Genomic DNA, 72,089 nt, shown 5'->3' with positions numbered 1-72,089 from the left:
TCAAGTCCTGTGCCCACTTTTAAATGGGGTTGTTTGTTTTTTTCTTGTACATTTGTTTAAGTTCCTTGAAGACTCTGGATATTAGATCTTTGTAAGACGGATAGATTGCAAAAATGTTTTCCCATTCTGTAGCTTGTCTGTTCACTCTGATGATGGTTTCTTTTGCTGTGCAGAAGCTCTTTAATTAGATCCCATTTGTCAATTTTGGCTTTTGTTGCAATTGCTTTTGGCATTTTCATCATGAAATCTTTGCCTGTGCCTATGTCCTGAATGGTATTGCCTAGATTTTCTTCTAGGGTTTTTATAGTTTGGGGTTTTACATTTAAGTCTTTAATCAATCTTGAGTTAATTTTTGTATAAGGTGTAAGGAAGGGGTCCAGTTTCAGTTTTCTGCATATGCATGTATATGTTTATTGTGCACTATTCACAATAGCAAAGACTTGGAATCTACCTAAATGCCCATCAATAATAGACTGGATAATGAAAATGTGGTACATATACACCATGGAATACTATGCAGTCATAAAATAAGAATGAGATCATGTCCTTTGCAAGGACATGGATGGAACTGCAAGCAGTTAACTTCAGCAAACTAAGACAGGAGCAGAAAATCACTTAAAAGTGGAAGCTGAATGATGAGAACATACAGACACATGGCAGGAAACAACACACACTGGGACTTGTAGGGGTGGGCAGTTGGAGGGAGAGCATCAGGAAGAATAGCTAATGGATGCTGGGCTTAGTACCGAGGTAATGGGTTGATAGGTGCAGCAAACCACCATGGCACATGTTTACCTATGTAACAAACCTGCACACCCTGCACATGTACCCCAGAACTTAAAATGAAAGTTGAAGGGACAAAAGCAAAGAGATGAGTTGCAGAATACTGATTTAAAAGGAAGCTAGTCTTATATTTAGTTTCCTAGAAGAATTATGTTTATTCATAAAGCAGAAGATACCTGTGAAACATGAAATAGTTATATTTCCTTCTTAGTCTATTTATCACTTGCCATACAAGAAAATAGTAAAGACTAGACAATGATTTTTCACTTGTAATGTTACAATTGATGTGTACTCAGAATTGCAGGGAAGTAGTTTTTGTATAATTTATTCTTTCTAAATGTAATCCAAATGCTATAGACCATACTAATCTGTGGCAATGAAGCAAAGGAAGTAAGTCTTAAGTTCATTACAGTGCCATGAGGTTATAACAAGTTGATTTCCAGCAACACAATCCAACGTTACCCCAACTCCAAAATAAAATTTAACAATTTCTAATAGTTCCCCTAAGGGTGTGTTTTGCAAACCAATCTGTCGGCACCCACCCCTCCCTCTCCCACTCCAGCTCCCTCTTGCCTCAGGTGAGGCCATTTGAGAAGGGTAGCCACCACATGGCTCATCACTGTGATTCCAGTGTATATGCCAAGGGTGACTAGGCTCTCAGCAGAAGCTGGCAAGGAAATGATCTCCTTCCCAAATGTGTATTACACTTTGGATCACAGACACAAAGCCTATCATTTCAAAAAGTCTTTCTCAAATGGATTCATCAACCTTTCTCCATCTCTTATTGCCCAGAATCTTAAGTCTCTAAAACACTATTTATTTTTCTTCATTCTTTTTTTTCCCTCCTGTTTCTCTGAATGAATAATTTCAATTGACCAATCATTATATGCACCTGTATTTCTTCTGCGTATCAAATCCACTGTCGAACTTCTCTGGTGAATTTTTCAATTCATTTATTTTATTTTTCAATTGTAGAGTTATTTTCGATCTTTTATGTTTTTCCTGTTTAACAATATCATCTATTTGGTGTAATAATATTCTCTTTTTTTTCCTTTTTTATTATACTTTAAGTTCTAGAGTACATGTGCACAACGTGCAGGTTTGTTACATATGTATACATGTGCCTTGTTGGTGTGCTGCACCAATTAACTCATCATTTACATTAGGTGTATCTCCTAATGCTATCCCTCCCCCAGGCCCCCAACCCACAACAGGCCCCCGTGTGTGATGTTCTCCTTCCTGTGTCCAAGTGTTCTCATTGTTCAATTCTCACCTATGAGTGAGAACATGCAGTGTTTGGTTTTCTGTTCTTGTGATATTTGCTGCGAATGATGGCTTCCAGCTGCATCCATGTCCCTACAGAAGACCTGAACTCATCCTTTTGTGTGGCTGCATAGTATTCCATGGTGTATATGTGCCACATTTTCTTAATCCAGTCTGTCATTGATGGACATTTGGGTTGGTTCCAAGTCTTTACTATTGTGAGTAGTGCTGCAATAAACATACGTGTGCATGTGTCTTTATAGCAGAGTGATTTATAATCCTTTGGATATATACCCAGTAATGGGATGGCTGGGTCAAATGGTATTTCTAGTTCTAGATCCTTGAAGAATCGCCACACTATCTTCCACAACGGTTGAACTAGTTTAGAGTCCCACCAACAGTGTAAAAGTGTTCCTATTTCTTCACATCCTCTCCAGCACCTGTTTTTTCCTGACTTTTTAATGATCGCCATTCTAACTAGTGTGAGATGGCATCTCATTTTGATTTTGATTTGCATTTCTCTGATGGCTAGTGATGATGAGCATTTTTTCATGTGTCTGTTGGCTGCATAAATGTCTTCTTTTGAGACGTGTCTGTGGAACATATCTCAAAATAATAAGGTCTATTTATGACAAATCCACAGCCAATATCACATGGAATGGGCAAAAACTGGAAGCATTCCACTTGAACACTGGCAAAATACAGGGATGTCGTCTCTCACCACTCCTATTCATAGTGTTGGAAGTTCTGGCCAGGGCAATCAGGCATGAGAAAGAAATAAAGGGTATAAATTAGGAAAAGAGGAAGTCAAATTGTACCTGTTTGCAGATGACATGACTGTATATTTAGAAAACCCCATTGTCTCAGCCCAAAATCTCCTTAAGCTGATAAGCAACTTCAGCAAAGTCTCAGGATACAAAATCAATGTGCAAAAGTCACTAGCATTCTTATACACCAATAGCAGACAAACAGAGAGGCAAATCATGAGTGAACTCCCACTCACAATTGCTTCAAAGAGAATAAAATACCTAGGAATCTAACTTACAAGGGATGTGAAGGACCTCTTCAAGGAGAACTACAAACCACTGCTCAGTGAAATAAAGAGGACACACACAAATGGAAGAACATTCCATGCTCATGGATAGGAAGAATCAATATTGTGAAAATGGCCATTCTGCCGAAGGTAATTTATAGATTCAGTGCCATCCATCCCCATTAAGCTACCAATGACTTTCTTCACAGAATTGGAAAAAACTGCTTTAAAGTTCATATGGAACCAAAAAAGAGCCCACATTGCCAAGACAGTTTTGCCAAGACAGTCCTAAGCCATAAGAACAAAGCTGGAGGCATCACGCTACCTGACTTCAAACTATAGTACAAGTCTACAGTAACCAAAACAGCATGGTACTGGTACCAAAACAGAGATATAGACCAATGGAACAGAACAGAGCCCTCAGAAATAATACCACACATCTACAACCATCCGATCTATGACAAACCTGACAAAAACAAGAAATGGGGAAAGGATTCCCTATTTAATAAATGGTGCTGGGAAAACTGGCTAGCCATAAATAGAAAGCTGAAACTGGATCCCTTCCTTACACCTTATACAAAAATTAATTCAAGATGGATTAGAGACTTAAATTTTAGATCTAAAACCATAAAAACCCTGGAAGAAAACCTAGGCAATACCATTCAGGACATAGGCATGGGCAAGGACTTCATTTCTAAAACACCAAAAGCAATGGCAACAAAAGCAAAATTGACAAATTGGATCTAATTAAACTAAAGACCTTCTGCAAAGCAAAAGAAACTATCGTCAGAGTGAACGAGCAACCTACAGAATGGGAGAAAATTTTTACAATCTACCCATCTGACAAAGGGCTAATATCCAGAATCTGCAAAGAACTTAAACAAATTTACAAGAAAAAATCAAACAAGCCCATCAAAAAGTGGGCAAAGGATTGGTGTAATAGTATTCTTATTTCCTTTAGTTCTTCTTACAGTTTCCTTTAGATTTCTGAATATAATTTAAATAGCTGATTTAAAATCTTTGTCTAGTAAGTCCAACACCCAGACTTCCTAATAGATAGCTTACATTGACTGTTTTTCTCTTCTCTTGTGCATGGAACTTTGTTGTTTTGTTACTTTTCATGTTTCATAATTTTTGTTGAAACAAGGGCATTTAAAATAATTAATGTGGCAACTCTGGAACACAGATTCTCCTCCCTCCTCATGATTTATTGTTGTTGATATTAGCTGTTATTGTTGTTATATAACAACATTTCTGAAATAACTTTTTAAAAGTCTGTATTCTTTGTCATTTGTGGTCACTAAAATCTCTACTTGGTTATCTCACCTAATGACTGAACAGAAACTTTCTTAAATGCCTTCAACAAATAAGTCTCCCAGAGTTTTCTGAGAGTGTGTGGGTGCATTCAAACACCTTTTTAAAATTCATCCAGGCAGTTGACAACTTTGTCTTAGCCTTCATTTCTTTGCACAGAATATCAAAATTAGGCCAAAATAAAATGAGGACCTTTTCAGTACTTTACTAAGCATTTGAACAGTCCTGAACATTATAGATACATTCCTATGCATGTGTGTGATCTTCTAGATTCCCAGGAATGTGTAGGACTTTCTCTAAGCACTTTATAGTCATTTCATTTTACACAATTTCCTTTTAAGTTTCTTGATTACCTATTATTTCCCCCAACTGTTGTCCATTGCCTCAGATAATCATATACATGATTTATTTTGTGGATATTTTATGTGTACTTGAAAAGGAGTATCATTCCCTATTTGGGTGCAACAAAGTTTGAAATAAGATAAATATTACTAAAACTGTTTATGTCTTTCACATTCTAACTTATTTTGTAGCTACTTTATTTCTCTGTAGACTGGGAAGTATGTATTTAAATCATCTATGGTTAGTGTATTGATATTTCTGCTTTATTATGGTTATTCTGTGCTGTTTGAAATATGAGCATCCAAAATTTCTGTATCATATTTATGAATAGTAAACTTCAGCATTGTAAAGTGTCCTGTTGTTTTTTACTTAGTAATTGCATTGAAAAAAGTTTGAAATAGTTTTCTTCTAAGTAAATTAAGCCCAATAATGTTTACTGGTATGACAGTAAGTTGGTTTCTGTTCTTCATTTTATTTCATGTTTTATATATCATTTTTACTATTTTCTTTCTTTTTTATGTGGCTTTTCTGATAATTAGTTTGTATTTATATAGCAAGGCTTATCCTGATACTTTTGCTTTGATATGAAGTATAATAGTATATAGCATGTAGTTTTTTACCATTAAAAAAATTTTTTTTAATTATTTAAAATTTTTTTGTGGTACATGGTAGGTGTATATATTTATGGACTACATGAGGTGTTTTGATACAGGGATGCAATGTGAAATAAGCACATCATGGAGAATGGGGTATCCATCCCCTCAAGCATTTATCCTTTGAATTACACATAATCCAATTATATTGACTTTAAAATATACAATTAAGATATTATCGACTGCAGTCATCCTGTTGTGCTATGAAATAGTAAGTCTTATTTATTTTTTCTATTTTTTTTAAACCCATTAACCATTCCCACCTTACCCTAAGTCTCCCCCTACCCTTCCCAGCCTCTGGTAACCATTCTTCTACTCTCTATGTCGATGAGTGCAATTGATTTGATTTTTGATTTCACAAATAAGTGAGAACATGTGATGCTTGTCCTTCTGTGCCTGGCTTATTTCACTTAATGTAATGATCTCCAATTCTATCCATGCTGTTGCAAATGACAAGATATCATTCTTGTTCATAGCTGAATAATACCCCATTGTGTATATGCACCACATTTTCTTTAATCATTCATCAGTTGATGGACACTTAGGTTGCCATTGTAAACAGTGCTTCAACAAACATAGGCGTGCAGACATCTCTTCAATATACTGATTTCCTTTCTTCTGTGTATATACCCAGCAGTGGGATTGCTGAATCATATGGTAGTTCAATTTTTAGTTTTTTGAGGAAACTCTAAACTGTTCTACATATTGGTTGTATTAATTTACGTTCGCAGCAACGGTGTATAAGGTTTCCCTTTTCTCCACACCCTTGCCAGCATTTGTTATTGCCTATGTTTTGGATATAAGCCATTTTAACTGGAGTGAGATGATATCTCATTGTGTTTTGATTGCATTTCTCTGATGATCAGTGATGCTGAGTACCTTTTCATATGCCTGTTTGCCACTTTTATGTCTTCTTTTAAAAAATGTCTATTCAAATCATCTGCCCATTTAAGATAGGATTATTAGATTTTTTTCTTTTTTTCCTACACAGTGTTTGAGCTCCTTACAGATTCTGGTTACTAATCCCTTGTCAGATGGGTAGTTTGCAAATATTTCCTCCCATTCTGTGGGTTGTCTCTTCACTTTGTTGATTGTATCCTTTGCTGTGCAGAAGCTTTTTAACTTGATGTGAACCCATTTGATATCGTTTGTCTATGTCCCCATCAAAATCTCAGCTTGAGCTCTATCTCCCAGAATTACCACGTGTTGTGGGAGGGAACCAGGTAATTGAATCATGGGGGCCAGTCTTTCCCATGCTGTTCTTGTGATAGTAAATGAGTCTCACAAGATTTGATGTGTTTATCAGGGGTTTCTGCTTTTGCTTCTTCCTCATTTTTCCCTTGCCACCGCCATGTAAGAAGTGCCTTTCGCCTCCTGCCATGATTCTGAGGCCTCCCAAACCCTGTGGAGTCATAAGTCCAATTAAACCTCGTTTTTCCCAGTTTCGAGTATGCCTTTATCAGCAGTATGAAAACGAACCAATACACCATTTGTCTATGCTTTTTTTTGGTTGCCTGTGCTTGTAGAATATTGCTCAAGAAGTCTTTGCCCAGACCAATGTCCTGGTGATTTTCTCCAATGTTTTCTTGCAGTAGTTTCATAGTTTGAGGTCTTAGATTTAAGTCTTTGATCCATTTTGATTTGATTTTTGTATATGGCGAGAGAGAGGGGTCAAGTTTTATTTTTTTGCATACGGATATCCAGTTTTCCAAGCACCATTTGTTGAAGAGATTGTCTTTTCCCCCTCTTTTTAGTCTCTTTTCTCCATCTCTTCACCTTCCAATCTTAACAACATTATCTTTCTTTCTGTCTACCTTTGTACTCTTATATGGTTGAGCTTCTACTACTTAATTTGTCAGCTTTAAAGAGTATACTTTGACTTGAAACATTCCATCTTTTCCTCCCTTATCATGTCAATTTCATTAGCTGCCATTTCTGTATTTTCAGATTATTTAACATTTCCAAATAATTCTGCTACTTTTATTGCAGTATTTTTAGTGAAAATTTTCTATTAAATATATTCATAATTTATAGCCACCTCTTTGAGTTTTTCCTGTCACTCATTAGATGAATGAAAATTGTTCTGTACTAAATTTTTCAGAAAGGCTCATTAATACAATGTTCCCTAATTTTCTTCATATTCAAAATTATCTGTAGCCTTTAGACTAGACAGCTTGAATGGATAAAATATCTTTGGTCCACATTTTCTCCCCTTAAGTATCTTGAATATCTCTTTTCTGGTGTAGACTTTGTTATTAAAAAAAATTACATGAAATTTTCTTTTGCTTAAAAGTAACTCAGAATTTTTGTCTGGATGTTCAAAGAATACTTTCTATATTATTACATTCCAATAACTTTATTTAGTGTTGACAACATTTCTGATAAGTTTTTGTTATCTGCCAGAATGTTGTATTGACTTTCATCTTAACGTCTCGTGGTGTCTTTAAGTGGAGTGTGACCAAATTTATTTTCTAATATTCATATTCAGATAGATTCTTCTGCACTAGTAGCAAGAGTTTTTCTGAAAGTGAGGACAGGAATATCCAAGGCTCTTTTTCAAACTTCATGACTAAAAAATGTCTTTATCTGTTGTTTTTCAAAATATGGCTTTTCTGCATGGTTGCTTTTACTGATCCTTACATCCCAGCTTGTTTTGGGAAGGTTTCTGCCTCTTGGCCTGTTTTACAGACCTCTTTGCAAACATCATCTTCCAGCCTGGTGTACCCATATTTAGATGTTAAGGTTTGCTAACATTTTCTAAAATCTGCCACCTCTGTACTTTCCTAAAATTTTCTATGCCTCTCTCTTCATTGTTCCCAGATCCTGCCCTATTCAATCAAGAACATCAGGTCTCAGAGTAAACTTTCTTTTGCTTTATCTCAAATATTAGCTATAGATTTTTGAGACCTCCAGGCCTCAAGTCTTCCTCTCCATTCCATATTCATCTCTATGTCACGTTTACAACTTTTTGTGTGGATTTGCTAACTAATTATAATCTGAGAGTAACATGTTGATCAATCAAGTTTATAGCACAATGGGCTGACAAACCACATAAGGTAGGCAAATATACTTCAAACAGTGAGACTGAGAAGTAGTATGTGGACTTGTGTGCAAAAGGTAGTTTTTATGTGAGATTTGTATTGCTCTGCTAGTATTATTTAGGATAATACTAGCTGTTCTAAGGAAAAAAATAAAACAGAGACCAAAAAATAGGAAAGTTTGTTTCTTGTTCATGAAAAAGCCCAATGTGAGAGTTCTTGATCAACATCCTTCATCCACTTGATGATTTAGGGCATCTATGCTTTTTCTATATTGTTGTTCTACCAGGTTGGACCTCAGAGTCCTCCATATTCAGCTAGAAGGGGAAGAAAATGCAAGGTAGATATAGTCACTTTCTTAAGCCCCTGAACCCTGAATTGACACACATTCACTTTTGCTCACATTTTCAGGTGAGAATTATGTATATGGTTCCACCTAAATGTAAACCTGAGGGCTCTCCAGACTGTACAGGATGGAGGCATGTTCATAGGAGCAGCTCTAAATAATGGAAAGGAAACAAAATATCTGATGCTATCTATTACTCTTCTCTTTATCATTCCATATGGTTCCCAGGAGAAGTGGGAAGATTCAGAACTAATTTGCTGGAAAGGAAATCCCCAGAATAAGATTTAATGGAGTCAAATGTAAGAAGCCATCTGTCTTAATATTCCTTGAAATATTAGCGTTTTATTGTTTTGTTTCTGCTATTAATTGATTTTCTTATCATGAAGGACTCATCTGGTGCTTTGCTTTTGTTCCAAATACAAATGTAATATGCCACAGAGAATCCAAAGAGAACCCAATAATCACTATGGTTTTAAAGTGTGAATCTAAAATTTTGTGGGACAAGCTAAGCGTTAGCAACTCATGCTGAAAGCTTCTTTTTTGGTGTGTGTACTTTGAAAATTTTAATATAAAAACATAATTTAAAAAAGCTTTTATTTTAGATTTAAGGGGTACATGTGCAGGTTTATAACAAGGGTATACTGTGTGATGCTGAGGTTTGGGGTACAATTGAACCCACCACCCAGCTACTGAGCATAGTACACAATAGGTAGTTTTTCACCTCTTGTCCCCCTCATTCCCTCCCCTCTCTTGTAGTCTCCAGTGTCTGTTGTTGCTATATGTATGTCTATGTGTTCCCAGCATTTAGCTTCCACTTATAAGTGAGAATATGTGATATTTGGTTTTCTGCTTTTGTGTTAATTCACTTAGGTTAATGACCTCTAGCTGCATCCATATTGTCACAGAGGGCACGATTTTATTCTTTTTATATGGCTGTGCAGTATCCCATAGTGTATATGTACCACATTTTTAAAAATCAAATCCACCATTGGTGGGCACCTAGGTTGATTCTATGTCTTTGCTATTGGGAATAGTCCTGAGATTAAACATATGAGTGCATGTTTCCTTTTGGGAGAAGAATGTGCTTTCCTTTGGGTAAATACCCAGTAATGGGATTGCTGGGTTGAATGGTAGTTCTGTTTAAAATTCTTTGAAAAATCTTCAAACTGCTTTCCATTGTGGCTGAACTACTTTACATTCTCACCAACAGTGTATAAGCATTCCCTTTTCTCCACAGCCTCACCAGCATCTGTTGTTTTTTGACCCTTTTAGTAATAACTATTCTACTGGTGTGAGATGATACCTCATTGTGGTTTTGATTTGCATTTCTCTGATGGTGAGTGATGTCATCATCATATGTTTGTTAACTACTTGTATGTTTTCTTTTGAGAAGTGTCTTCATGTACTTTGCCCAGTTTTTAATGGGATTGTTTTTTGCTTGTTGATTTAAGTTTCTTACAGATTCTGGATATTAGACCTTTATCAAATGTATAGTTTGTAAATACTTTCTCCCATTCTCAACCTGTGTGTTTACTATGTTGATGGTTTTTTTGCTGTGCAGAAGCTCTTTAAGTAGTCCCACTTGTCAATTTTTTGTTTGTGTTACAATTGCTTTTGAGGATTTAGCCATAATTTTTTTGGCAAGGCCAATATCAACAAGGGTATTTCCTAGATTTTCTTCCATTATTTTTATGGTTTGGGGTCTTACATGTAAATCTTTAACCCATCTTGAGTTAACATTTATTTATTTATTTATTTATTTATTTATTTATTTATGAAGTCTCTCTCTGTCACCCAAACTGGAGTGCAGTGGCGCAATCTTGGCTCACTGCCACCTTCATCTTCTGGGTTCAAGCCATTCTCCTGCTCCAACCTCCTGAGTAGCTGGAATTACAGGTTCTCGCCACCAATTCCAGCTAATTTTTGTATATTTTAGTAGAGATGGGGTTTCACTATATTGGCCAGGCTATCTGGAACTCCTGACCTCAAGTGATCCGCCCACCTCTGCCTCCTGAAGTGCTGGGATTATAGGCATGAGCCACCATGCCCAGTCAAGTTAACTTTTGTATATCGTGATAGGCTGGGTTCCTGTTTTATTCTTCTGCATATTGCCAGTTATACTAGCACCATTTATTAAATAGAAAGCCCTTTCTCCATTGCTTATTTTTGTTGATTTTGTCAAAGATCCAATGGTTGTAGGTGTGTAGCTTTATTTCTGTGTTTCATATTCATTTCCATTAGTGTATTGGTCTGTTTTTGTGCTAGTATCAGGCTGCTTTTGTTACCATGACCTACTAGTATAGTTTGAAGTCAGGTAATGTGAAGTCTTTAGCTTTGTTCTTTCTCCTTATAATTGCTTTGGCTTTTTAGGCTCTTTGTTCCATACGAATTTTAAAATAGTTTTTCTAGTTCTGTGAAAACTGACATGGGTAGTTTGATAGGAATAGTGTTGAATCCGTAAATTACTTTGAGCATTTTAGCAACACTGATTCCTCCAATTCATAAGCAAGGAATGTTCTTCTATTTATTTATGTCATCTTAGATTTCTTTTAGCAGTGTTTTGCAGTTCTCCTTATAGAGATCTTTCACTTCCTTGGTTAGATGTATTCCTAGGTATTTCATTCTTTTGTGGCTATTGTAAATGGAATTGTGTTCTTGATTTGGTTCTCAGCTAGAATGTTATTGGTGTAAAGAAATGCTACTGATTTTTGAACACTGATTTTATATCCTGAAACTTTACTGAAGTCGTTTTTCAGTTCAGGAGACCTTTGGCGGGATCTTTAGAACTTGTAGGGTATTGAATAATACTGTCAGTGAAGAAAGATAGTTTGATGCCTTTTATTTCTTTCTCTTCCCAATTTTTCTGGCTAGGACTTCCAGTACTATGTTGAATAAGAGTGGTGAGACTGGGCATCATTGTCTGGTTCCAATTCTCAAGGAGAATGGTTCCAGCTTTTGCCTGTTCATTATGATGTTGGCTGTCACTTTGTCATAGAGGGTTCTTATTATTTTGAGGTATGTTCCTTTGAGAGCATGAGATTATGTTCCTTTGAGAGCATGAGATTTTGTATCCATTCATGTGGTAACTACCTCAAGTGAAAGATTTACAAGGTCTCCTTGCAAATGAATGGAATTGCAAAGCTTTGCTCATTTATATGGACCCCTTCCTAGAATCATGATTGTCAATAAAGAAGATAATTTAGCCAAATCTATTAATTTAGGCATAATTACCTGGCGTCTCTGATGCTAAGGTAAAGCATTGGTTATAAAAGACTGAAACCCTGAGACATGAATTGGGAAAAACTACGGAAAATGTGTGCAACTGAGAACTTTGAAGTCCTAAGTCCCTAGGAATTTTCTTTCAAAGTAGAAGCAGCCTCTCCTGTTCTCCAATGGAAGAAACATTCAATTGCATGAAAAACATCCAATGATATTGCCCTAGGAATGTTGCCTCATAAAGGAATGCCGAATCTCTACAGGACTCCTAAACATTCTCATTGGTGTCTAGGTCCCAAATAAGCCCAAGTTCTCATTACGGACCAAAGAAGTGGAAGGCGTGCTTAAGTACGTTATAACTTACACACAAAAGACTTGAGAGTTGTTTTTTTTGTTTGTTTTTGTTTTTGTTTTTTTAAATTTATGTTAGCAGTGAAGAAACATGTATGAGAATAGAACAAATTCTTGAAATATTAGAACAGATTCTAGGTAGATTAGGCCCAATTTGTTGACATGAGACTTAATGTTTTGCCTTGAGAACCTTGAAGTATTATGTATGCTAGTTTGATTTGTCGAAGATTAAGCTTTTCAGTAGCCTACATTTGATGAGGTTGAAATGCTAGAACTTCCTTGATGTACTGTAGAGCAGGAGTTGGCAAACTATGGCCCACAGGCCAGATCCAACACACTACCTGTTGTGAATAGTGTTATTGAAAGCCACGCCAATGGACTATGGTTGCTTTTATAGCACTGCCTATGGCAACACTACAATAGTGAGTTGAGCAACTGTGACAGAGACTGACTGACTCACAAAGCCTAAAATAATCATTATCTGGCTCTTTATAGAAAAAGTTTGCTGACTCCTGATGTAATGGAAGGGATTTGTAAGGTCTGGAAAATGGAAACAGTAGGGTAGATCACGGTGTGCAATCTAATGATCAGCCCCTAACCATGGCTCCTGGGAGGATCTAAAAGACACATCTTTCATTAAGAAATTAAGAGATTCATTGTTGAGGGAGGAATTCACTTTGAAAAACACTGTGATAGCTGTGCTGTATAGATAAGTTCCATAGGTGGAAGGGATCTGGTGACAGTGTTTAAGGGATAGTTGAGTACAATTTCCACAATTGGCCCAAGATGGAGTGATAATCAAGGTGTTTTAGACCCACATAAATTTGTGATGAAGTCTAATCATATAGTTCCTAGGGATAAAATAAGTGGGCAGTTGTTGAACAATGCAATAAACTGAAAAATTCCAGATCTAGTGGGAAGAAACCCAAATTTATAGCCTCCTACTTAATTCACAGACATAAGCCAGTTGCTAGACCTGGAACTCCTTGATTGAGAGGGACTCCGCAATATAAACTGTCCTCCAAATCTTACCCAGGGTGACCTGCAGATATTTTTCAAATGTGACTGTACTAAGAAAAGGGAAATACCTAGAATTTCTGAGGACAATTAGACACTAACTCTCAACTAACACAAATACAAAACACAAATGTAATCCTTTGATTAATGTTGGGGCATATGATGGTCACATGAAAGACTGATTTGATAGAAAGATACCACACACAGAAATCAAAAGTAATTATATGTACCTTGAAGTATTCAACTATATTTCCAATAGCAAATTGACAGACCCTTGGCACCTCTTTTTTTTTGTTTGTTTGTTTTTGTTTTAGATGGAGTCTTACTCTGTCACCCCAGCTGGAGGGCAATGACGTGATCTGGGCTCACTGCAACCTCTGCCTCCTGCGTTCAAGCAACTCTCCTTTCCCAGTCTCCCAAGTAGCTAGGACTACAGGTGCATGACAACATGCCAAGCTAATTTTTGTATTTTTAGTAGAGATGGAGTTTCACCATATTGGACAGGCTACTCTTGAACTCCTGACCTCAGGTGATCCACAGGCCTTGGCCTCCCAAAGTGCTGGGATTATAGGCATGAGTCACCGTGCCTGGCCAGCACTTCTTATGTAGATATTGACTTAGAAAATGCTTTTCTGTCTTATCCCAATAATTAAAAATAATCAATACAATGCCAATATAGCAGGAAGAGCAGCATACTTTCATTGTCCTATCTCAGAGTTATGTCGACTCTCTTGTTCTCTAATATTATATTGTCCAGATCATTTCGATATCTTATAGAACATTATACCACCCATTATGTTGGTGTCATATATTTGTTAGGCCAAGCGAGCATAAAATAAGAGGAACCATAAATGCCTTAAAACACAAGCATGAGAGAGGACATACAATAAATCCTATGAAATTTTTACCATATCAGAAAATACCTAGGAGTCCTTTGGTCTGAGGCATCTCAGGTGTCCCCTCTAGAATTAGAGAAAAGTTGCAGCGCATTATACTGTGTAAAGAATCACAGTATTTATCGGACTTTGAAATTTGGATGCAATATGTATCATTCTGTAGTTTACTCTTCCACTCATTTAAAGGGAACCCACAAGATCGCAAGATTTAAGTTGGATTCAAAGCAAGAGAAGCTCTGCACAATATGACATAAGCTGTACTACCACTTGAGCTTATATCCAAGCAGATTCAGTGGTAATGAATGTGCAACACATCAAAATTTCATATAGTACCTTTTACCAGTCCCAAAGAACAGCCATAGTATAGAATTGCCTCTATGGTTTGTAGTAAGACCATTCTTTCCTCTGCTGAGGACTAGTCTCAATTTGAAAATTCAGCTTCTGGTCTACCTCTGAACCTCAGTAAATAGCAAATATTGAACCCAGAAATACAAAAGGACTACACTACCCAAACTGCTCATCATACATTTTTATTTATGTTTTTTTGAGACAGAGTCTCGCTCTGTCACACAGCCTGGAGTATAGTGGTGCGGTCTCAGATCACTGCAAATTTTGTTTCCCAGGTTCAAGCGATTACCCTGCCTGAGCCTCCTGAGTAGCTGGAATTACAGGTGCACGTCACCACACCTGGTTAAATTTTGTATTTTTAGTAGAGATGGGGTTTCGCCATATTGCCCAGGCTGGTCGAACTCCTGACCACAAGTGAGCCATCTTTCTCAGCCTCCCAAAGTGCTTGGATTATAGGCATGAGCCACCCAGCACCTGGCCCCATTATAAATTGAGTGTCATTTGATCAATTGAATCATGAACAGAAGCATGCCATTCTTCACTGGACACATTGCACATATGATATGGACCCTAGCATTTCAGAAGGGATAAATATTTACATTAGCAAGGTTCTCAAGGTCCCTGTTCCCATTGCCTAATTGTCTTGAACTTATCCACACCTATGGCTTTATAGAAAGTGCCCTATGACCAGTTATTCAGTGAGGAAAACAATGTGGTCTGTCTTATAGTTAACAGAGGTAGAAGTGGGGTGTCGTGCTGAGCCCCTATTAACTCCAGTGGGGATGGTATCAGGTTTAAGAAGCCGAGGAAGAGACCCAGAGACAGCAAACAAGGCATGGGGTTTTACTGGGGGATTACATAGAGGGGAGGAGTCCAGTGGCGGTGGACTGGAGAGGAGAACCACACAGCTTGCAAAAAGCATTCAGTTTATACATCATTTTCACTTAGCATCCTACCATTAGCAGTTTCCACCTGGAAAACTTGAACCCATAACAAAGAGCCTCGATTCCTTGTATCTGAGAGGATCAGACAGAGGATGGGAGATGGGGGACTCAGACGTTCTTCACAGATGAATAATGAATTTCCAGGTCAGCCCCTCCCAGATTCCTTAGTTCAGAACTCTGAACTGCATTCAGGTGTGTTTACTATACAAGCGATTTTCTCTGCATGATATTCTGGCATTAGCCAAAAGCTGATGGCTATTACATAACAGAGTTCTTCAGTGTTGGCTTAAATGACAGCAATGAAATAAATCATTTTAGTTGTTCTGCTTGTCCACAATTCATAGCAGGAGAGTTAGCCTGAAGTACTGATTTACACTAAAACTATTTCATCAGCAACTGCAATGATTTTGTAAGTCTTTAAATATGCTGTAATAAATCTATCTCTGCTCAAATTCATTCAAGAGCATTCTAGTCTCCGCAACTGAACCTTGAGCAAAAATATTTAACTAATATTTTATGACTTAACTGTATAATATATTATGTTTCGTGGTTTTAAAAGCATTACAGTCAAATGGAGTACACAAAGAACAATTGTTGCTGCTTTTATTTGTACATACATATGTACGTGTGTGTATGTATGCATGCATGTATGCGTGTATGTGTGTATATATATATATATGTCATGCAACACATAACAATGTTTTGCTTTATGGTGGACTGCATATACTGTGGTGACTCCATAAAATTATAATGGAATTGAAAAATTCCTGTTGTCTAGTGGCCTTGTAGCCATAGTCACTTTGTAGGGCAATTAATTTTTTTCATAAATTTAGTGTACACTAACTGTATAGTGTTAATAAAGTCTATTGTGTTATGCTGTCATGTTCTGGGCCTTCACATCACTCACTCAGTGACTCACCCAGAGCAACTTCCGGTCCTGCAAGCTCCATTCATTGTAAGTAGCCTATACAGGTGTATCATTTTTAAATCTTTTATACATATTTGTACTGTACCTTTTCTATGTTTAGATCTGTTAAGATACAAGATACTTACCATTGTGTTACAGTTGTCTACAGTATTTAGAACTGTAACATGGTATACAGAGTTTGCAGCCTAGGAGCAATAGGCTATACCATATAGCCAAGGTCTGTAGTAGGTTGTATCATTGTATCACTTAAGTTTGTGTACCTATGATGGCAATGCATGGCTCTGTGTGTGTGTGTGTGTGTGTGTGTGTGTGTGTGTAGTTGAGCTAATGCAATCTCTATGTTGACAGAGTGGTGGGGCTTTTATAATATATCTTGGGAAAAATGCTTTTACAAAAATAATTTCTCAGACCCTAAAACTAGAGGTGAATTTGACAAGTCAGAATTCATCTTTTTGGCAGGAACCACAGAAGTTAAACATTATCTTTTAGTTAATAAGTCAACTATCCTGAATGCTTGGAGTCATAAAATGTCTAAGCCACAGTGTGTTGGGAATTTTAAACTGCAGCTTTACATGACCCGTATGAATGACTAAAATATTGATGTAAGTATTCCTCTGGAAAGAACATTAACTTCCTTTCCTAAATTTAAAAGTCAGTATTGTCTAGCTAGCCTGATAAATAAACTACCCTTGAGGAAGTAGCAGCAACTAATCCACACTTGATTTGAGCAAAGGAACAGAAAACTATAAAATAAATAATGTACTGGTCTTGTTTTCTGGAAACTTTCAGGCCAAATATGCCTCTTTGGAAATGTCAGTACAAAACATGTAAATAGTGACATTGAATCTATTTCTTTAAAAAATAATAAAATTTCCCTTTCAAAGGTTGAACGAGGTTTTTGTCTAGAGTATATGGTGGCAATTCTGTAATTAATTAATAATCTATTAAATTCCTTCAGGGTATGATAAATAATACTGATAATAATATCCATTAGCAGTTGGCAAGTCCCAGCTTTGTGACTGGCTCTGTATTCATTGTCTCAGATAATTTAAATAATCATGGAAAATTATAGAGATAAAATCTGAACCTGTTTTTCTCTGGCTCCAAAACTTGCAATATTTCTCAGTACCACACACACTAATATATATATATATATATATATACACACACACACACACACACACACACACGTGGAAATGTATTTGAAAAGATATTTAATAAAAATGAAAATGTGATTCAGGTATTGATTTACTGCAGAAAATAGTGTACCATTCAGGCTACTTAAGTGACCATGAGGTTAGGATGACAAATATGACATAAGTATGCAATTTTTTCATATCTAGGCCCAACTCTGGGCTAAGTTGTTGGAGAAGTGAAAGTATTATGTCTTTTTTTTTTTTTTTAACATTTTATCACTTCCTGGTGTAGAATTCTTCAAACTCGGAAGTCTTCTGCCTTTCTCTGGCTTATCAGGATATTTCCACTTTGGTCTCCTACATTCTCTACTCCCTTGATAATGCTCCATGCTCTAAAATTACATAACATTTCCCTTGTCAAGCACCAAAACTATCATTTCCTTAAGAGACTTCTTCTCAAGGAATTGTTAAAGGGAGATGTGAGAAAAGTGTGGGCTTCTTTGTGTCTCCTATCAATATCTACTCAGGAACACCCACTGCAGCAGAGGTGCCAAGAAGTCAAATAGATAAACTGACTCATCTCATGGAGACTAGCCAACTTCTCTTCTCATCATCCTAGTGTTTTCACAATGGGTACATGAACAGAATAGCCTGGTGGCCAGGATAGAGGGTATGGACAAACCTAACAGTATGTATTCGTTCTCACTAAGACCAATCACTGAATGTCCCCCAAAGCAGCAAAAATTAACACTGAATCCTCCATATGGTACTATCTCATCTATAAAATAAACTCATCCCACTCCTTGATAGCAGTGAGTACATCTGACCCTTTCTGCCCTGGAGGGGACAGTAACTCTCCTTACTAAGATTGATACGTATTCCATTTAAGGGGGATTGCTTTTTCTACCCACAAAGCCTTGGCCAGGTGAGTCCAGGGACTCAGAGAATGTCTGACTGATCATTGTGTGGAATGCATAATGTTGTTTCACACTGAGGAATCCACTGGTCCACCACCTATCAGATGCTGGACTTACAGAAGGTTGGCATGGCTTCTTGGAGTGGCAGCTAAAGCACTAGCATAAGGATGACTTTCAGGGTTGGGCATGTTATAGCGCTGTTGTATGCAGAATATTGAGGTATGGGGCCAAAAAAAAAAAAAATTGGAGGTAACAGTGATTGCTCTCATTATCATTCCAAGTGATCTACTTGAGCAGTTCTTGTTTTCTTTCCACATAAATGTACATGGTCATTTGGTGCTCTTCAAATCTACTTCATAATGGAAGGAGAGAGAAACATGTCTGAAGCTTGAGGGATTCACTGGGGTGTCTATTTTGCTTCCACATCCAATGATAGTCACAAATGGGCATTTATAGCAATCATGGCCTGAAAAGGGTGTAATAACCGGAGTTCAGACCTTTGAGTGATGAAGGTCTGAGTCTCCCCTCCAGGCCATCGAAGTACTGACTGAGGGTTGAGGGGAATGTAGGAGTAGTTGAGGAGGAAGATGATGAATAACAGTTTTTGGTTCAGAAACAATCACAGCTTGTCCCACTAGATCCTCTTTTCTATAAATCGTTATTGGTCACTGCTTTAGAGAAACAATAACAGGACAGAATCAACTTAACATAGGATATGTATGAATCTGAACATGAAAAGTGTGGACTCTAGCCCATACTGCCAGTGCCTGATTCATTTCACTCTGGCTTTACCATTACAGTGTACTCCAGCTGACTTCCAGTCCTTTCAACTGCTAATATCTGCCAGTCCTTTCAACTGCTAATATCTGCCAGTCCTTTCAACTGCTAGTATCTGCATCTCTTCGCTTGAGGGCTTTCACCAAAGTGATGCTCTAAAAGTGTCAAGTCTCCATAGATTATAATATAAACTCAATGTAATCCCATCCAAAAATCTATCCAAATATATATGGTAGAATTATTATAAAGTATGTACACACACACACACACACACACACACACACATATATAACAAGCTAATTCTAAAATGTGTACAGAAATTCAAAAGGCCAAGAATAACCAAGGAAAGTTTATAGAAAACGAGAAAAATCCAACAAGAACTATTGTAATGCTCTAATGTTCAAGATAGTGTTGTATTAGTGCACAGGTAAACAAAAATACCAATACAGAAAAAGATTAACAAATATATGATGAAAACCCATCTACAGAATGGCGAGAGGATGGGCTTTTCCAAATGATGCCGAATCAATTGAATATCACTACAGAAAAAAATATATTGACCCATTCCTCAAAACATGCATAAAAATTAAGTTGACATGAATTATATACCTAAACGTGAATGAAAAAATATAGAGGTTTTAGGAGGAAACATGAATAAAACCTCATGATCTTGGGGTAAGCAAGGATTTCTTCAACAGTATGCAAAACCACTAACCACATAGGAAAAATGCAACATACTGCACTACATTAAAATGAAGAACTATTAAAATAATATCTGCTGTTCATCAAAAGACACCACTAAGAAAATGTAATGGCATGCCATAGATTGGAGAAAAGTTTTGAAGACTTATATTGGACAAAGGATTTATGTCCAGAATGCATAAATACCTCTTACAAGAACATTTTTAATAGATAGACAAACTAGTAAATATTTTGACAACATACATGGATAGGTATCTCATGAAAAAAAGATATACAAATGATCAGCACACATATGACAAGGTGCTCAACTTCATTAGTCATCAAAGAAGCATGAAGTAAAACCACAATTTTATATTTATGCACATTTACCAAAATAGTTATTCATAAATGACATATGATATCAAGTGTCAGTAAGGGTGAAAAACATTTAACACACTTTTAGTTGACTGGTGGGAGTGAAACTGATAAAATTACTTGGGAAATCAGGTTAGCAGTATCCACTAAATTTGAAGTCATGCAAAACCTAGGACCCAGCAACTTCACCCCAGGTGTGATCACAATAGAAATGAGTACATATGTGCTCATTATTGCACATGTATCAAGGACATGTGCAATAAGTTTTATAGCAGCATTATTAAAAAACAGCTAAAAACTGGAAACAGGCTCAACGTTTGTCAACCATAATATTAATTGTAATACATTTTTCCAATGGAATATTAAGCAACGCAAATGAACAAACTATTACTATAAAAAACAGCATGGATGAAATTCACAAAAATAATCTTGAATGGAAAAAGCCAAATATAAGAATAATTACTGTGTAATTCTACACATAAATGTCAAAAGCAGTCAAAAGTAAAGTGTTGAAAATCAGAATAAATGTTATATTAGGGATTGTTAATGGCCCCATGGAGTTTCTGGGGTATAGGTAGTATTCTGTTTCTTGATATGGATGCTGGTTGTGAGTGTGTTTATATATTATAGTATATATTATATATGCATATATTATATGTATATATTGTATATATACTTTGTACACTTTTCTATAAAATGGTACATTTAAATAAAAATTTAGGAAGTATATGTTTTATGAAGGAAATAAATATAATTTCAAGTGTATGAGTCAAAAAATTAGGCAATATTAAGTCATTGTAAATGTAGAACATATGACCAGGCATATTTCATAAAACTATAATCATATGTGTATCACTGGAAAGACAATGTCACTCTAAAATAGTAACAGTGGCTTTCCTAAACAACGTTACCAAAATTAAAGCATTCTTTTAAGTTACTTTTCAAGAAAGCTTTATAATGTAGGCAACAGAAAAGGGGTATTAGTGTCTGGTTTGGGAAATTTAACTGCCTTAGAATATTGTCTAAATTCAATGTAAAATATAGGGAGCTATTCTTTTTGCTAACATTCTGTGGAAATATGCAGTCCCATATTTCAAATTATCTTTCAAATGCAACCTGTTATTGCGGAGAATGAATAAACTAAAACCTTCATTTAATTCTGAAATAGCACCAGATGTGGAAGGGGGTAGCCTTTCATTTGTTTTCCAAAGGGTAACATAAAATTAACAAATAGTTTAGATGTTCACCCACAACAATCACTGTGAAATAGAAGACCACATGTAACATGTGCCAAATGATCTGTGATAAAGGGTGGAAAATGTTCTGATGTTTAGAATGGCATATCCCTGCAAGAATAAGATGGACTGACTAGTATGGCAATACACCCTTTAGAAGTACTGTTTTATAAGTAAAATAAATATTTTTGATGATTTATGTGAATATAAAGACAAACGTTTCAATAGACATATACACTATAAGTATAGGTTACTTTTTAAGTAATAAAGTTACAAGGATTACTTCTGCATATTTTACAGTAGGCAGACAGATCTTCCTTTTTAAAGAAGAAAAAACCTGCCATGATTTGATTACAAATGAATTCTAAAAAGAATCCCCAGTATTTCCATTTTGACACTGTCTCTCCTTTAAAGTGCTTTTCATTTTGAAGTAATACAATCTAGTGATTAGGAGTTTCTACCAAGAAATAAAACTGACCTAAGTTTGGACTCAGTTGCCTTTCTTACATGTCATGTGGTCTTTGGTAAATAATTTAGCCTTGCTAATCCTCAACATTATTATCTGGAAGTAGCTGCAAATTATTTACTTTAAGCTTGCATATATCAAATACTTAGCACAGTACCCAGTAATTAACATGCGTGTTAGATTTTCTTACTTTCATTGTAAGATACGTTAATCACCTGATACTTCCAAGCTTAGTCTTTCAGAAATACGTTGATTTATCTTTAAAATCATGGGTCTAAATCTTTTTCCTTGTTTTCCTCATCAGAGCTGAGGGGTTGACACAACCCAAAACAGTATTTGCTTAAAACTTGAAGGAACCAAAAAAGAAAATCATCAAGTAATTGTATACATAAACTATCTTATCCAAAGGTTGGCCTTTTGGTCTCCTAAATCCCAATGAAAGCAAAAGGTATTTTAATAAATTTCATAATCCCCATTTCCCCAACCCCAGGTGGGCCCTGAGTGTAATCTTTTCTCTAATATTTTGGAGAGGCTGCAGTGGAGTAAAGGAATACGCATTTTTTAAACTTTGCAAGTGGTCCAAATCTGTAGCCAGGCATGGGAATCACTGAATAAGATCAACTAACCTAAATCACTATGAAACAATCCATGGTGACTATTGAAATGAATCTTCCCTTTCCATTTCTCTTCCCAAGACACAAGCACTGGGAACAAATCGTGTTCAAGTCTTTGCTTGTACCTTAGCCGTTTTGCATCTATAGCATATTAACAAAATAAGAGTACCCTATAAGAGAAAGAGAGGTGTTTTCATCTGAGGCATACCCACTACTCCTTTCCTCCAACATCTTCTGTATCTCATAGATATTTTGTTCCAAAAGAGCTTCTTCGTTTGCAAATAGGTGAGTTTCAGACGTTACTTACAAGATATATTTAAGATAATGCCTTTGAAGTCATGGGTGTGATAACTGAATTTTAGAAATCAAAAAGAGAAGAACACTACTCACTGTAGAGAAAGGTATCAAATTTGTTCAACTATAATTTCTTTCATTTTTGATAAGAGGATAAAATAGCTCTAGTAAACAGTCTTTGAACTTACTGTTTAATTTCAATATTCTTTTGCTCTGGTATTTATGTATTCTTTTTTTTCAGTCACGTAAAATTACTTCCAAATTTCTTACATCCAAAATTTGCCCATTAAATAATGACTAATGGCCAAATTAACAGAAGTTATTTTTGATTTTATTTTTAAATTGTTAAGACAATTTAAAATAGTGCAATATAACACAATGGTTTGGTATTTAGTTTTGAAATCAGAAATCTTGAGTTCACGTACTAATTATCCCACTTACTCATTCACTGAACTTGGAAAATGTAATTAGCCTTTTAATTTCAGCCCAGGTTTCTTAGGAAAAACAAGGCAAAATGCATCACTGATTTGGCCAGACCATGCTGATAGCTTGATTTGCTGGGACATTTTCAGAGAAGTCATATCTTATTCTAATACTCTCTATCTAAACAATCTATTCACAGGAAGAAGGGAGAGAAATTTTTCTCAGGCCATTTCCCATTGGTAAAGGTTGATCCTCATGAACTGTTGCACAAATACAAGACACATCAGTTTCTTAGACAACTCATGCCTCAGAAGCTACAGGGAAGACTCAGGGAAGAATGGAAGAATTCACAAGGTAAGGTTAGGACTTGAGGCAAGGCATTATCATATTGTGTTCATAAGCTATAGAATGAACATTGAGCAACCACTTTATAATTAATCCTTCACCTGTAATGGTGGCAGTGACAACAGGTGGTGGTAACAGTGTATCAGTCAGATATTATCACAACAGTGCTGTCTAATAAGTCATCCCCAAACTCAATGGCTTAAAACAATAAGCAATTTAGTTTACATAGGCTGGGTACAGCTGGGCAGCTTTGTTTTAGAATGCAATTCAGCTGCATTTGGCTCTAAGCTATTGGGTCATGCCTTGGCTTTAGGCTGAAGTGGTAAAGCTATTTAGGATATGTTCTTCTCATGAGAGATTATCAGAGCACAAAAGTACCAGTCTTACCCATGAACACAATTCAGGTTTCTTCTTGCTTTGCATCTGTCAACATTCCACTGGTCAAATCAAATTACAAGTCTCAGGCTAAAATCAAATGGTGAGATAATGCTCCAACCACCATGAAGTCATGGCAAGGGTGTGAAAGAATCATTTTTCAATAGCAGAGCTAAAAATTTGGGCCATTCATTCCATCTACCACAAAAAGAGACCCATCTTCATAATTATAAGAGCAACACAAACCATTTTGGGGGCAACTCAGACCAGCTATCAAGGCAAATGCTCAGATCTCAGTAAAACGTTAAATGCTTCCAGTACTCAATAGTGCATACTTTTCCCATCTGTAAAATAGGAATAAAAATAATCCTAAACTCATAGGATTTACCTTTAGAATTTTCAATAAAATCCCTTGCATGAAACAGCTTTTAACACAGTATCTGACATAGTGCTTAAGAAATGTTACACACTTCCCAAACAAAACATCCAGTTAGCCGTATTTCAGTTATATGCCACTGGATATGAGAGTGAGTAAACACTAGGATGCATGTGTTTAGTTTATTTCAACTTGTTATTGTAGGAAAATAACTACAACACTTTTATTCATCATCATGTTGGGTTAATATTCTAACACAATCTTTTTGATGTAAGATAGCATGTTTGAAATGAGGAAACATGGCAGGGAACCCCTTAGCTATTCCTTGTCACCTTTAGGAAGTTGTCCTGCATTACTCTTTGATTGAGTTAATTTCAGCTGTGAAACAAGGCTACTTTTGGTACAAGCATCTGGTCTTTGCAACCCCTGAAAAATGGGGAATCGAAGTTGATCCAAGAAACTATAAGTACCTGAGAGTCATAATTTCAAATTCAGTAGTAATTAAAGAAAAACAATTCTAAAATGTCAGTGTGGGAAAGTCACTTTGGATGGTCAAAATGTAGTCTCTGATACATCTTGTTGAGCTACTTCAGTCTTCAACAAAAACACTGTTCTGTAATGTCTTCAATGCACCTCCGAGGTTCAGGATATTTTCTATGACTTCTAGTTACTTTTCAGAGAAACTTGACTGTTCCATTAGAGGTAGCTTAAATTTTTGGAAAAGAGCTTATAATCACTGTTATGTTTTATTGTGTTTCCTTTCCTTTTAACTTGTAATGTTGTACTTTTATTTATTGTCTATTTTTTCACCAAATTTTCCTTAATTATCATTACCCATTAGATGTTTTCTGTCACTTTTTCTAATACAAATGACTATTAGAGTTCTGGTTTTGTATCTGACTGCCATTTGGTTTTGTGTTATTCCTGGTCTTCTTTGGGCAAAATTGTGATTTAACCTAATTATTCTAACCATCATTCTATTTTCACTCCCTCCTTGTCCCTGGAAATTTTGTTAAGAGAGGTATTTCTGATTAGTCACTTACATTTTAATGATCAGGTGTCTCCGCATGTGCCATCTTCTAAGATATTAGACAAAATTATAAGCTCTTTGAGCTCGGGTGATATTTGAAGATACTTCTTTGGAGCCTTTATCAAGGCCTAGAATTTAGCATGCTCTCACATACTTATTGATGACATCAGATTCAGAAATTAATGTAATATACCAGCATCTAGAGTTATTATACACACAGCTGAATAAATGTGATTTCAAAAGCAGATTGATTGTCTACATTTTATTTGTGGGGAGATCATGGTACATTGTGGGAACCAGGAAATCCTGGTCACACCCCTTGTTGTTAACATCATTGGAAATTTCTGGGTAAGTTTCCAGTTCTGAGATAAGTCACTAAGGACCTCTTCATGAGCATGTTTTAAAATCATCTGTCTAAATTTGTATTTTAGGGTCCTACAATGTACACAACACAGTGGGGAACATTTCCATAAATATCATGTAATTTATCTATTCTCCTTTTTCTGATGTGGAAATATTGGCTCTCACTGGAAAGGAAAAATAAAGTTCTAGGCCTAGACATATTTGCAAAATAATACATATAAGAATAACATAGCACAATGAGGGAACTTGTTTTAAACTCTCATAGCTGTATCTGAATTAATCAGGTACTTTTCAACTGGAAAATACAGAAATCTCAGTCAACTAGATTAATTAAAATAATAGAAGTTATTGAGTGATGTCATTGGAAAGCTCAAGAGCTTTTGGATGTGGTTGGATCCAGATTTACATGATGACATTAAGTGTCTGTCTGTTTAAGTATCTCTACTCTGCTTGCTGTATTGTTGGCTTCAGTCTCAGGCAAGGGTAATCATAGGAAGCCCAAAGCTTACATTGTCCTCACAACTTGTGGTCCCATAAGAAAGAGGAAACTGTGTCTGCACTAACATTGATATCAATTTCTGAGAAGAACTTTGATGAGCTCTTGCTTGGGCTACATATACTCTCTTTCATGAGTGAGTTGGGGCTATGCAATTTACTGCATCAAATGAATCACATAGAATTGAGGAGAGATACTTTTGAAAAAGAAAGTGCTTTAGGAAACCAACTAGAAATAGAAGTCTATTACATCCTGAAGTATTTATATATTTAAGTTTTATGGGATTGCATACAATCAATAATTTAGACTATTTGTAAATAGTATGCCTATGGTAAGAAAACATTGTATGTACTGAGAATTTTCTCGGTATACTGTCAACTTGTAAGTCATAAAACACTGTTATAGAGAAAGCAATGTTATAACAGACCCTTATAAATTAGGTACTCTTGGACTTAATGCATGGCAAAGCTGCTGCATGTTAAAATTTTTATATGCTATGCAACTTTATCTGCAATATACTGAGTTTATATGTTTTGATAATGGTTTTATAATTTACTCTATTTCAGGATGAGTTCAGAGTATAATAAAATATTTAATATATAACATTATCTAATTCAGTTCTAGGCAATGTATTTTCTGTGAAGGACTAACTAGTAAATATTGTAGTTGTGAGGCATAAGGATTCTGTTGCAGCCACCAACTCTGACATTGGAGTCCAAGAGAAGTCATAGAGAGATAAATAAATGAGTGTCACTGTGTTTCAATAAGACTTCATTTAGAAAAATGGTAGTAGACTACATTGGATCCATGGCCTATAGTTTGCAAACTTAGTGAACTTGGTAAATCCTCAGTATTTGCCACACAGTGAGTCACAATACACGTGAAGAGAATCATGACCTCCACTGAACATCTGTGTTAATCACAAACAATTCTAATTTAAAGAAAGTAAATTTATTTCCCTCTCATTTGTGTCAAGTAAATTGAGAGTTTTCCTAAAAAGTAATTATAACAATTGTTAACATTTTTGTTTTATCTTGTAACACCCTTGTCTTAATCTGTGCTACTATAACAGAATACATAAGACTGGGTAATTTATAAAGGACCGAAATGTATTTTCTCACAGTTCTGAAGTCTGGGAAATCCAATATCAAGACATGGTGTCTAGTGAGGGCTGCTCTCTACTTCCAAGATGGTTCCTCCCAAGGGGAGAAGCCTGAGTTCTCACATGGCAGACAAGAACAGAAGAAAGCAAACCCACTCACAAAAGCCCCTTTTTATGACAGCACTAATTTATCCATGAGGGCATTCTCATGGCCTAAACACCCCCCAAAAGGCTCCACCTCCCAATGCTACTGCAGTGGGGATCAAGTTCCTAACACTTGAATTTTAGGGAACACATTTAGACCATAGCGACTGTTATGAGAGATTGCGTTATTACTTCCTCAGAACAAACCTGCCTGACACTCTGTCTGTACTCCGCGTCTTTCCCATCCACTCTCCTCACTCAGCAGAGCATAAAATAGCCTATTTACTTTAAGGAGCAGGGCATAAAATAGACTATTTACTTTAAGGAGTTTAGTTATAATCACTGTGGGAACATCAGCATGAAACAACACAAAACACAAATGTGAAAATTTTTCTGACCTCTCATACTCATAAATCCTAATATATTTTCTGATACATATAAAATTATTCCATTTTCTTTTAAAATAGAAACATTATAATTCATTCACAGCTCCTTGATAAATCCCATCTAATTTGTCTGAGTGTTCCAAAAATACATCAATATATTACATAAAAATATTATAAGTACCACTGAATAATAGAAAGCATCTAAAAAATTTAATTGCTTAATACTAATGAATTGATTGATAGGCATGTTTGTGTTCAACATGCAATGATAAAGCATAGCATTGTATACAAATCATTTTTTTCTTTTCTGTTATAAACAGAAAATGTTTTATAAATAAAAAATATGAACAAATACATAATTAATGCAAATAACACTTAGCAAAATAAAATAAGCAAACAAGGCAATAGTTAATACATGATTACTTCATATAAAAGCATTGCCTGGGTGAAGGTTGGTGACCAGAAGAGGAAATGGGAGTAACAGTCTTTATTGTTTAATGTTGGATGAATGGAGCAAGAGTGAGATGGGGAGGTTAGTGAAGTGGTAATGTAAGAACGTGTTCAAATCAAGCAAATTGATGAATTGTCTTTTCTTTTAGTATTAGAGTCTCTGAATATGGAAGGCTGTCAAACATTGTCCAAAGGCATAAAAAAAGCAATGAGATTAAAAGCAAATAAAAATTCAAAACAGATGTGTTGGGACTCTTTGCTTATGATTATACAGCTCCTAATAATGAGATAGCATTATTTTAATGTGACGTGACTGTTTGTGCTGTTATTATTCTCTTATGCAACAGGAATTTTTGAATTAATCATCTCAAATTTATTTTTAAAACTTGGCATTAAATATTTTTGGCTACTCTATTTTCCTCCATAGCCAACAATAAGCGTCAAATTGAGAAATTTGCTTGTTAGTGGTTCTTTGCAAAGTGGCCTTAAACTTCAATATTTTTATTGTCTACCACAAAATTTCCAGTTTCCTGAGTGAGATGTAATTTGCTTTGTGTTGATTAATCCTTGCCTTGAAATCTTGAATGCCATTGTGAGATAGAGGAATACATTTGTTTCAAATTTTGTTCTTAGCCTGTTACCATATATTTTTTTTCAAAACTGACTGATGAATTTGATTTCTTGATGTCAAATCTCTTACATTAATCCACCATTGAAGTGGTATCATTGGCATCAGCCTTGGCATGAGATACATCATCACCAATGCATATAAAATGCTTGAAATTTGCCATAAATATTTGGTTGATTGACAGTAATTAGGCAGTTTTACAAGTATCAACTAATAGAGAGATATTTTCACCACAATTGATAGCCCTATAAAGTTTTCTGGCTGCATTACCTGTTATCAAAAGGCCTCATTTGTAAGGCCTTTTGCCTTTCTTCTTGTATGTTTTTTGATGAATGGCAGAAAATAGTTCCTCGCATAATCATTTAACATGCTCTCTATTACGCATAGAAAGCCATTACACATTTGAAAGCCACACACTGTAACATTCCCTTAATCTCTCTATGGGTTGTGCAAATAATATATTCATAACAAATTGAGCTTAATATCCTAATTTCTGTTAAAAAAAAAAAAAAGCCTTCTTTGAAGCTTTATGTTCTCGCACTTTTTCTTGTTGTCTGTGATGAAGATGAGATGGCATTTGTGTCCAACAAAATAAAAGGTCCAGTAAAATCGAGATTGAAACCTTGCTTGGCTTTCTAATCACTATCATCAATGATTTTCTACAATTCAATTTTGGAGGACTGCTGCAACACTGTCAGCAAAAGTTGCTTCACACATTATACTCAAGTCTTTTTCGAACTCTTTCAAAAAATAGAAGAGTGGGGAACACTTCAAACTCATGAAGTCAACATTACCCTGATACCAAAACCAGCAAAAGGTACTACAAGAAAAGAAAACTGTAGACTAATTTACCTGATGAATACTGGTGCAAAAATCTTCAACAAAATTCTAGATTATTAAATCAATAGCACATTAAAAGTGTTACACACTGTGACCAAGTTGGATTTATTCCTGGGTTCCAAGGATGTTTCAATATACAAAAGTCAATCAATGTAATACACCATAATAACAAAATGAAAGACAAAAAGCACATGAACATCTCAATGTAGAAAGAGCATTTCACAAAATTCAACACTCTTTTGTGATATAAAGTGTCAGCAAATCAAGTAAAAAGGAATGTACTTCAGCGTAATAAAGGCCATATATTACAAACCCCTGGTTAAAAATAATACTCAATGGTCGAATAAAAGTGGTGAGAATGAGGATTCCTTCCTTCTTCCTGATCTTCACCACTTCTATTCAGTGTAGCACTGAATGTCCCAGCTAGAGCAGTTAGACAAGAAAAAAAGAAATAAAAACCCATTATAAAGGCATCAAAAAAATACTTAGGAACAAAGTTAACCAAGGAGGTGGAAGACTTGTACACTGAAAATTATAAAACATTTTTTTTGGAATGAAATTTTAAAAGGCACAAACAAATGGGAAGACATCCTTTGTTCATGGATTGGAAGGCTTAATATTGTTAAAAATGTCCATACTACTCAAAGTAATATAGAGATTCAATGCAATTGCTAACAAAATCCCAGTGGCTTTTCTTTCAGAAATAGATAAAACTTTCCAAAATTCATATGGAATCTCAAATGATCCCAAATAGGCATAGAATCCTTAAAAAGAAGAAAAACATGGGAGATCTCACACTTCCTGGCATCAAAATACATAGCCATCATTCTGTAATCAAAACAATATGGTACTGGCATAAAAACAGACATATAGAACAGTGGAATAGAATAGACAGCCCAGAAGTAAACCGTTGCATATCTAGTCCAATTATCTTAGTCAAGGGCACCAAAAAAACACAACGAGAAAAAAAAGGATAGTCACTCCTGAAAATAGTGTTAACTAAATATCCACTTGCAAAACAATGAAAATGGAATCTTATCCTAAGCCATGTACAAAAGTAAAGTCCTAAATGTAAGTTCTGAAACTATAAAACTAGTAGAAGAAATGATAGGGAGAAGCTTTATGACAATGGATTTGTTGATGACTTCTCATAATATCAAAATCACAAGCAACAAAAGCAAAAGTGGAAAAAATGGGACTATATCAAACAAAAACTTCTGTGTAGCAAAGGAAACACCCAACACAGTGAAAAGACAACCAATAGAATAAGATAAAATATTTTCAAACCATATATATGACAAAAGATTAGTATCCAGAATATATAAAGAACACTTATAACCAAACAACAGTAAAACTATCAAATATCCCAATTAAAAAATGGGCAAAAGGCTTGTGTGGACATTTATACAAAGAAGATATACAAATGGCCAAAAAACATATGAAAAAAATGCTCAACATTACTAATTATCAGAGAAATGAAAATCAAAACCATATTGAAATATTAGCTCATACTCATTACTATTATCAAAATCAAAAAATTACAAGTGTTGGTAAGGATGTGAAGAAATTGAAATCCTTGCACTTTGTTGATGGACGTGCAAAATAGTAAAGCCACTGTTAAAAACAGTGTGGATTTTCCTCAAAAAATAGAAATAGAATTTTATGATCCAGCAACTTCACTTCTGTGTATATATCCTAAAGAGTTGAAAACAGGATCTCAAAGAGATATTTGTACATTCACGTTCATTGGAGCATTATTCACAATAGTTAAGAGACGAAAGCAATCTAAATGTCCATCAAGGAATGAATGAATAAAGAAAAAGTGTTACATACATACTATTGAATTTTATTCAGCTTTTGAAAGGAAGGAAATTCTGTCCTATGGTAAAACATGGATGAAGCTTGAAAATATTATGTTGTGAGAAATAACCCAATTTCAAAAATGATACTGTATTATTCCACTTCCATGAGATTTATGAAATAGTCAAACTTACCGGAAGAGAAGGTAGCATGTGGTTAACAGGGTAAGGGAGGAGGAAATAGGAAGTAGTTGTTCAATGAAAATGAGTTTGTTTGAAGATGAAAAAGTTCTAGAGATCTGCTGTACAGCAATATGTATATAGTTAACACTACTATATTGTACACTTAAAAATGTTTAAAATGGTAAATGGTAAATTTTACATGTTTTTTCACCACTATAAAATTACCACAAAATAATTGTGTTGTAAAGCGGTCCAAATTTTTGTCATTTCTTTGGAGAGCTATTATGGAGTGTTGTTATAGAGGGTGCATGAGATAGTATGTTTGATTTTTGATTTTTTTTTTTTTTTTTTTTTTTTTTTTTTTGAGACAGTCTCGCTCTTGTAGTCCAGTCTGGAGTGCAATGGCATGATCTCGGCTCACTGCAACCTCTGCCTCTTGGGTTCAAGCGATTCTTCTGCCTCAGCCTCCTGAGTAGCTGGGATTACAGGCGCCCATCGCCATGCCAGGCTAATTTTTGTATTTTCAGTAGAGATGGGATTTCACCACGTTGGCCAGGCTGGTCTTGAATTCCTGATCTCAGGTGATCCGCCCACCTTGGCCTCCCAAAGTGCTGGGATAACAGGCGTGAGCCACTGCACCCGGCCTCATTTTAACAGTTATTCTACATCTTTATCTGTGTGTTGTTTACATATTTATATATGAAATGTTCATTGAGCTGTATCCATTCATGATTTGTGCACTTCATTGTTTTATTTTTCTCAATTAAAATGAAAATCTTTTTATGTTAAGATACCAATCTTAACATAAAAGATACCAATTAGAATCCAACAATGTATAAAAATAATTATATACCACAAATATGTGGAATTTATTGCAGGTATGCAAGACTGGTTCAGTATTTGAAAATCAATTAATGTTATCTACCACGTCAACAGGCTAAGGAATCAAAATTGTATGATCATATCAATTGATGCAGAAAACGCATTTGACAAAATACGATAGTCATTATGATTAAAACTCTCAGCAAACTAGAAATATAGGGTAACTTGTACAACTTGATAAACAACACTTACAAAAACCTCCAGATAACATCACAGTATTATAAAATAACCTCACTTAAAGGGGTTGATTTAAAAGGTGCTGACAAGTAACTGAAAATAAGTGTAGTCTGTAAGACTAAAGGCAAAAGAATCTGCACATAAGCACTGTATTCTATTTAATAAACTGTCCTGCACAGAGGGGTGGGTGACCAATGCTGAAATTGTTATATACATACTCTGTAACTGAATAAGTAAATGAATGGAGGATGATGGGAGCCAGGTTTCTCACTGGGGGCATAGGAGGTTATAAACAAGAAAAGAGGAGAAGGCTAGAATAAGCCTGTGATAATAAAGTTGGAGATGTCACTATGATTTTTGTGTAGCTTAATATAGATCCAGATAGAGATAGAAGACAGACATAAAATGGCATATAAATATGTCAGTATACACACATATATTTTCTTGCCCTGTCACTTGAGAGGACCTGAAACATAGACACCCCAACAGCAGTAAAGACACCTAGCACCCAGATCTTTGTTTCTAAGATCACTCTGTAATAAAAGGAACAAAAAGTTTTAGAGAATTGACTGGTTCTAGGACTACATAGGACCATGTTATAAGTGCCAGAATCTGAGGAAGTACTAAACACACACACACAAATGATGAGGGTATGTCAAAGGACACAGGAGCCAACTAAGTTTATAATGGCTGCCTCTGGAATAATTTTAGCAATCAAATAAATAAGGTAGTTTTGGATTATAACAAAAGTATGAAATAAACATTCATGATTCCACACTGATAGAAATAAATAACCAAGCAAACAAATGAGAGAAAACAGACAAATGTATTGTGCAGAAGAATTTCAAGTAATTTATGTAGATACTCTGCCATCACGAAACTATAGCATAACTGTCCATTTCTTAAATGTCTTAAATCTTGATTCCCATCTAAAAAATATGGAATAAAAAGGGAAATGCAGGCACATTTACAGTGAAGAAACCTGACAAATGCTACTTCTTCCAAGAGATCAAGGTTAATATCAATAATGATAAGTCCTATTGACAGTATATACCCTTGATATGATATGTTGAGAATAGCACTTCACCTCTGTGAACTTCCTCCCAAGAATTCGCAACCTTAGTCTGATCCTCAGAAAAACATCAGATAACTCCCAATGAAGGACATTCTAGAAAATAGCTGGCCAATACTCCTCAATAATACCAAGGCCATCAAAAACAAAGAAAATCCAAGAAACTGTTATGATCTAGAGGAGTCTAGGAAGACATGGTGACCAAATGTATTGTGTCAACTTAGTTGGTTGGGATCCTGGAACAGAAAAAAGACATTAGGTAAAAGCTAAAGAAGTTTGAATAAAGTGTGGACTTTGATTAATAATAATGTATTATACTGGTTTATTAATTGTGATGAATGTAGCATATTAATGTAACATGTTAATCATAGGAAAAACTGATGTTAAGGTTTATGGTAACTTTGTATTTGTAAATTTTCTGTAAACCTAAAATATTCTAAAATAGTAAAATAAGGTTTAAAAAGAAAAAAGTAGCTCAAGTTCTTTCTGTTGAAAAAATATCACAAAATTAATCAACTTCTTAAAAATTAGGCTAGATAAAAAATCAAAATAGAAATTATGTAAAGAACAGAAAATCACACTAATTGTTGTATTGACTCCTCTTTGCTGTTATCTTTTCCCTTATTACTCTCATTTCTTTTTTATTTTTTTTTTAGGAAACATAACTTTATTGAGATTTTTATATTAAGTGATTACAATCTTTTTTTTTTTTAGTTTTCAAAAGAGATTTGGTTGTTTTCTACTATTTTAAGGGTTAGTTTTTTCATCAAAGCAATATGTATCTTTATTTCATGGTTCATTTTTTAAAAATTCTAATACAAGTAATGCGCTGTGGAATTTTTCCCAAGGCAAAAGATCAAATATAGAGAATTGGCCGAATACTTATACTTTGCCTCCGTGTTTTCATTAATGGAACTTTTGTTAGAACTTAATATTTGTTTATTTTTACATTTTGGAAATAAGCATGTCTAAATCCAAACCTTTCTCTTACACTATCCTTTTAAAAAGCCAAATAAATAAGAGCATTCACTTTCCTGTTCAAAACTTTCCAATCACCTCCTTTACTGAAGTCTACCAGTCTCTGCTTGATCTGCCCTCTGCAGACTCATTCTCCCTATATGCTCACTCCACTCCTTGCTTTTTTGTTGGCTTGCAAACAGCTACCTCTTGCTGGGTTCTCCCACAGTGGAGAGAAAGAGAGAGCAAGGTCTCTAGAATCTCTTCTTGTGAGGATAATAATCCTACCATGAGAGTCCCACTCTCAGGATCATATATAATAAATCAAATGACTTTCCAAAGTCCCTAACTCTACATGCTATCACATTGGGAAATTAAGACTTCAACATATGAATTTTGAGAAGACACAAGTCAGTCAATAGCATTCTGCCCCTGACACCCCAAAAATTCATGTCCTCACATAGAAAATACATTCATTCCACCCAAATACCCAACAATATTAACTTGTTCCAGCAGCAACTCTAAAGTTCAGCGTCTCATCTAAATACTGTCTAAATCAGACATGGGTGAGACTGAAAGTATGACTCTTTCCTGAGAAAAATTTCCTTTTTATATGAACCTGTGAAGTCAGACAAATTATATGCTTTCAGAATACAATGGTGGAACAGGCATAGGATAAACATCCCCATTCCAAGGAAAAATAGAAAAGAGGAAAGGGGTGGGGAATCCCAAACAAGCTCAAATCCTAACAAGGCAAATTTAGTCCTCCTTCTGTCCTTTCTTCTCTGTTCCTTTTAGTTCAAACTGGCAGTGTTGCTGGAATAACCCTGTCTTTTTTCCTGAACTCTGCTGGAATGGCTGATAACTTCATCACAGTCATTCATGATCTCTTTATTAAAGTTTTAGACACATCTTTAGTGTTCTCTTCAGAACAAGCTTTCTCTCTCTCTCTCTCTCTCTCTCTCTCTCTCTCTCTCTCTCTCTCTCTCTCTCTCTCTCTCTCTTTCATAATATGAATAGGCTGAGAATTTTCCAAATCTTCAAGGTCTGGTTCTTTTTTGCTTGACAAATTCCTGATCTAATTCCTTTGTGTGTGTGTGTGTGTGTGTGTGTGTGTGTGTGTGTGTGTGTGTGTGTTTTACTATAAGCAGTCAGGAGGAATCAAACTAGCTGCTTCTTCAACACGTTGCTTAGAAATCTCCTCAGCTAATTATCTAGTTTCGCTGTTCATAGTCCTCCCTTCCACAAGACACTAACAGCCAGATCCCTTGCTAATTTATAACAAGAATCACATTTCCTCCAGTGTCTGATATGTCCTCATTTCCATCTGACACATCACCAGAATTGCCCTTAACACTCATATTTTTATGTTTCTTTAAAATTTGCTTTAACTTCCTATTATTGCCACTGAATTAATGCCTGTATTTTTTTCTATTTTATTTATTTATTTATTTATTTATTTATTTATTTATTATACTTTAAGTTCTAGGGAACATGTGGATAATGTGCAGATTTGTTACATACTTGTGCCATGTTGCTGTGCTGCACCCATCAACTCGTCAGCACCCATCAACTCGTCATTTACATCAGGTATAACTCCCAATGCAATCCCTCCCCCCTCCCCCCTCCCCATGATAGGCCCCGGTGTGTGATGTTCCCCTTCCAGAGTCCAAGTGATCTCATTGTTCAGTTACCACCTATGAGTGAGAACATGCGGTGTTTGGTTTTCAATTCTTGCAATAGTTTGCTGAGGATGATGGTTTCCAGCTGCATCCATGTCCCTACAAAGGACACAAACTCATCCTTTTTGATGGCTGCATAGTATTCCATGGTGTATATGTGCCACATTTTCTTAATCCAGTCTGTCACTGATGGACATTTGGGTTGATTCCAAGTCTTTGCTATTGTGAATAGTGCTGCAATAAACATACGTGTGCATGTGTCTTCATAGCAGCATGATTTGTAATCCTTTGGGTATATACCCAGTAATGGGATGGCTGGGTCATATGATACTTCTAGTTCTAGATCCTTGAGGAATCACCATACTGTTTTCCATAATGGTTGAACTAGTTTACAATCCCACCAACAGTGTAAAAGAGTTCCTATTTCTCCACATCCTCTCCAGCACCAGTTGTTTCGTGACTTTTTAATGACTGCCATTCTAACTGGTGTGAGATGGTATCTCATTGTGGTTTTGATTTGCATTTCTCTGATGGCCAGTGATGATGAGCATTTTTTCATGTGACTGTTGGCTGTATGAATGTCTTCCTTTGAGAACTGTCTGTTCATATCCTTTGCCTACTTTTCGATGGGGTTATTTGTTTTTTTCTTGTAAATTTGTTTGAGTTCTTTGTAGGTTCTGGATATTAGCCCTTTGTCAGATGAGTAGATTGCAAAAATTTCCTCCCATTCTGTAGGTTGCCTGTTCACGCTGATGGTACTTTCTTTTGCTGTGCAAAAGCTCTTTAGTTTAATTAGATCCCATTTGTCAATTTTGGCTTTTGTTGCCGTTGCTTTTGGTGTTTTAGGCATGAAGTCCTTGCCCATGCCTATGTTCTGAATGGTATTACCTAGATTTTCTTCTAGGGTTTTTATGGTATTAGGTCTAACATTTAAGTCTCTGATCCATCTTGAATTAATTTTCGTATAAGGAGTAAGGAAAGGATCCAGTTTCAGCTTTCTACTTATGGCTAGCCAATTTTCCCAGCACCATTTATTAAATAGGGAATCCTTTCCCCATTTCTTGTTTTTCTGAGGTTTATCAAAGATCAGATGGCTGTAGATGTGTGGTATTATTTCTGAGGACTCTGTTCTGTTCCATTGGTCCATATCTCTGTTTTGGTACCAGTCCCATGCTGTTTTGGTTACTGTAGCCTTGTAGTACAGTTTGAAGTCAGGTAGCGTGATGCCTCCAGCTTTGTTCTTTTGACTTAGGATTGTCTTGGCAATGCGGGGTGTTTTTTGGTTCCATATGAATTTTAAAGCAGTTTTTTCCAATTCTGTGAAGAAAGTCATTGGTAGCTTGATGGGGATGGCATTGAATCTATAAATTACCTTGGGCAGTATGGCCATTTTCATGATATTCATTCTTCCTATCCATGAGCATGGTATGTTCTTCCATTTGTTTGTGTCCTCTTTGATTTCACTGAGCAGTGGTTTGTAGTTCTCCTTGAAGAGGTCCTTTACATCCCTTGTACATTGGATTCCTAGGTATTTCATTTTCTTTGAAGCAATTGTGAATGGAAGTTCATTCATGATTTGGCATTCTGTTTGTCTGTTACTGGTGTATAAGAATGCTTGTGATTTTTGCACATTGATTTTGTATCCTGAGACTTTGCTGAAGTTTCTTATCAGCTTAAGGAGATTTTGGGCTGAGACGATGGGGTTTTCTAAATATACAATCATGTCATCTGCAAACAGGGACAATTTGACTTCTTCTTTTCCTAACTGAATACCCTTGATTTCTTTCTCTTGCCTGATTGCCCTAGCCAGAACTTCCAACACTATGTTGAATAGGAGTGGTGAGAGAGGGCATCCCTGTCTTGTGCCAGTTTTCAAAGGGAATACTTCCAGTTTTTGCCCATTCAGTATGATATTGACTGTGGGTTTGTCATAAATAGCTCTTATTATTTTGAGATACGTTCCATCAATACCGAATTCATTGAGCGTTTTTAGCATGAAGGGCTGTTGAATTTTGTCAAAGGCCTTTTCTGCATCTATTGAGAGAATCATGTGGTTCTTGTCTTTGGTTCTGTTTATATGCTGGATTACATTTATTGATTTGCGTATGTTGAACCAGCCTTGCATCCCAGGGATGAAGCCCACTTGATCATGGTGGATAAGCTTTTTGATGTGCTGCTGGATCCGGTTTGCCAGTATTTTATTGAGGATGTTTGCATTGATGTTCATCAGGGATGCTGGTCTAAAATTCTCTTTTTTTGTTGTGTCTCTGCCAGGCTTTGGTATCAGGATGATGTTGGCCTCATAAAATGAGTTAGGGAGGATTCCCTCTTTTTCTATTGATTGGAATAGTTTCAGAAGGAATGGTACCAGCTCCTCCTTGTACCTCTGGTAGAATTCAGCTGTGAATCCATCTGGTCCTGGACTTTTTTTCTTTGGTAGGCTATTAATTATTGCCTCAATTTCAGAGCCTGCTATTGGTCTATTCAGGAATTCCGCTTCTTCCTGGTTTAGTCTTGGGAGAGTGTAAGTGTCCAGGAAATTATCCATTTCTTCTAGATTTTCTAGTTTATTTGCATAGAGGTGTTTATAGTATTCTCTGATGGTAGTTTGTATTTCTGTGGGGTTGGTGGTATTATCCCCTTTATCATTTTTTATTGTGTCTATTTGATTCTTCTCTCTTTTCTTCTTTATTAGTCTTGCTCGTGGTCTATCAATTTTGTTGATCTTTTCAAGAAACGAACTCCTGTATTCATTGATTTTTTGGAAGGTTTTTTGTGTCTCTATCTCCTTCAGTTCTGCTCTGATCTTAGTTATTTCTTGCCTTCTGCTAGCTTTTGAATGTGTTTGTTCTTGCTTCTCTAGTTCTTTCAATTTTGATGTTAGAGTGTCAATTTTAGATCTTTCCAGCTTTCTCTTGTGGGCATTTAGTGCTATAAATTTCCCTCTACACGCTGCTTTAAATGTGTCCCAGAGATTCTGGTATGTTGTATCTTGTTCTCATTGGTTTCAAAGAACATCTTTATTTCTGCCTTCATTTCGTTATGTACCCAGTAGTCATTCAGGAGCAGGTTATTCAGTTTCCATATAGTTGAGCGGTTTTGATTGAGGTTCTTAGTCCTGAGTTCTAGTTTGATTGCACTGTGGTCTGAGAGACAGTTTGTTATAATTTCTGTTGTTGTACATTTGCTGAGGAGTGCTTTACTTCCAATTATGTGGTCAATTTTGGAATAAGTGTGATGTGGTGCTGAGTAGAATGTATATTCTGTTGATTTGGGGTGGAGAGTTCTGTAGATGTCTATTAGGTCTGCTTGCTGCAGAGATGAGTTCAATTCCTGGATATCCTTGTTAATTTTCTGTCTCGTTGATCTGTCTAATGTTGATAGTGGAGTGTTGAAGTCTTCCATTATTATTGTATGGGAGTCTAAGTCTCTTTGTAAGTCTTTAAGGACTTGCTTTATGAATCTGGGTGCTCCTGTATTGGGTGCATATATATTTAGGATAGTTAGCTCTTCCTGTTGAATTGATCCCTTTACCATTATGTAATGGCCTTCTTTGTCTCTTTTGATCTTTGATGGCTTCAAGTCTGTTTTATCAGAGACTAGTATTGCAACCCCTGCTTTTTTTTGTTCTCCATTTGCTTGGTAGATCTTTCTCCATCCCTTTATTTTGAGTCTATGTATGTCTCTGCATGTGAGATGGGTCTCCTGAATACAGCAAACTGATGGGTCTTGACTGTTTATCCAGTTTGCCAGTCTGTGTCTTTTAATTGGAGCATTTAGTCCATTTACATTTAAGGTTAATATTGTTATGTGTGAACTTGATCCTGCCATTATGATATTAACTGGTTATTTTGCTCATTAGTTGATGCAGTTTCTTCCTAGCCTCGATAGTGTTTCCATTTTGGCATGTTTTTGCAATGGCTGGTATCGGTTTTGCAATGGCTGGCGATGAGCTGCGTTCCCTTCCATGTTTAGTCCTTCCTTCAGTGTCTCTTGTAAGGCAGGCCTGGTGGTGACAAAATCTCTAAGCATTTGCTTATCTGTAAAGGATTTTATTTCTCCTTCACTTTTATGAAACTTAGTTTGGCTGGATATGAAATTCTGGGTTGAAAATTCTTTTCTTTAAGAATGTTGAATATTGGCCCCCACTCTCTTCTGGCTTATAGAGTTTCTGCCGAGAGATCTGCTGTTAGTCTGATGGGCTTCCCTTTGTGGGTAACCCGACCTTTTTCTCTGGCTGCCCTTAAGATTTTTTCCTTCATTTCAACTTTGGTGAATCTGGCAATTATGTGTCTTGGAGTTGCTCTTCTTGAGGAGTATCTCTGTGGCATTCTCTGTATTTCCTGAATTTGAATGTTGGCCTGCCCTACTAGGTTGGGGAAGTTCTCCTGGATGATAACCTGAAGAGTGTTTTCCAACTTGGTTCCATTTTCCCCCTCACTTTCAGGCACCCCAATCAGATGTAGATTTGGTCTTTTTACATAACCCCATACTTCTTGCAGACTTTGTTCATTTCTTTTTCTTCTTTTTTCTTTAGGTTTCTCTTCTCGCTTCATTTCATTCATTTGATCCTCAATCGCTGATACTCTTTCTTCCAGTTGATCGAGTTGGTTACTGAAGCTTGTGCATTTGTCACGTATTTCTCATGTCATGGTATTTTTCTCTATCCATTCGTTTATGGCCTTCTCTGCATTAATTATTGTAGTTATCAATTCCTTCACTCTTTTTTCAAGATTTTTAGCTTCTTTGCATTGGGTACGTAATTCCTCCTTTAGCTCTGAGAAGTTTGATGGACTGGAGCCTTCTTCTCTCATCTCGTCAAAGTCATTCTCCGTCCAGCTTGGATCCATTGCTGGCGATGAGCTGCGTTCCTTTGCAGGGGGCGATGCGCTCTTATTTTTTGAATTTCCAGCTTTTCTGCCCTGCTTTTCCCCATCTTTGTGGTTTTATCTGCCTCTGGTCTTTGATGATGGTGATGTACTGATGGGGTTTTGGTGTGGGTGTCCTTCCTGTTTGTTAGTATTCCTTCTAACAGTCAGGACCCTCAGCTGTAGGTCTGTTGATGATTGCTTGAGGTCCACTCCAGACCCTGTTTGCCTGGGTATCAGCAGCAGAGGCTGCAGAAGATAGAATATTGCTGAACAGCGAGTGTACCTGTCTGATTCTTGCTTTGGAAGCTTCCTCTCAGGGGTGTACTCCACCATGTGAGGTGTGGGGTGTCGGTCTGCCCCTAGTGGGGGATGTCTCCCAGTTAGGCTACTCAGGGGTCAGGGACCCACTTGAGCAGGCAGTCTGTCCGTTCTCAGATCTCAACCTCTGTGTTGGAGATCCACTGCTCTCTTCAAAGCTGTCAGACAGAGTCGTTTGCGTCTGCAGAGGTTTCAATGCCCGTATTTTTAGTATGCACTTCAAACTCCTACAGCTTCCACCCACTACTGAGTTCCACAACTGCTTCCACATATGCAGGTATTTGTTACAGCAGCACCACACTCTCTGTACCAAAATCTGTATTAGTCAAAGTTCCCCAGAGAAACAGCACCAACAGATAATATATTATAAGAAACTGACTCAAGCAATTATGGAGACTAAGAAGTTCCAAGATCTACAGTTGGTATGCTGGAGACCCAGGAGAGTTGCTGTTATAGTTCCAGTCTAAAAGCCAGCAAACTCAAAACCCTCCACTGTAAGAGTTACCCAAAGCTCAGTGTCCGTGATGGTCCAGGGGTCTTCCGAGCTGATCAGGCAGTGTCAGTCTTCAGCCAATTTAAAATTGGTAAGACGTTCCTTGGGCTAGTTGGTCTGAGGACCTGAGGTCGTACACGGATCTTTCTCATGGAGCAAATTGCAGGAGGACAGGGGATTGATCTCCCAAGGGAGGTCCCCTGATCTGAGTCACAGCACCGAATTTCACTCACGGCCATGTGACGAGACCACCAAACAGGCTTTGTGTGAGCAACAAGGCTGTTTCTTTCACCTGGGAGCAGGCGGGCTAAGTCCGAAAAGAGAGTCAGTTTACTCTCATTTCTAATTTTGTAAAATTCTCTACAAAGTGTTTCTTTTACTATTTTTTATAAAAATTAATTTTAAAAAATAATGAAAAACTGATACATGCAACAATATTATTGATTCTCAAAAACATTTTGTTGATTTAAAAGATCCACATATATACTGAATGATTAAATTTATTTTAAGTTATAAAATGAGAATGCTTATTTGTGCTCATAACAATCACAAAGGTTGAGGCCTTGGGAATCAGAAGTTGACCACAAATGGTCATAAGAAAACATTCTAGGAGGATGGAATGTCTTGATAAGATTGTGGGTTAGAAGTATAAATGTATTATCAAAACTCATCAAAGTACATACATAAAATGTGAACATTTCACTGTATATAAAGTGTACCTCAAATTAAAACTACATGTTAGGATATGCCCTGTTACAAAGTAAAACTTTCCAGAATTATTAACATTTTTACAGTTTATAGATATTTTCTCACTTGTATAAAAAAAAATGATAGTATGCATGTAGATGGGAACATGTTCATGGCCTTTGTTTATATTGTAATCACCTATGTTAATGTACTTTGTGACCTTCAACTTTTCTTGTAATTATCAGGGTTTTTAAAAAAATTCCCTAAGACTCACCTGTTTTCCTCAGATTTCTCCAGTTTATGAGAAGATATTTTCAGTCAGTAATATAGGGGAGGTAATAGTATTAATAACCAACATTTTTACACTATATGAGCACAAGATGTGATTCCTTTGGGAGAATAATCGAAAGACAACAACATATACTCAACATACTTGAATACATGCTGCCAGTCAAATTAATGTTTCATGATAGTAGTTTGAGATTCAGGGTGTGAATTTTGGGTAAAACATTTTTGTAAGTTACTATAGCAAAAATGTTTTTAGTGAGAATTCAGTTATGGATAAACACTTGTATTTTCATGGACCATAAAATTTATACTTGATTGTACAAATGCAGGAAAGTGCAAGAAGGAGTGTCCGAAAAGTTTGTTTTGAAATTCTGATCTTGTGGGCAGTCAAGTAATGCTGCTAGCTGGGGTGATGACAAAGACGTACTGTTGGAAAAGACAGAATGAAAAGAAACTGAATTTAAATTGCATTATTTTTATCTGGATTTTAGGCCTGCAACAAGGAAGGGAGAAAGAAATTGGTGTTTAGTCTCATTATTTTAACTTCAGCCTATTCAGATTGATAAACTGCATCTTCGTGTTGGCAAGTAAAGAAAGAGAAAGTAAAACACTTTTGAATTACATAGATTTAGGCCTTCTCTTAGCTCTAGTTTTTATTATTTATTTTGCATAAAGCAAGTGGTAGCACTTTAATCTCTAAGACCAAGTTTTCTCACCTACAAAACACTAGAATAATACCACAAAGGATGTTTTTGTGCATGAGAGAAGTAATGAGACAACATAGCTCAAGTACCCAATAGAGTACTTATAATGTACAGCAATCATAATTCTTTCTCGTTTTGGAGTACTCATTAAAAAATAAACCACTTCACAACTGGCTATAAAAAATGAAAGCTCTTGGTGAAACATTTTAGATTGTCTTCAGCTTAGAATGAACCTTAGGTTTCTTAAGTCTAAGTGCAAAACTACCAAAAATCTCATTCACAGAGTGATGAATATTCATTTAGGAAATATTTATTGATAGACTAACACATTCAGCATTTTAATGAGCATTAAAGATGAAGAAAAAAGTTTTAGAATATAAAGTCAGTTAGATTTGTAACAATAGATTGCATAATACTTCACTATCTAAAAAGTTTTCTTATATCTAATCTCATATAATCCTTCCCACAACCTGATTGGTAAGGAGACAAGAGGACTTGCTGTGGCCAAAGTGGGAGAGTTTGGAAATCATGTCACTGGAACTAGAACCTAGAACACTGATATACAGTGCAATGCCTCTCATTCCACTATACAAGAAATTGGTCTACAATCTCAAGACAAGCAGTATATCAAAATATCACAATCGACTCTTTCATTTGGGATGTATGTAACTGAAAAAAACCAAACATCTCACTTAACTGGGAATTTATTGCTTATTAATAAGAGAATCATAAGTAGGGATAGTTCTAGGTGCAGTACATCAGAACTCCAGCTCTGCTTTTCTTGTGGTTCTCTTCTTGTTTCCTTCTTTGTATCTTAGCTTCAACCTCAAGCTGGTAGCAGGATGACTGTATCAGGTCTGGAAGGAAGGACATCCAGAGGCCGAATTGGGATAATCCTCCCTAAGGCCTCTTTCTCAAGTGATCCTCTCATGCCTCATTCACCAGCATTGGATTACAGGGTCACACAATTTCCTGGCAACTAGTCACTGGGAAAAAAAATTAGAATAATTGTATTCGTCTACTCATTAGAGCAAGGATAGGGTCACATTCCCCTGAAACACAAGCCTGTCTTGAGGAAAGATGTATACCTGAACAAATGCAGCATTTTTATTTTTAGGCAGATGGGAAATAACTTCAGTAATCAGGGTTTACCTAACCTAATATCGAACCTCCCTTTGGACATGCTCCAATTAAATTTATTATTTTCTTCTTTTATCAATGAGGTACTAAACACACTTGATTTCAGTTATGAAAAGCAGTTGATAAGCATTAGTGTATAAGATTTCTGAGTGAGATTGAAGAAAATATTGCAATCTGAAACCTGCTGCCAAGTAAAACACCACTTATTTGCCTGTGGTTTGTGATGACTGACAGTAAGAATGAAAAAGAAAATTCCTTTTAAAAGAAAGAAATGAATAATGATGTTAGGTGTGGCAGGAGATGGGGTGTACAATTGTTTGAATTTCCGTTTCTGTTTTTGTTTTTTCATCTGAGGCTTTCTACATGTGTTTACAATTGAAGGCTATTTTCTGGGATGCCAGGGTAACTAATAACGTTCTCCAAAAATGAAATGTGCCTATTATCATTAATGCAGTTTGACATAGGAGGGAACAGGGAAATTCTATTGGTTTTCCAAAGCTGAAATCAGGCAGAGAATACCCAGCTCTCTCAGTCAACAGCAGGGTCCCATACACATATTTGTCTGTATTATTAATAGAGTAATTATCCTCAAAGTTAATAGTCTTCTCAGATGAGTCTTGAGTCTCACTACCATTTGAAAGGGAGTAGCATTGCATTCAAATATAAGTTTCTGCTAGTGGGTTATTTTTTATACTCCTGTGTTAAAAACTTGTGAAACTAAGAAATTATGGGATTTGATCCAGATTTTATCATGTTTCAGCTGCAAAGATGAGCAACAAATTTCCACTGTCTCATGACATTGAGTAGAATACTGAAAAACAAACAAAAACAAAAACCCTGTTTTAACAAACAGTTTCTATCCCAAGTTGAAGAAGGTTATTATTTTCTTAGGTTCAAGGAATGATAAGACCTGTTTTTTGGTCTTATCAATCACCTTTAGTTATGGCAGCATTATGACTAAAACTATGTTTTTCACTATAGCACAGAACACTGTGTTAGCTACTGACTCAAAATCTACCTTTTACATTTCATTTAGAATTTATTTCCCTCCTGGAAATTTATTTTGGGTATATACCATTCCACGGGTGTTGCTTACAATGATGATCCTAAACCTCTAGTTATTTCAAGCTACAAATTCCCACCCAACCATATACTCTGCTCTTTTGTGGTAGGATGGAGCTCATGAGGTGTGAGTACTCTATGTTTCTCCCTCTTGATTTCTGCATATTCTGAGTTCTTTTTAGGCTTTTATGTAAGGAAGAAGCAACCTTCTCATTTTCATGGTTAACCTGGCTTCCCATGCCTTTGTCTGTATTCCTCATGTCTCCTTTTCATTCTGCCCCTTATGTACCTTCATTCTCTTCCTCTCATTGACTCTGTGCAATCTGTATTCAAATTCACCAACTCATCCAAAGAAGGAGAGGAGAGGGAAGCAACTCCACCTTCATCTGATGCTACTGCTCTCCCAACTAACTGTACTACCTTTCCTTTTGTAGTCAAAATTTTCCATAAAGTTATTTGCAAGCATTGCCTTTACTTCCTAAAGCCTTCTTATTTTCTTATAATTTCAAATTCGGCCTTCTGCATCACTTGAAACTTCTGGAACATGCACCAAGGCCAAAAAGAATATGCTCATGAAAATTTTAATAGAATTTAAAGAAGATGCACTAATAAAATGAAATGTCTATAAGGAGTCTAGAGAGCCAAGGACCAAGAATGCAACAGCAAGATACCAACACAACTCATCAAGTAATCTGTCTCTCTTATTTTACCAGATAATACTATAAAACTACAGAAAGATCAATCAATAAACCTTCAAACTTAACAGCGTCCTGTGAGTTTAAGTAGTATGTCATTTTCCCAAAAAACTCTACGTGAAGGGCTACATTTGATTTTCTAGATCAGAAAAGTCACCTTTAAAACTCTACCACCCAAAACTTTCTCCCTGAAAGTAGTCAGCCTGTTTTGTCTATGGCTTAAAAGGTATAGAACTTCATCAAAGCTATGTATCTCATATGAAATTGGAAATTCCACCAAATGTTAGTCTCTCAAAATACACTGTCTTTGGGTATTACTATAAAAGAAAACAAATAGAACAGTGGGTCCCTCCTCAAACAGGTTCTCTGGAATACAAACATAGTGGAAATCAAGATTCAATTGCTAATTCTAACTGCAAGATTTTCTTCCCAGACTTGAATACACTTCATTGTCCTCTGTTTGTGTTCAATCTCCATCAGCTGGTAATTGTTTTATGTGGTAGTCAAAAGGAAAAAAAAAAAAAAAAAAAAAAAAAAAAAACCAGAAAAGAGAAAGTGAAAACAAAACGAAAGCGAAAAGAAATATTTATTTCCAAACATGCATACAGGCTTTCATCCAACGGATTTTCTAGAATTTAAAGCAATGACTTCCAGATTAACTTGCTCTGACTCCAGTAGTAGCTGGAAGCCAGTAGTAGCTGGTTCCATAGTTTATGCTGAAAATATTCATTTTCTAGAGATTAGGAGAGACAGCCTGATAAGGAATAAAGAATCAAAACACCTACCAATAAACTGTGAGCCTTCATTTGAATTTCTTTACATTTCTTTGTCTCCATTTTGTATGAAGCAAGGTCTAGATTCTGTAATATTCCATGGTTTCTAAAGATTGCACTGAAAAGGCTGTACTTTGCATGCATGGTGTACTTGAGGTTACAGCCTTAAAACATTGTGATATAGAGCAGTTTTTTGCAATCAGATCTTGGGTCATTTACCAGCTGCATCTGAGAGAGCAAGTCACTTAAATTCTCTGAACCTCACTTTCCTCATTATAATATGGTAGACTTGCACTTGTGTTCATTAGAGGTATTATGGGGATTTAATTATACAACAAATGTTACTCCAATGGACAAAATAAATATTCTATGAGTGCAGTTTCCTTTGCCACTGTCTCACACTATACTCATTCACTTATGATCTAAAAAGAGTTTATTTGGGAAGCATTTACCAAATGCTTAGTTCTATCATGCTATAGATTCTGGTTCTAAGGAAATATGTAACTGAGAAACTAGGAAACTAGAATTTTGGTCTTGTTTTTATACATAGCATTAAACAAATCAATAACAATTAGACAAACAATTCAAAATCTAAGTCTGCCTTCTCATATATAACTTATAATAAAATCCTCCCTAATTATAAGTAAACTGACTATATAATTTTACATTAAGATGGAATACTTTTGATAGTAAAGTGAACCCTATTTATAGTTAAACCAGAATGCCATGCTATAACTCTAACTGGAAGGTTATAACGGTGCCAATGAGAGGATGCATGTGAATTTGCAAAGCCCAATGCCACCTGCTAAGGAATTATAAATTTTATGCTAAATGGACAAAAAAGGCCAATTTTATTTCCACTATCCAAATCTTATGTATTTTTCAGCACCCAACTTCTGTTGGAGTGAAAGTATTTAGAAGTAGAGGGATTATTGCTGAATGTTTTTCAATGTGTCTATCTAGATGACTTTAGCATCAGGGCATGGGATTCTATACAAAATTCGTATGTAAAATCAAAAAAGTCGAAAAATAAAATCTCCTCTTAGTAATAAGCAACTATCTACAAGGTGAAAATGTATCTCCCTTGAAATAGGTTTGTATTTCAATTATAAATTTTAAAATATCCTAGCAGATACGGTTGTAATGCACTTTTCTTCTGTAATATCTTTATTAGATTTTTTTCAGTTTTAAGCTAAATTTTTTTATTTCTAACATCAATGAATCAGTGTAACAAATAACACCTCAACCACTATTCATTTAATAACAGAATTCTTATAAACTATTATCAAATTCTGTTAAAATTCAGCCTGGACCATGGCTATAAATCTCATGTCCTTTATAGCTTTATATGAGAATACGAAGTCACCCTTGAGTCAACAGCCAGCCATTGGCTTTGATTATAAGCTAAATGACTGTTTCACTGGCAGTTCCATGGATAGGGAAGTTTTAACTTGATAAGATGAGGAGAGATCCACACTGAAAAAATTTTAATACAAGTTGTGTGGAAAGATAACTGGCTGAAAGCACTGTTATTCACAAAATAATGGCTGAAGAGAGCATTCTCTCAAGCTGTTGCAATTTTTACAGGCAATTTTCAAAGAAATTGTATTACTAGTGATTTTAAAAGAAATGTCAACAAAAGGTAGCTTCTTGTTTCTACTTAGCAACTGGTACATAGCTGAAAGGGAAGAATCGATGGAGTACAAACTAGATATATTGCTCGTGCTTCCTATGTTTGCACGTAGAGTTTCCAGTAATTGGCCATTCTTTTTTCTTTTTAAGTCAACAATTATTTTGCTTGCTTTATGAGTGACTGGCCCAGTTCTAGGCACTGGGGTACATGGGTGAAGGAAACCCAAAATTCCCTCTCCTTGTGGCACTAATGTTTTAACAGAAGACAGAAAATAAAATAAATAAGTAAATTACACAGTCTGTTTCTGTGTGATAAATGAACTAAAGAAAAATAAATCAGAAAATGTGGTTAGTAGTAGTGAATGGGAGTTAAGTGTTGCAAATTTTAAATCGAGTGATATGTAAAACCTCTCTAAGAATAGTCTTGTTAATAATATAAAGCCTGCATGGAAATAGGTATTGTGTAAAAGTTAATGGTAAATTACTTCTCCATAAGGTGCAAAAAGTCTACGAATAAATTCTACAATGGTTTGAAATGCAGTCAGTTCAGGAAGTGAAAAAAAAAAAAACGTTGACTATCCAGGCTAACATTTTTCTTTTCTTTTTTTTTTATTTATTTTTTATTATTATTATACTTTAAGTTCTAGGGTACATGTGCATAATGTGCAGGTTTGTGACATATGTATACTTGTTTATTGCAGCACTATTCACAATAGCAAAGACTTGGAATCAACCCAAATGTCCATCAGTGACAGACTGGATTAAGAAAATGTGGCACATATACACCATGGAATACTATGCAGCCATAAAAAAGGATGAGTTTGTGTCCTTTGTAGGGACATGGATGCAGCTGGAAACCATCATTCTTAGCAAACTATCACAAGAACAGAAAACCAAACACCGCATGTTCTCACTCATAGGTGGGAACTGAACAGGCTAACATTTTTCAAAGTGTGGATTACACCTGTACCAGTCACCTGAGGAGCTTATTAAAATGCTGATTCCTCATACTTAACCCAGTGCTAGTGAATCAGCACGTTCAGGCATGGGTCCTGGGAATATGTCATCTATCAAGCTTTTTGGATAATTCTGAGGCATTCTAAAATCTGAGTCCTTAGAATGTTTAACGTAGAAACAAGTCTCAAGCAAAAATTCACCCATTTGCTTATTTAACAAATATTTTCTGAGTGTCTCCTCTTTGTGCTCAGAGGTGTAACTGAAGGGTCTGCGGAGATGGGATCCATGCCTGAGATGGTTCTGATAAAATTGGGGTAACTATATACAAATAAGTTAATGAAAGAATATAAAAGAGGCTTGTGATGGTCTGATGGGTGTAATTTTAGTTTGGAGAGAGAGAACTGAGGACATTGTTGATTTTTCTTTTCTTGTATCTTATGCTTGCAAAAATAATCCATACGTGGAAAGCCCTTGAATTTGGATACTATGTGCTGAAGTCTGTTTTTACTTAGTGGTCTCAATTGTACTCTGACAGTGTGGTCAATGATATAAAAACTCTTGTAGTTGCAGGAATTTCAAGGCATTAACACAAACATCCTCATTTGATGGTCTGTTTATTTGATAACTGTTATTGAGACCTGCAACATGCAAATGTTCAGAGTCTAGAGGAGGTAGAAGGTAAATAGATGGGTTTCCTACAATGTATTAGAGGCATGTATACTATGTTTTAGAAAAACAGGGGTGAAGTCACTAACTCTACTTAGGAGTCTGGAGATATTTTTCACAAAAAAGATGACACTTGGATTAGAACTTAAAGGATGAGTTAGACTTTATACATGAATGGAAAGAGAAGGATGTTCGTGGTAGACGTAATGGCAGATACAGACATGCAAATGCAAAGTGGTAGAAATTTTACTCACACTACAACACAGCTTGGCGAAAACCACCTAGCTTCTCTATTTTCTATAATAAGCTGATAACCATGACCACTGGACAATGAAAGACTAGCCAAAAAATATTAACAGTTAACATAATTAGCTTCCTCTAAATAGTTTCTAAAAGTTTAAAACATCCTCTAGTGAATAAATAATCAAATGTTACAAGTTCAGTTCCATGGCTGAGCCATTTCTCTCCTCCCATCCTCCTTCTAGAGATGGTAGCTGAGTGTCGGGGAGGCTTATGAACTGAATAGCAATGCGTGAGAGGCACTTGGGTGGTCTTCATGCTGGATTCTGCATCAGGGCAGGTCTGATCCCTGTAGATTCTCATTCATTGCTGTTGTTAGTTGAGGTATGGGAATCTATACCATCACTGCACCTCCTTTGTGGTAAGAGCACTTGGCTTTATCAGGACCCAGTGGCCCTCCTTGATAACTTCATTCTCACTGGCAGTGTGGATACCCCTTGACTTCCGGCTTTCACTGTTCTTTATCGCTGAACCAGGCAGCCTACCCTAAAGCTTTCAGCAAAAAGGGTGCCATTTAGCTCCACTCCAGTGAACCCTTCTGCAAAGAGCTCTAACACTATAACCCCTCTGGAAAATTATTTAAACCCTAAATGCCTCAATTTTATTTGTTAAATGGGGATAATGAAGTATCATCCTCACAGTACAGTTGCACAAATAAAATGAGTTAATAAATATACTGCCCTTAGAAGGGTGCCTGGCCTATTGCGGTTAATACACATTTGCTACTGCTATTACTTCTTCATTCTTTCCCATTGCCCCCATTCTCTGTGCACATGGCACTCTGGGAGCCAGAAGCATGGCTTCAGGCTCACCTACAAGCTCTATCTTTCTGCTACAGCTACTATAACTACCACATTGGCAAGTACTCACCCTGCATGGTATTTTTCCTATACTTTTGACTTTCTCCTCAATGTAACAATCCTTCTTTCTTGTGACTTTGCTTTAAAGAAGAGAAGCAAAGGCACATGGAGATATGACTGCCTCTCCCTCTCGGTTTCTTCTGCTTCTCATAAACCCAGGGCCAAAAGACATAATCTGTTTTTCCTTTTCATCTTGAAAAGTTATTTCCCTACATCATCACTTGAGACCTCTGTATGGCTTGGAGTGAAAATATATATTCAAAATCTCCAGAACTGGCTCTTGATGTTAACATAGGCTTAAATAATTTTTTTTTGGAAAACAATGTTTTTGTTCCAAGACTTGCCTTTCAGAACCATTGTCTTACTATGAACTCCTCAAATTCTATTTTGAATGTCAAAAGCTGCACACTGATTACATCTCTTTATCTTTTGAATCCCTTTTAAGACAAATAATGCCTCTTAAATAATAGTGAGAAAATCATACACAATGAAATATAAACCAAAAAAGCACATGTATATAGTTCAAAAATATTATTCCTACATTCTGCATAATTATATAAGGGTTTGATGTGTTCAAAAGCAGGAAAGTGATTAATTTGGTGTTAGAAGTGTATAATTGATATGTTCGTGTGTGAGAATTGGGGAGGGGAGGTGTTAGAGTAGAAGAGGAAGTGAATAAGAAGGGGTAACTGATGAAGAACAAAATGCCAGTTTCAGCCAAATTGAGAAGAACACTGCCGTGCTAAGGAAATTTTCTTTCAGGTGAAACAACGTTAACTATTAAGAAGGTTATACATTTTTATATCTATTTCATGCATTAGAAAACTAAAGCTCTAAGATATTGAGTTTTTCTCCTACATTATCACTGTAATTGTCATACCTAGGATGAAAATTCAGTTCTACTGATTTATAATCTATCTTCTCATATTTTTAAGTTCAATCAATTTCTTTAGAAAAGTTATAAACTGGCATTTTCACTTTTGAGATAAATGTGATAAATCCTATAGACAATTACCTAAATTGAAAACACTTCATTGCCTCTGAAATTCCAATGCCTCTAGCAAAGCAAACCCCCAAGACTGTGTTCAGTAAGATCTGATATATTTATTGCTTGTCTGTTACTTACTTTCTTATTTGTTTTCACAGCTGGTAAAGACTCAATAATTTTAACTATGATGATCTCAACTTGCACTTGCGTAGAGTCTAGATATTGGTTTTTTTTTTTTGACCTATACAATTTCTGAAAATAAAAGTATAATTTTTAAAGTGTTTGCTGGATTAATTGCAAATCTTTGGTGGAGATCTTTATGAATAAACACTTTTACACCATGGTGTTGTTTAATCAAGACCTAAGAGATACAAGTGACTTTAGCCACTTTTATTTATTTATGTATTTTTGGACTAACGTGGGTCTGTCTGAAATATCATTTAGAATCAACTTTAGAGAAGTCTATTTGCTAATATTGCATGGGAGAAAATAAAGTCTTGCAATTAAATCACTACTTTTGATTCTGCAAACATCCAGCACAATCAATTCATGACAAAGAAAATTCCTTGTATCAATAATTTTGTTGCTGGTTTCATTGACACTCCAAATACTTCATTCATTAAAACAAATATTTATTGAGTATCTGTTGTTTTTTCCACTGGGGATGCATAGATGAATGAGGCAAACAGTTTTGTCACCCTGGAGCCTACAATTGTAACAAAAGTTAGAAGGAAAAAAAACAGTACTTGAGAGAATCTCTAATGAATAAATCTTAACTGATATGAGATATCAGGGAAGACTTCCATATAGAAGTGATCTTTAAGCAAAAACAAAAACTAAGTAGAATTTATCCAGGTAACTAGTCAGAGAGAGAGAAAGAGATTCCCAGAGAGAGAAAGAGAGGGAGAGATCCACGGGAAAACAAAATAGCACATGCAAAGGTTCTGTTTGGTGATAAGGGGAATTTAAGGAATTCAAGAAATAGAAAGTCTGTATGGCAGATGCATAGTAAGGAGAAAGATAGGGCCAGATTATGCAAGGATTTATACACCAACTTAAGTATTTTGAAATTTAAGAGCAGGAGAATATGACTGAGAGATTTAAACAGACTGATGTCATGGTTGAGTTTCCTTTTTAGATTACTTCAGATTAGCACCATGCTGAATGCAGCTTCAGGAAGACACTATTCACATTCACCATTAATAAGAGGTCATGTTTCAGACAATATGTGGGGAACGGATCAGAGGTGATGAATGTGAAACCAGGACTGTCATGGGAAGAGAATGCATTGGTCTAAGCAAGAGATAACAATGGTTTGCATTCAGATGGTAGAAAATTATTGAAGAGGAACGGATGCATTTTTTAAATATTTAGGAGGTAGAACTCATGGTACATAATGTGTGGTTGGATAGGGGAGCTGATTTACAGAAAACAATCAGCAGTGATTTATTGTTTCTTGGTTGGTTGGTTAGTTGTGGATGCCATTTTGGGAGAAGGAACAAGTTGAAGGCTGGGTGTAGGGGTTGCTGGTGCGATGGGAGGATCATAATTTCTGTTTGGGGCATGGTAATTTTGAAGCACCCATGAAATGTATGGTGGAGATTTATAATAGAATGCTTGATATTTTGTTCTAGAGCCTGGAAGATAAATTTGAGCTAGAGATATAAAGTTGGGAATAACCACTATATAGATGGAATTAAAGACGTAGAAATGGTAAAAATCAGTAAGAACAAGTAAAGAGAGAAGGAAAGGGAGACAAGTGTGAAACCATCAAGACTCCTACAGTTAAAAGCCTAACAGAGGTAAAACAGACAGAGAGATGGAAACAAAACTATGAGGGTGTAATGGAGTCAAGGGAATCAAATCTTTTAAAGCAAGGTGATTTTGTAACTTGTGATAAGGCTGCTCAAGGTTAGGAAAAGTGTCCTTTATATCCAGTGGTGTGGAAAACTTTTTCCACAGGTATATCTAAGGAAGCAGTCATATTAATGAGGAACGAACAGAGTGTGAGGATGTAGGGATGACAAGAAGTTTGACTATGAATTGAGTATACAGAAGCAAACTCATTTTCAATATAAATGAGTAGTAGATCACCTGGAAGTGAGAAATAGGAAGACAAGAGATTCTGAGCCCACCCAGGAATTTGGTTTTATGAAGGAGGAATAATTCCTCTACTGGGTTAGAGATAAGAGATTGGTGGAGAGACAAGTATGTTGGTAGATTTGGCCATCATAATTTTATTGGTGGTTGTTGAGGGCCCCCATTAGTAGCTTCTGCTTTCTCTGCAAAGTGTAAGTTAAAGAGTTTAAGCAGAAAAATATAATGCTGTCAGGGATTCAAAGAGAGCAAAGGATAGGTTGAATGCTTTGTGTGGAGATAGTTGACTAGGACACACTGCATTGCCAATTTAAATTGTTAAATAGTATTTGACTACCTAGAGTCAAAATAGTTAGAATTATCTTAAAGAAAACAGAAAAGCAGAAACTAAAATTCTCAGGCTTCCTGAAGATCCAGAAGATTGTTTTACTGTGCATTAAGTACACAGGGCCTGGCGTATGCCTGTGGTAGGAGGAGAGATGTGTACGTGTATTTATGTGTATGAAAACACATATATTGGAAAGTACAACCCTAACTCAAGGTGATCCGGATAACTTTAAGTTCCTAGATTGGAATAGTGATATTAATTAGCCAATTCTTAAAATTTATCCCATGAGAAGGATCTGTGATTGTACCCTGTCAGTAGAATTGGGGTCCAGAATAAATGAAAGCATTCTGGGCTTCTCACAACACCAAAATAGGTTTCTTGAACATATTCAGAGAGATCATTGCGAGATAGAATTATTATTTTGAGCTCAGGCAACTGAAACTTCCACTCAGACCCATTTTTTTGTAACGTAGAAAACAAATTAATAGTGCAGAGTCACTAAAAAATTACCATCTGGTAATGTGGTGAGTGACACGGTAAGTTAAGCCATATGTCACCTTACACCTCAGAGATAACTCCTATTTTGTGAGTCAATTAATTATTTTTCAAAAATGGTAGTGAAGAAGATAATGATAATAATGATGCTCCATAACTCCAAATTCATCAGAATTATTCCTTCCTTCCTCTGAATTTACCCAAAATGTTATTTTTAACCCTGTTTAGGATATGATTTCAACTGCCCTATACTGTAATTGGTTATTTGTATGTCTTAGCTTTGTGCTGCATTTTTTCCTGAATTTGAATGACAGTGTGACAAATGACTGTTTCTACTTGATTACTAAAATAATGTCCTACTCAATAATAAAGCTTATTAAATTATTCATTAAGCAATTATTATTTATTTTCTGCTGTATGCCACATTTTATGCCACACACTGAATAAACAGTGGTGAAACAAAATAGACACATTTCTATTCTCACAGAACAGTCTAAATGGGGGAAATAGGCATTAAACAAATAGATGCAGAACTGAATACATAATTGAAAATTTTGATGAATTACTGAGGAAAGAACAGCATGGTTTGAGAGAGAGAAAGTGAATTAATTTTATGTTGACTGAAAACATTGAAGAAGTGACAAACAAGCCAGGGTTTCTGAACCCTGGAATTATTGACATTTTGGGCTGGACAGTTCTTTGCTGTAGGGAGGTGTCCTGTGCATTGTAAAAATGCTGAACAGTTTCCTGACCTCTACCTACTTGGTCCCAGTAACACCATCCCAGTTGTAACAGACAAAAATGTATCAAGATAGTGCCAAATCACCCCAGGTACAGAGTCACTAATTTAAATGTAGACAAAATGCTTAAGAATTAGGCAGGAGAAATGAAAGTCAGAAGAGCATTATTACAGGAAAAGGAAATATCATAGGAAAAGTCTAGGAGGTAGAAAAGAGCATTTAAATAACTAAAGGAAGCCAGCATGACAGAAGTATATTGGATGAGGAAAACTTTAGTAAAAGGTGAGGCTGGAAATAAGGGCAATGGATAGTTTTAAAGAAGAGTCTTGTAAGTATTGTCAAGGAGTTCAGAATTTATCCTGAGAAATGGGAGTCTACGGGAGAGTCTTCAGTAGGAAAACTGGCAAGATCAAAAGATGTAATTGATATTTTAAAGGATCTCTTTGGTTTCTCTGATAACAATAAACTGGAGAGACTAAGTGGAAATGAGGAGGGCAGCCAGGGGCTACTGCCATTTTTCAGGGTGGTGGCTTGAGCCAGAGTTTAGGATGAACAGATGGTAAGGAGTCAATGCATCAAGGCTATAATTTAGAAGAAGAAACAGCAGGACTTAGTATATGAATGATTGTTCAATGAAAGGAGGAATGAAGGAGAAGAGAATTATTTGAGACCTCCATTTATTTGTAAATGTATATATTGGATTTGTGTGTATTTGCCTAAAATTTCTGTCAGTCTCATTCCTATGCCTTTATGTAGCTTAAAAAAATAAATAAATAAAAATAAAAAATAAAAAACACTCTTCCCTATAACAGCCCTACAAACATATAGTTTTATACTCTCTCATTTTTCTCATTTCTCGGTTTTCACCCCACCTGATCTTCTCTAAGGCTAAAAGTTGAAGGACTTCAATAGCTCAGTTCATGGCACAGCTTGCCACTCTGTTAACACACTCCTGTGTACCTACAAAATGTCAGCGTCTAAAACAGGATGGTTTGCTCCAAGCACTGTTCCTAAAAAGTATAAAGGAGAATAAATATGTTTCTTATAGAAACATGGTACAATTTTGTTAAGTTATTACTATTATTCATTACTATTAAGTCTAAATTATTATTAATGAAAGTTTTTGTCTTATTCACACATGCTGTTAAACATATCTTTCTTTACTATGCACATTTTCAAATGGAGTTATGCCTCTGAGTGTAAGATTTCATGCTTGCTGTCTTTATGATATGTTGTGTTAATCAGTTTACTCAGAAAAACAGAAACTACTCTGTATTTCAAGTATAAATCATCATAATAAAAAGAATTATAGACTTACAGAGAATCGAAAGGTTGAAGAGTAAAGATCAGCAAGATTACCACTAACAAGTCTGTATCCTGCCCTCTGGAAGACCAGAGAAAACGCATCATTATACCTACCTAATTATTTAGAGCTCCCTATGAATTGAATGACTTAGGCGAGTATGCACATAAAATACAAATATCTTCACACTCTACTTATTCTGAGAAGTCCATTCACATATTAGATATAATATCTGTCTATCTATCTATCTATCTATCTATCATCTCTGACTTAAGTTTTCAAATCTTGTTTCTTCCAAGCCATGTCCTGAGATCGATACAGAATCACACCTATGAAAATTTCTTCTTCTGTACAGTGTGAACAAGCAAGTGTCCTGCTTGATGTTTTGACTACTTAAAGAATTTTCCTTTCCTTTACTTTTTTTCAATGTAAAAAATTAAAATAGACTATATTAGAGAAGTTATGAGTTTATAAAAAATCCAGGTAGACAACACACTTAATTCCCATATATCCCGGTATTACTCAACTAGGACTGCCACACACAAAAAATACCACAGGCTGGGTGGCTTAAAAAATGCAAATTTGTTTTCTGGTGAGTCTTGTTTTCCTGACATACAGATGGCTGTCTTCTCTCTCTGTCTTCACACAGCCTTCCCTCTGTACACTTGAAGGGGAGACAGCAAGCCCTGACATGTGTTCCTCCACTTAGAAGACACCAGTCCTACTGGACTACGGCTTTATCCTTATGACCTTTTTAACCTTAATTACCTCCCTAAAACCTTGGAAGGCAACTTGGTGTTGGCGGGGAGCCCTCCAGAGTGCTGGCCTCCTCTCTCTCTGCTCTTTGTAGTATGAGGATCCCTCCAGAGGCGCTGCTGTTTGCTGAACTGCACTCACACATGAAAGAGCAGACTCTGAAGAAGGAACTAGCAACACTGAAACCTTCAGGACAAAACCTCTCATGAGGTATATGCTATAAGCATCCTTGAGGAAGAAGGACATGTGTAGGCAAGGCACTTTTATACCCACTGGGGATAGGAACAGGGAAGACCAATATTTCAGAGGTCTGGCACAGGAGCTGATTTTTAAAAAATCTTTGCATTTCCTCAGAGCCCCGAAACACTGCGTGTGTCTTAGCGACTGCCCATGCTCTGGCTGTGTGGGGCAAGTCAAGCCATTTTCTATGCCAGATTCTAGGAGGAAGTCAAAGCTCCTGCAAGAATGGGAAGGTAGATAACAAGGATCCCTTATATCACAAGGCATTGGAGTAGATTTGTCCTCCTGCTGGCTATAGTGTTCCTATCAGACAACTGAAGGACACTTAGATGTTTTTCCCAGGGAAGGAAACCAGCAAGCAAACATTCATTCCTGTCTAGATGTTAACTTAACTGACTGCACTGAATTCTCCTTAAACCCTGTATTAATCAGTGTTAGCCTCTTTTTATTTATTTATTTTTTCCTTTACAATATACATGCTATTTATTTTACGATGTTGAGTATGAGTTGTGAGAGCAGACATCTTGCTTCATTCACCATTTTAGAGGGAAAGCATTCAGTCTTTTACCATTAACTATGATCTCCCTAGAATTTTTATAGATGCTCTTTTTCAAGTTGAAGTAGTTCCTCTCTACTCCTAACTTGCTAAGAGTTTTGAATCATAAATGGGTATTACCTTTGGTCAGACGCTTTTTCTGCAATTGATTTATCATGTAAGTTTCTTATTTATCCTGTTGATGTGGTAGATTGCACTGGTTCATTTTCAAATATTGAATGTAACTTGCATATCTGAAGTAAATCCCACTTGCTGTATTTCATTTTCAGTTTGCTAATATTTTGTAAGACTTTTTTGCTTCTAAGTTCATGAAAGTTATTGACCTACAGTTTTCTTTCTCTCTCTTTTCTTTTTTTTTTTTTTTTAAATACTGTCTTTGTCTGGTTTTATGATCAGGGTAATATTGACCTCATAAAATAAGTTGGGAAATGTCTCTTCATTTTCTATTTTCTGGAAGAGAGTAGGTAAAATTGATGTTAATTATTCTTTAAATATGTGATAGACATTTTCAGGGAAATCAACTGATCCTGGAGATTCCGTTTTCTGGATCTTTTGAATTGCAGATTTAATTTCAGTATTGTTACATGACTATCGAGAATACCTATTTTTGGTGATTTGTGGATTTCAAGCGATTGGTCCTTTTTTTCTAAAAATTGTGTATTTTGCTGTTGTTGGATGGAGTATTTCTATATATGTCAATTAGATCATATTGGGTGATTGTATTGATTGGATGTTCTATATTGTTGATTTTTCTGTTGAACTTCTGAGCATAATGTTGCTCATAGAAGTGCCTTGTTACTCTTTTAATGGTTGCAGAATCTATAACGTTTTCTCTGTTTTATTCCTAATTTTGACTATTTATATCTTCTCCTTTTTTTCCATCTTTCTACAGGTTTATCAATTTTATTTATTTTTTAAATTTTTTTTTAAATTATACTTTAAGTTCCAGGGTACATGTGCACAACGTGCAGGTTTGTTACATATGTATACTTGTGCCATGTTGGTGTGCTGCACCCATCAACTCGTCAGCACCCATCAACTCGTCATTTACATCAGGTACAACTGCCAATGCCATCCCTCCCCTCTCCCCCCTCCCCATAATAGGCCCCGGTGTGTGATGTTCCCCTTCCAGAGTCCAAGTGATCTCATTGTTCAATTCCCACCTATGAGTGAGAACATGCGGTGTTTGGTTTTCTGTTCTTGCCATAGTTTGCTGAGAATGATGGTTTCCAGCTGCATCCATGTCCCTACAAAGGACACAAACTCATCCTTTTTTATGGCTGCATAGTATTCCATGGTGTATATGTGCCACATTTTCTTAATCCAGCCTGTCACTGATGGACATTTGGGTTGATTCCAAGTCTTTGCTATTGTGAATAGTGCTGCAATAAACATACGTGTGCATGTGTCTTTATAACAGCATGATTTCTAATCCTTTGGGTATATACCCAGTAATGGGATGGCTGGGTCATATGGTATTTCTGGTTCTAGATCTTTGAGGAATCACCATACCATTTTCCACAATGGTTGAACCAGTTTACAATCCCACCAACAGTGTAAAAGTGTTCCTATTTCTCCACATCCTCTCCAGCACCTGTTGTTTCCTGACTTTTTAATGATTTTCATTCTAACTGGTGTGAAATGGTATCTCATTGTGGTTTTGATCTGCATTTCTCTGATGGCCAGTGATGACGAGCATTTTTTCATGTGCCTGTTGGCTGTATGAATGTCTTCTTTTGAGAAATGTCTATTCATAATCTTTGCCCACTTTTTGATGGAGTTGTTTGTTTTTTTCTCATAAATTTGTTTGAGTTCTTTGTAGGTTCTAGATATTAGCCCTTTGTCAGATGAGTAGATTGCAAAAATGTTCTCCCATTCTGTAGGTTGCCTGTTCACTCTGATGGTAGTTTCTTCTGCTGTGCAGAAGTTCTTTAGTTTAATTAGATCCCATCTGTCAATACAAGGGATGTAAAAGACCTCTTCAAGGAGAACTACAAACCACTGCTCAGTGAAATAAAAGAGGACACAAGCAAATGGAAGAACACACCATGTTCATGGATAGGAAGAATCAGTATCGTGAAAATGGCCATACTGCCCAAGGTAATCTGTAGATTCAGCTACCAATGACTTTCTTCACAGAATTGGAAAAAACTGCTTTAAAGCTCATATGGAACCAAAAAACACCCCGCATTGCCAAGACAATCCTAAGTCAAAAGAACAAAGCTGGAGGCATCACGCTACCTGACTTCAAACTGTACTACAAGGCTACAGTAACCAAAACAGCATGGGACTGGTACCAAAACAGAGATATAGATCAATGGAACAGAACAGAGCCCTCAGAAATAATACCACACATCTACGGCCATCTGACCTTTGATAAACCTCAGAAAAACAAGAAATGGGGAAAGGATTCCCTATTTAATAAATGGTGCTGGGAAAATTGGCTAGCCATAAGTAGAAAGCTGAAACTGGATCCTTTCCTTACTCCTTATATGAAAATTAATTCAAGATGGATTAGAGACTTAAATGTTAGACCTAAAACCATAAAAACCCTAGAAGAAAACCTAGGTAATATCATTCAGGACATAGGCATGGGCAAGGACTTCATGTCTAAAACACCAAAAGCAATAGCCTCTTTTTATGGAAGAGGAACTTGAAGCTCAGTTTGAAAAATAAGCCTAGGTTTTCTCTGGCACAAAGTAATCTTGAACTTGGAAGTTAGGTAGCCTAGACTCCAAAAGATTGGAGATTTTTACCCTACTTGCAAGATATAGAAATACGAAAAAGAAAAGAGTTTGGGTATAAACATGTTATTTCAAGTCCTGGCTCTGCAGCCTCACCCTCTGTGTGACTTTAGGAATTGAAAGGAACTCTCTTAGATTCAGATAAAAATTGTAACACCAGAAAAGAAATAAGGTGTTAGTGCCTGTTTAACAGAGATTCATGAGAAATAAATGAAGGAATGCATCAAAAATTCTTGCCTCCCCCTTAAGATACAGTAGGAAGGTATTATTAATACTTTCCATGGATTTTAATAATGAAACAGCATGAGGAAGTGTGGACTGGGTGTCAGTAGGAAGGAGATGAAGAAGACACTGGGTTGAAGATCTATTCTTATTCTAGCATTTTAGGAGAGCAGAACAGAGGGAAGGTGAATTTAAATTTTTTTTTTAAATAACTATACAAGACAAGTAGAAAGAAAGATGTAGATGGGAAAACTATTGTTTCTAGAGATACTAGACAAAAAAAATAAAACAAAATAAAAAATAAATAAAGCCCCAACTTCACACTTGAGAAATGGTGTTATTTAAATTTATTTTTATTATGTACCTAAGTTAATAACTTTAAAAATTAGCCTACCATAGTGGCACACACCTGTAGTTGCAGCTGAGGCAGGGGGATCACTTGAGTCCAGGAATTCAAGGCTGCAGTGCACTATAATCACACCCTTAAATAGCCACTGCATTCCAACCTAGGCAACATAGCAAGACCCTCTCTCTATTTCTCTTAAAAAGTAATAATAATAAGCTTGCTTGTTTAGTATTTCAAATTGTAGAAAGACACTTAGCATAATGAATAGGAAGGTTGTCTGAATATAAAGCAAACAAATACCTTGAATAAATATGTCTGGATTGAAATTGCATTGAATATTTGTATCAGTTTGAGAACTGCCATGTTTTAGGTGTTGTATTTTCCCTTCCACAAATATATTATACATTCTTTTTAATCGTGTCTTCTTTAACTTCTTCAACAAAAGGTTTTATAATTTCTTATATAACCAAATTTTAGTTTTTATTGGGTTTATTTCTAGTAATGCTAGTATTTTTTGTTGCTAGTATGATTGAGATCAGTTTTCTTTTTTTTTTAAATAATTTCAACTTTTCTTTTAGATTCATGGGGTGCATGTACAAGTTTGTTACCTGGGTATATTGTGTGATGCTGACGTTTGGGGTATCATTGATCCTATCACTCAGGTAATGAGCACAGTATTCAATAGTTTTTTAACCCTTGTTCCCAACATCTCCCCAACCACCGACAGCCCAGCCTCCTACAACCACCATTCTACTTTCTACTTCTGAGTAGAGAGGGGAAATAAGTTCAAGGGATTTATTGTATAATTTGATGATTATAGTTAATAACAATGTATTATATTCTTGAAAATTAGTAGCAGAGTAGATTCTAGGTGTTCTCACCCCCCCCCCCCGCAAAAAATGAGTATATGAGGTAATGGATGTGTTAATTAACTCAATTTAGCCATTCCACAATATATACATATTTCCAAACATATTGTGCATAAGTATATACGATTTTTTCAATTAAAATTAATTAATTATATAAAATTAATGACATTAAAAACAATAAAGAAAATCAATGAAACCAAAAGCTCGTTAATTTTTAAAAACTGATGTATTTCTAGGTAGGGTAATTAAGGGTGTAAAAAGGGAGACAAAGAAAAAGTTAACAATATAATGAACAATGGATACAGACATTAAAATTATAGTAAGAATATTAAGAACAACTCTATAACTATAAATTCAAAATTGAAAACTGCATGCTACCAAAGTTCACTCGAGGAGAAATAGATAACCCCATTAAATTGTTAGTTAATAACTTAAAAAAAAAGCACCAGACCCAGGTGGTTTCACTGGTCGATTCTTCCAAACATTAAATGACAACATAATACCATTCTACACAATCTCTTTCAAAAATCCAAAAAAAAAAAAAAAGAATCTTTGCCAATCAATTTTATTAGATCAGAGTTATCCTAATATCAAAACCAGACTAAAACATTACAACAAAAGGAAACTAAAGACCAATATCACTCGTGAACATAGAAGCAAAGATCCTTAACAAAATATTTGAAATAAAATCCTGTAATATGCAAACAGGATAATACCTCACAGCAAAATGGGGTTCATCCTAGGAATACCAGGCTAGTTCACTATTTATAAATAAATCAACATAATTTATCCTATCAATGGACTGAAAAATAAACACTATATTATTATAGCAATAAACAAAAGAAATTATTTGATAAGTTTCAAAACTCATTCATAATTAAAAAAAAAAAAAGCTTGGAGTGAAGTGCAATTTTACCTTACCTACATCCCTAACAAAGAGTATATATGGAAAACCAATAGCTACTATCGTACTTAATGCCAAGAGACTGAATGCTTTATCTTTAAAATCAGACCACAAGGCATGAATGTCCTTTCTCACTGCTCATATTCAGCTTTATAGTGGAAGTCCTACCTAGCTCAATAATGTAAATAATAATAATAATAATGCATTATTATTTTGCATTATTATTTTATGTATACATTATACATATTGCAAATAGATAAACTCTCTTTGTTGGCAGATGACATGATAATCTATGTTGGTTTCACTAAAAAGCAGAGACTGGGCTATTGGGTCAAATTTCATAAACAAATAGTATTATTTTATAGTCTTAGTGTTTCTGAATAAACCAGAAGTCAGACATATGCTACTAGTAAAGGAAATATGTTTGCTTAGGGTGAAAAGAGTGTGTTCACAAAGAATGTCTGAAAGAAAAAACTCAAATCCCCACTTTTCAGAATGAATACCAAGGTCTGTGGTCTTTAAAAAGGTGTTAAACTTCTTTGTACTCTGGGTTTCTCTCCAGAAATATTTTGTAGCTCTTTAGATTTATGCGTTGTTTAGAGCAATAATATTGTCTGCAACATGCTTGGTGAGAAACAGCTGCTTCTCCAGTAGATGACATTATTCTCAGTTGTTGAATGAGCATTCATTCCTAGAACATAAATAAGAATACCTAAGAATAGCTACATCCACACAACTGGCAATAAAAATGAAGGAAAGTAGTGATCATCTTTTTCAACAAGGTAATCTTTTTTGATGGAAAATTCCAGAAAAGCCATTCCACATGCAAAACCCCAAAACCTTAGCAGAGAAAGGCCCTTTCCAATACCTCACAAGATTGCTTTCCAAAACATCTTTAATCAAAGCCAAGCACTAAAGTTACACAAACACAGAGAAACACACTGGCCTGAGTTACACCTACAGTTTCTGCTTCCCCATAAAACTGGAAGTTCTTTCCCCGCTTATGCTTTCCAGCTTCTCAAATGAAGTAGCACCATACTTGGAGCCTGATTTTTTTAGGAAAGGTTACGTGGGCCCAAATGCTAATAGAATTTCATGCAACCAAAGAGATGGCAGCTTTCCAATTCTAGGTACTAAGCTAAACACACTGGGGTTAAAACATATCCACATCCTTGCTGAGGAGAAAATGGTCAGAGTGGTCAGACTTACTGTGTAACCTGGTCATATGACGTCCACACAGCTTTATGGACTTCTTACCATTGTTACTGGTCTGCAACTGGAGATGGGTCATTGGATAAGAGTGGGGAAAGACTTGTCTTTCTCACACATATAACCCTGAGGAAGGAGCAATCAGATTCATGTAAAAGATGAAGAGAGGAAAAGGAGAAGAGGTATGCACTGTTAATTGTGGAACCCCCATTGGAATAACTCATCAATGCTCATCATTCACTAGCATGAAGCCTCAATGCCTTAACCGTGATATACCCATGTGGTAGTTCTCTGCCAGGATATGCACTCCAACCCCACACTCTATTCCTTTTTCCCCGTATCTAGTCCTCATTATTGCCTTGCTCCTCTTAACTCTTCCATTCACCAAAATTCCCCCACCTCCTCTCCTTTCCTAAGCTAGACTTGCTTCCTAGCCTCATTTTTAGAATTCTCCTATCTCAAACATCTGTTGCTGAGAAGGGAGAAGATAATATTTAGTTTTGGAGGAAGGAGAGGTGGAAAAAGTCACTGAAATGTTGCAGTCTCCTGGTGGTAGATTGCTATTTTCTTTCTTTCCTTCTGATAGTTAATCAAATTTTTTGAAAAATGTATATTTTAAGTCCTTTATTATGCTCAAAGTTTTAAAATTTTGTTGTTTTTCTTCTAGTGAGGAAATATATTTTATTGTAAAGTTAACTTCAATTATATTATCCCAATCTGGGAAATAATTCATGTGTTTTTTTCCTTGCTTGCTTGTTTATGGTAATTTGTGGGAAATGTGTCATTCTATCACAAGTCGATTAATTAAATATCCCTGTACATTTGTACATGGTAAAAAAAATTACTGAATAAAGCCAATATTGAAATGTCACACCCATTGGAAACATAGCACTAATACGTCATAATGATAAATCTTTTCCATGCCTTCACTGGATGATTCAATTTGATTATTTAAGGCAATAATTCAACATCAGAAAATTAAAGAACCAAAGTGATGACAGTAAATGCTTGGTAATGATTAGTGACTCCTTGCCAGCACGCAGATTTCCTCACCACTATAATTCTTGTTTAGCATGGACCCTCTTCCAAGTTATTAGGATTCCTCAGTGATATTCAAATTGAGTAACAAAAGAAATTGGCTCAGTTTATCCTCTGTTTTTATCACTGCAAGCCCAGACACAGTGATTAATCCGGAAATAGCAATTATTTCCCATTTTCCCTAAAAATAACCCTTAGAAGCTGGGCAACTCAGCTCTGAGACTCAGATTGTGCAGTTTGACATCTGATGATTATAATGTCTGCTGACCTCAAACTGTATTGTATGAATTACATAATAACTATGCATACAAAAGAAAGCAGAAATCATGAGGAATATTGTAGTATAAAATCATTAATGTTATTTTCGTAATTTCTGCAGAAATATCTATGTACCTTAACTCTGCTTATAATATTTTTGCCATAAAGTAGAATTTCTTTTCATCCCATACAGTACCTCAATCTTTTCCTTTATAGCTTACTTGTTATCACTCATAGGAAGTTATTTTGCCCAAAAACTATGTAACATTCATGCATAATTTATCTTAATTTTTTTCAGTCTCTACATTTTAATATTTAATTCAGCTATAATTTTGTTATAAGGTATGTAACTTAGTTATCTAAAATATTTTTCCCTGGCAAATAATTCCTCAGTTGTCTTTTAAAATGGCGAGGCCAAAATTGCTATCTCCATTTTACAGATGAGTGACAGTAACTTACAGGGCTAAAGTGATAGACAGTGGTTTGGGAGTCAGCTCAAACATGCTCTCAAGAGGCAACTGCAGGTAGCATTTCTGAAGTCCATATTCAACAAATTGGATATGATAGAAATACACCATGAAAATGAACAAACACTACAAGCTTTCAACTTTCCTCCCTCCCTTCCTCACTCTCTCCATCTTTCCCTCACTCCCTTCCTCTCTCTCCCTCCCTCTCCCTTCTCCCCTCCCCTCCCCTCCCTTCCTCCCACCCTCCCTTCTTCCCTCCCCCCTTCCCCCTCCCTCCCTCCCTCCCTCCCTCCCTCCCTTCCTTCCTTCCTTCCTTCCTTCCTTCCTTCCTTCCTTCCTTCCTTCCTTCCTTCCTTCCTTCCTCCTTTTCTTTCTCTTTCTCTCTCTCCCCATTTCTTCCTTCTTTTTCTTTCTCTTTCTTTTGGTTCCCTCCCTCCCTTTCTTTATTCCTTCCTTCTTTCATTCCTCTCTCTCCTCATTCCCTTCCTCCCTTCTTCCCTGTTTCCCTCCTTTCCTTCCCTCCTTTTCCTATGTTTAAGGGCTTTGCAAGTTCTCTTTAGTGCACCTGGGTTGACCTGATTTTGCTGTTCTCTGCTATGTGGTTTGGGATGTGGTTTCAAAATTCATACCACCACAACTTATTCAGTCATAATGATCTCTATTTCATTTGAGTAATCATTATGACTTATTGTAGCACTGGAGGACTGGGGAGTGCTTCGGGGCCAAAGGTTAGGTAACACTTAAGAGGAGGTGTTGTCAGCCGTTTGTTAGAAGAGAGACTTGCTGTCTGAAACTTAGTGAGTTGTTGCCTACAGGTCAGTAGCAAGGCCAGGAACATGGCCTTGGATGTAAGATTTTCTGTCTTTCCAATGGAAACAATATGCTGACCATTTCTTTCACTTCCTAATCCTTCATCAAATAGCCTGCCTTCAGAAGGCCATCTCAACCACCACTGACATTGATTGCAAAGATTTTTAAAATTCTCATCACTTTGTCTCTCTGGTCTGACACTAGGGGACTGCTTGTTTGGCCTTACTCAGCCTAGTTGAGCTTATATTGATGTGTATACTCTATTAGATGAGGGGGTGGGTTAACGTAACAAAATAGTTACAGTTAATTAGTTCTATTAAACAGTCCCCTCGTCCAATAGAGTCAAACGATTCTGAATCACCGTTGGCTATTATCACTCTTGTCACTACTCTAGTATGACCAACTTTTGCATAGTAATATATATATATATAGGTATGTAACTTAGTTATCTAAAATATTATATATAATATATATAATATATGCTGCTTAAATATATATAATGTATTATATATAAGTAATATATATTATATATGGTTTTTTAAATATATTTTATAGAGAGAGAGAGAGAGAGTCTTTCTTGGTTGCCCAGGAGTATAGTGGTGTGATCATAGCTCACTAAAGCTTGGATCTCCAGACACAAGCGATCCTCCCACCTCAGCCTCCCTCCTGGGTAGCTGGGATTACTGATGTGTGCCATCATACCCAGCTAAATTTTAGTAAAGACAGTCTATGTTGCCCAGGTTGGTCATGAAGTTCTGAGCTCAAGGGATATTCCCACCTTGATCTCCCAAATGCTATGATTACAGACCTGAGCCACCGCACCTGGCTGCAAAGCAATCTGTAATTGTTACAGCTTACCCTGTGAGCTATAAAGTTGAATTGGAGGTGGGGAAGAAGCATCTCTGACAATACCCCACAGCTTTATGTAACCCCACAGCTTCTTGCACAAGAGCTTGCATATAGCAGGAGTTCAAGAAATATTTGTGGATTAATGTACAAATGAATGACTGTAAGGAGGCTACATTTGACAAGGGAGGAGGAGACTGGACAATGAGGATCCAGGAGACACCAGTAGGGAGGTACGGATAAATCTTTGAGATGGGAGAAAGGAGAGGCTGAAAGTGATAAGGATATAGGAAGCCCGGTGCAGGCAGAAGACAGAATCCAAAGAGTTGCACACAATGCAGGTGTGTAAATGTGGACATTTAACAGGGATGGCATATTTAAAGTGGTGTATTTTGAGATTTTCATTTGTTTTCTTTTCACTACCAACAAAGCGGAGTGTAACGATTAATTCTCGAAGATGTCTAAGCTGGGAAAAGGAAAAGAAAGTATTCATAACTGTCAAACAATGAATAATGGACATTTATTTGACAGTTCTTGAACATTAAAATTGAGCTAAGTTCTACATTATAATATGAAGTAGTTATAACAGGTGTATAATATGTTTCCAAACATTATATGTCATTACTATGATGTGAAAATAATACCAAAGATCAGTACTTTCAACACTTGAATCACTTTGCAGTTGCAGTGCGGCAATGTCAACTCTATGTACTGATTGTCTCTGAGTTTTTAACAGTGTAAGATGGTATAAAAATCATCCATAATATCTGTAGTATTATCCAACTGTGTGTCTCACCAGCTGTGTAACTTCAGGTTAGTCCTCATTACCTCTCTGGGTTTAAATTTCCGTATCTTAAAATGAGGTTCAAGCTGGAAAATCCATCAAGTTCCTTTCTGCTCTAGCATCCATTGATTCTAGGATGTACGATTATGTCATGTAAATATGGACAAGTCGTTCTTTTTCATTCCCCTCTTTCCATGAAGACAGGCTCCTTCTCGCTTCATAAGCCTTGAACTTAGTCTAGGTCAAGGCTTCCTGGTCCACAGGAGCCCCCTGGTGGTCACCCTGGCAAACTCTCTTGCTAGATGTTACCTCCCGCAGTTCCCAAATCTTTGGAGGATTTTTGATGCCCTAGAAAGCTTCCTATCTCTGAACTCTAACACCTACAAATGGGTTGATACTACTTTGAATAATCTTTTTTCACCTATGCACGAACCTTTCCTTTTCTCTTACAACCCTTACCCCAAGAAAATGTTTTTTCTTTTCCCTTTACTCTTTAATTTCCCTTCCTGTTTTATTTCTGAGATAAAATTGGGTCATTCTTCTTTCATTATTTAAATGATTTCATTTCTAAAAAATATAACAACTTCTTTTCTGATTGCACAAGGAGATACATGCTTGTTGTGGAAAATTTGATAAATAATAAGAAAATAAATTAGACACAATACAGGCATACATCAGAGGTATTGTAGGTTGGTTCCAGACAACTGCAACAAAGTGAATATTCCAATAAAGCAAGTCTCATGAGGTTTTTGGTTTCCAAAGTGCATACAAAGGTTATATTTACACTATACTTCAGTCTATTAAATGTGAAACAGCATTATGTCTAAACAATATATACTTTAATTTAAAAATACTTTGCTGCTAAAAAAAAAATGCTGATGATCATCTGAGCCTTCTGTGACTCATAATCTTTTGGCTGGTGGAGGGTCTTGCCTCAATGTTGATGGTTGCTGACTGATCAGGCTGGTGATTGCTGAAGGTTTTGATGGCTGTGGAAATTTCTTAAAATAAGACAACAATGAAGTTTGCTGCATCAACTGATGTTTCGTTTCATGAAAGATTTCTTTATGGCATGTGATATTGTTTGATAGCATTTTACCCACAGTAGAACTTCTTTCAAACTGGAGTCAAACTTCTCAAACCCTGCTGCTGCTTTATCAACTATGTTTGCATAATATTTTAAATCCTTTGCTGCCATTTCAACAATGTTCAGTATCTTCACAAGAAGTAGATCCCATCTCAAAAAAATACTTTCTTTGCTCATTCATACAAAGCAATTCATCATTCCCTGAAGTTTTATCATGAAATTGCAGCAATTTAGATACATCTTCAGGCTCCACTGCTATTTATAGTTCTCTTGCTGTTTCCACTATATCTTCAGTGATGCCTCCACTGAACCCTTGAGCCTCTCAAAGTTATATAAGAGAGTTGAAATCTTCTCCCAAATTCCTGTTAACTTTGATATTTCAACTTCTTCTCATGAATCATGAATGTTCTTAATGCCATTTGGAATGGTGAATCCTTTCCTGAAGAGATTCAATTTACTTTGCCCAGGTCCATCAGCAGAATCACTAGCTATGGCAGCTAAATGCTTACACAATATATTACTTAATTAATAAGAATCGAAAGTAAAAATTACTTCTTGATCCATAGGCTGTAAAACGGATGTTGTGTTAGCAGGCATGAAAACAGCAATAATCTCCTTGTACACTGCTATCAGAGTTCTTGGTTGACTGAGGACATTTTTCAATGAGCAAAAACATTTTGAAAAGATTCCTTTTGGAAGGAATCTTTTTTTCCGAGCAGTGTCAACAGTGGGATAAAAATATTCAGTAAATCACCCTATAAACAGATGTGCTGCCATCTGGGCTTTGTTGCTCCATTTATAGAGCACAGGCAGGGTAGATTTAGTGCAATTCTTAAGAGCCCAGGATTTTTGGAATGATCAGTGAGCATGGGCTTCAAT

General features: G+C 36.0%; 1 long non-coding RNA gene across 2 annotated transcripts; it reads right to left on the bottom strand.

Moving 5' to 3' along the window:
* Positions 1-44,740: 44,740 nt before the first annotated feature.
* Positions 44,741-68,273, bottom strand: LOC126950770 (uncharacterized). Of its 2 annotated transcripts, XR_007724287.1 has the most exons (5): positions 68,249-68,273; positions 67,676-67,749; positions 65,921-66,046; positions 65,215-65,402; positions 44,741-45,024 (listed from the first exon to the last, which is right to left on the bottom strand). It is a non-coding gene; the product is annotated as an uncharacterized LOC126950770 (long non-coding RNA). The 2 variants fall into 2 exon arrangements; XR_007724286.1 differs by lacking the exon at positions 44,741-45,024 and having other exon boundaries at positions 65,101-65,402.
* Between the last annotated feature and the right edge of the window lie 3,816 nt (positions 68,274-72,089).

The sequence above is a fragment of the Macaca thibetana genome, chromosome 3 (genome assembly GCF_024542745.1).
Source record: "Macaca thibetana thibetana isolate TM-01 chromosome 3, ASM2454274v1, whole genome shotgun sequence".
Classification (NCBI taxonomy): domain Eukaryota; kingdom Metazoa; phylum Chordata; class Mammalia; order Primates; family Cercopithecidae; genus Macaca; species Macaca thibetana.
The sequence above is the reverse complement of the archived record's forward strand: the minus strand, read 5'-3'. Positions and strand labels throughout refer to the sequence as shown.